Below are 63635 nucleotides of genomic sequence, written 5' to 3'. Positions count from 1 at the left end.
AGTTACTATTCTTGTAAAAGGGTATAAACTTGGATAACTCCATAAATATGAACTTCAAGCTACTTAAACCAAATCTTCATGCTACATATTTCAGAGAACAGAGTTTTTTTGGTCAATCTCATCTTTTTCTAAAAGAGAAAAGGTTTGTCTGCACTTAATTACGGCAAACTTTATCTCATTTTTAAATTTGATAACCCAAAAGTTATTTTTTTCCTCTTGTCTTTTTTTTTGGCCCAAGAAATACAGTACACTTGAACAAAACTGAACGTTGATGCCCAAATTTTCTTTTTTGCCCAAGATATACCAACCTAAAAAAGAACTCCCAAAGCAATATGATATTGAGTATTTGAGACAAACTATAACAAATCTTCACCTTGACTTAAATGCGTAGAATATTCCTCACTCTAATATAAGCTAACTTACTTCATCTTCTCCAATAGCCCCGCAGAGTATCTAAGTGTGGCACGTATCGATCAAGTCCAAGCCCGGGTTGAACTTGCTAACTAAAAGAGGTCTCCTTAACAAATCGGCTGAATTATCCTCACGACGGCCGTAAATATTAGCGAAGTCATCACCTGAAGTAGCTCCTAAATAGCTGAAGGGCACAAAATTGTCAACCGACAATGCATAAGCTACCATATCTTCATATCTTCCCGGTGGTCGGATATCTCGTCTAGACCGATCTCTAGCAATAGTGTATTCCCTCTCTTCCTGCAGCTACTGAGGTGCTTCATCTACTTGAACGGGATATGCCTGCTGAAGAGTTGAATCATGAATTTCTAACTCCACCTTATGTCCTGTAGTACGCGCCTTATCAACAACTGAAATTGATGGTCGTTTCTAGTGGAACAAAACAAATTCATCAAAAGTAACATCACGCCTAATAATAATCTTAGGAGACTTCGGATCAGGACATCACAACCTAAACCCTTAACACCTGATGCGTAACCTAGGAATATGCACTTCTTCGCTCGCGGCTCAAGTTTCCCTTGACTAACATGTACATATGTAGGGCAACCAAATATTCTAAGATTAGAATAATCCGCAAGCTTATCGAACCAAATCTCCTCTAGAGTTTTACAACTAATAGCAGTAGATAACGATCGGTTCACTAAGTAACAAGTCGTATTCACTGCTTCCGCCCAGTATCTCTTACCTAAACCTGCATTATCATACAAAGAGCTTTCTCTAATAGGGTTTTGTTCATACATTTTGTCATTCCATTCTGTTGCGGAGTGCGAGGGATTGTACGATGTCTAACGATTCCCTCCTTCTTGTAGAACTCATTAAATTCTCCTCCATAAAACTCAAGGCCATTATCAGTTCTAAGCCTCTTAATCAGCCTCCCAGTCTGCTTCTCAACCAAAGACTTTCACTACTTGGAAGTCACAAACACCTCATCTTTATGCTCAAAAAGTAGACCCAAACATTCCTGGAGTAGTTATTAATGAAGGTCAACAAATATCAGGAACTACCACCCCTCAAGGCAACTTGAGAAAGTCCCCAAAAATCTGAATGGATATAATCCAAAGTACCTTTAGTCTGATGCACTGCCGTAGTGAAGCTAACTCTTTTCTGCTTCCCAAAGATGCAATGCTCGCAGAATCCTAATTTTCTTGTACTCTGTCCACATAAAAGATCCTTCTTACTTAACTCGCTCAATCCGCGCTCACTCATATGACCAAGTCTCATATGCTATAATCTGGTAGTATCAACTCCTAACATCGACGATGCAACTACAGTCGAGCCGATAACGATAGAACCCTACAAAACATACAAGTTGTCTATCTTCTTTCCTTTCATAACCACAAATGAGCCTTTTGTAACCTTAAGAACTCCACATTCACCTGAAAAATTGCACTCAATGCTATCAAGAGTGCCCAAAGAGATGAGATTCTTCCTTAAACTTAGAATATGCCTAACATCTGTCAAAGTCCTGATGACTCCATCATGCATCTTAATCTGAATTATGTCTTTCCCAACAGTCTTGCATGAGGCGTTGTTCCCCATAAGAACAACTCCACCATCAATAGCTCCATAAGTGGTGAACCAATCCCGATTAGAACCCATATGATAGGAACAACCTGAATCCAAAATCCAATCATCCATACTCCTGTTTATATCATATGTAGCCAACAAAATCACATCTTCAGTAATATCAACTTCAGCGGAGTCCTCCTTTGATTTTTCTTCATACTCTTCTTATTTATTTTTGTTCTTCAATCTGTAACAATCGATCTTGATGTGCCATTTCTTCTTACAATATTTGCATGTCAGATTTCTGTGTTTCGACTTATATCTGTTACCTCCAAAGCCACTTTCTTCTGATCTTCCTCGAACAAATAAGCCATCAGCTTTATCGTTACTTTCACTTGTGGTTAACTCTTTGTCGATCTTCTCCTTATTCAATAAGTTCTCTTTGACGTCCTTGATACCAATAGAATCTCGACCATAAATTATAGTATCCCTGAGATGTTTGTAGGAAGGCGGCAAAGAATACAATAACAATAGGGCTTGATCTTCATCATTGATCTTAACATCAATCTTACTCAAATCTGTAATACAAAATTAAATTCACCAATATGAGATTTGATGGGTGTTCCTTCCGACATCCGAAGTGTGTACAAACGCTGCTTGAAGAGGAGACGATTAGTGAGCGACTTCGTCAAATACAAATCCTCCAATTTAGACCACAAATCAGCAGTTGTTTTCTCCGTGAGAACTTCTTGCAAAACTTCGTTTGTCAAACATAACTAGATCACTGTGAGAGCTCTACCATCCAACTCGTTCCAATCTTCCTCTATCATAGTAGTCGGTTTCTTCGACTTCCTGAACAAAGCCTTCTTCAATCCACTGTGTCAACACGACGATCATCCTAACTTGCCAAAGGTTAAAACAGATGTTGTCGTCAAACTTCTCGATATCCCACTTCACAGTAGTTGTCGTCATCTTCTCGTCTAATTGATAGCTGAGGGCTCTAATATCAATTTGTTATGAAAAAATCCCTAGGATAAGCTAATATCAATCACACGAGAGCACGAAAAATATCAAGAACACACGAACACAAAGATACGTGATTCGGCTTGTAGCCTACGTCCACGGGCGAAGGAGGAGAAAAGCTTTACTAATTGTGAGGAATACAAAGTGGAATCTCTCAATCACTCAATCCTAAACCATACCTCAAAAGCCTAATACAACTCTCAACTAAAGGAACAAAAGAGAAGAATATCACATAGGCTTCACAAAAGAACTTTCTCTTCTTGGTTGGTGCTCTGAAGATTGATAATAATTATTGGCTTGAAAGACTGTTCTTATATAGCCTTGAAGATCTCAACTCATTGTTGTCTAAGGAATAAGAATTCTAATAGGAATAGAAGTCCACATGTTCTAAAACTCAATAAGAGTCCAAGTAGAAATAAACCTCTAATATGATTGGTTGTGTAAAGTCTAATGTAAGTAGGATTCTTGATCAAAACAAACCAACCTAAAAAAAGAACTCCCAAAGCTATATGGATTTGAGTATTTGAGGCAACCTATAACAAAATATTATATGTGTACACTCTGAGATCATTCTAGAGAGAGAAGAGAGAGAGAAACCTTTAATCTTATGAAGCAAAGCACTAAATATTCTCTGTATCCAAGCTAGCTACAAGAGTTTTAAAGTAACTTTTCTTGCGAAGCAAGCATTTCCCACTTGCATCTCCTAGTGGGATTACAGTTTGACCTCCATCTCCATTATTATACAATTAGAACAATACCCTTAACTACCTTTACCATTTAAACAAATCATATAGAAAAGATATCATATCAAAGGTCCAGCAACAGTTGATATTGTGGCTTTCTTATCACAAAATGAATGAAGAAGATTTAAATAAATAAATAAATAACAGAGAGTCCACCATGTAATGCTCTCCACTTATTTCTCATGAATTGGAGCCAAGTTTGGAATTGGATTGGATTGGATTTGAGCTCAATATAGAAATACTGTCAGGTGCTGATTTGTCAGGTGCTGCTGCAGATGCTGCTGCTGGAATACAGGAAATGAATCATTCAATAGATGCTGAAGATGAGAGCTGGGAACCCAAGGAAATGTCTATCGGAGCTGAAGATGGAATTACAGGAGTTGAAGCTAAGGATTGAGCAAAGTGGACTGATATGCAAAAGCTTGACTGATACGGGGTTGATTTGCAAAAGACCAAGGTTATTGGACATGAGTTGTTTAGTTCCAGGACTTATGTGTAATAAATGGATTAGTAGTTGGTCGTTACTTGAATTCAGTTAGTCTGTTAGACAGTTGGCACAAACACTGTACGTGCACGTGCACAGGCCAAGTTCTCAGTTGAAATTGTATAAAGAGAAGGTTGTAAAAGATCAAAATCATGAAATGAATGAGAATCTTTTCTTCTCCTAAATTTTGAACCTGTTCTTCTTCCCCACTCAATTCTTTCCTTCACTGTTTCAATTTTCTGTTCTATCTGTTATCAAGACCAATCATGGCTAGAAATAGCAATTTGAGGTCCAATAGAGGTTCTAGAACCTCTCAATTGGTATCAGAGCAAATTATGCTGGAATCTGAAGCTGCTGCTGATGACGCCATGGCCGATCCTAAGGAAGCGGCTCAGGAAGAAGCAACTACAGAAGAGAGGCTGGTTAAAGTTGAGGACGCTATTATTCAGCAAGGTTTCCTTACTCGGCAGCTATCTGCAAGAATGGAGGAGTTATCTTCTCAACTTACCTCTCAATTAACCTCTCAGTTCCAAAATCTTGTCCAAGAACTCAAGCAATCAAAGGAGCCATGTCAAGAAATTCCAAGATCAGGAGCTAGAGATGAGCGGAGAATGTCAGGCTTAGAACCAAGGAATGATACAAATTTTTTGGGTCCAGGCTCTAGAGGAATGAACAGACCAGATCCTGAACAGACACCAAGAGCTTCTCAACCAACTAGAGGAATGGATTCCAATGGAGAAAGGCAACCAGTCTACAATCTTGGTAATGTTCCTCACAAGAATTCTTTCTTCAGTAATCAAAAGTTGGTTCAACCCAAATCACTCCGTTTAGATTTTCCTGTTTTTTCTGGAAATGAAAATGTCATAGCTTGGTTAGAACAAGTTGAACAAATATTTGAGTATTATGACATCAAGAGTGAAGAGTGGGTTAAGGTCTGTACTTTCTACTTAAGAGAAGAAGCATTGCAGTGGTATAGATGGTTGGCTAGGAATCTTGAAGAATTCTTTCAATGGGAAATTTTTAAAGAAGAAATTATTACAAGATTTGGGCCAAGTGAACTATCAAGACCCTATGATGCTTTCTCAACCCTTAAACAGACTAATACAGTAAGAGATTATCTGGGAAGGTTCGAGCAAACTTTGAGCTTACTAGATGATCAACCTTCTAGGAGGCATATCTTGGAAAAATTCATAGGGGGACTTAAAGAAGAATTGAAATATGAAGTCACAGCCTCCAGACCCTCTTCATTAAAAGAAGCAATATCCTTAGCCAAACTGTTTGAGGATAGACTCAAGAATGAAAGAAAATCTAAGGGAAATTGGAATACTTCAAATACAGGAGTGTTACCAACTAATTCATCACCTTATACTTCTGTGAGAGAAAACCCCAAACCTCCTTCTCAATTCAAGAAACTAACTCCTGAAGATATACAAAGAAGAAGAAGCCAGAACTTATGTTTTACCTGTGATGAAAAATGGTTTAGAGGTCATCAATGCAAGGGGAAGCAAATATTTCTTTTAGAAGGCATTTTAAAAGGAAATTCAGAGGAAGATGAAGTTGAGAATGGTGAAGAAGGAGAGGAGGACATAACCATAGAACTGGCTGAGAGTTTAGTGAAGGGAGCACCTTCTATTTCAGTACAAGCCCTCAGTGGTGTGAATGCATCCCATACTATCAGGGTTGTGGGCTACTACAAGAATCAGGCTGTGAGTATCCTAATAGACTCGGGATCAACCCACAATTTTATAAACTCTAAGCTGGTAAAGAAATTGGGGCTAGTAGTAACTGAATCTAACAGTTTTGATGTCCTAGTTGCTAGTGGAGAATTGATTAAAGGTGGGGGAGTTTGCCAAGAAGTATCCCTAGAATGTCAAGGGGTAAGAATTCAGGTTGATTTGCTAGTAATGCCCATGGGGGGTAGCCAGATAGTATTAGGGGCTGATTGGATGAAGACCCTTGAAGATATTACATTGAATTTTAAGAAGCTACAGGTCACATTTTTTAGTGATGGAGCTAAAAGAACTCTACAGGGGGTACTTCCAGAAGAATTGCAGTTGGTTGACAGCAAGGCTATTTCTAAGACATTCAGAGAACAGAAACAGGTTTTTTAATCCAGTTATGTAGTGTAGACCTCAAAACATGCACAACAGAGGAAATACCTGAAGAACTGCCTACAGACCTGTTAAACTTGGTAAAAGAATTTCAAATTGTCTTTCAGGAGTTGCCCCATCTTCCTCCAAGTAGAAGTATTGATCACAATCAAAGTCTTAAGTATCTACTGGAGCAAAGAATTCACACTGGAATCCAGAATAAATGGCTTGCTAAGCTCCATGGTTATGACTACAGGGTAGAATATAAGCCAGGAAGACTAAATAGAGCAGCAGATGGATTGTCAAGAATCCAGGAAACTGAAGAAGATGCCTCACCTCAGGAAGTGGAAGCTTCAGCCATTACCATTCTTAACAATGATTGGTTGGAAGAAATCAAGCATATGTACTCCACAGATGAGTATTTTGCAGAGCTTGATGCCAAATTATGCAAGGGACAGTTGGAGGATAACAAATATCACAAGAAGGAAGGGATGTATTATTATAAAGGAAAATTTCTGATTAGTCCTACAGCTCAAAATATTAAAACATCCTTACTTAAAGAGCATCACGACAGCCCTATAGCAGGTCATTCTGGAATTGTCAGGACTTTGCACAGATTGAGGAGATCTTTCTATTGGAAGGGGATGAAGAAAGATGTTCAGAGATATGTACAAGCTTGTGATGTTTGTCAAAGAGCTAAGGGGGAAAATGTGGCATCTCCAGGACTTCTACAGCCACTTCCAATTCCAGATTATGTTTGGGAAGATCTATCTATGGATTTTATTACTCATCTTCCAAAAAGTGGGGACAAAACTGTTATCTTTGTAGTTGTTGACAGGCTTTCTAAATATGCCCATTTCTTCCCTCTTTCACATCCCTACACTGCTCAGATAGTTGCTCAGGTCTTCTTTGAAGGGGTATTCAAGTTGCATGGGATGCCAAAATCTATTGTCAGTGATAGAGACTCCCTGTTTACAAGCTTATTTTGGAGAGAATTATTCAAATTACAAGGAAGCCAGCTGAAATTTAGTACAGCATATCACCCACAAACGGATGGACAGACTGAGGTTACTAACAAAAATCTGGAGAGCTACTTAAGATGCTTTTGTTCTCACAAACCCAAAGAATGGAGTAAGTGGTTAACCTTGGCTGAATTTTGGTACAACACTACATGGAAAATTTCTACACACTCTACTCCTTTTGAAGTAGTATATGGTAGGCCTCCTCCTTCTTTGCTTTCATATGTCCCTAAGAGCTGCAGGGTTGAGGCAGTGGATGAAGTCCTTTTCTCAAGAGATATAGCCTTGCAGTTCATTAAAGATAGTTTGAAAAATACAGCTGAACAAATGAAGAGACATGCTGACAAACACAGGAGTTACAGAAGTTTTGAAGTGGGAGAATGGGTTTTCCTTAAGCTACAACCATATAGACAAGTCAGTGTGTCTTCATACAAAACCCACAAGCTCTCTCCAAAGTTTTATGGACCATACCAAATCCTAGAGAAAATTGGTGAAGTAGCTTATAAACTGGATTTACCTGATCAGGCAAAAATTCATCCAGTTTTTCATGTGTCACAATTGAAGAAAAGGATTGGAACTGATGTTGTTGTCCAGGTTGATATTCCCAATTATGTAGCAGAAATTGTTGATGAACCTGAAGCAATTTTGGATAGGAGGTCAATTATCAAGGGAAACAGGTTGGTATCTGAAGTTCTCATTAAATGGAAGCAACGTAGTTCTTTGGACTCCACCTGGGAACCATATTGGGACCTGGTTAAGAAATTTCCTTCTTTTGACCTTGAGGCAAGGTCCAATTTAAGTGGGAGGGATTTGTCAGGTGCTGATTTGTCAGGTGCTGCTGCAGATGCTGCTGCTGGAATACAGGAAATGAATCATTCAATAGATGCTGAAGATGAGAGCTGGGAACCCAAGGAAATGTCTATCGGAGCTGAAGATGGAATTACAGGAGTTGAAGCTAAGGATTGAGCAAAGTGGACTGATATGCAAAAGCTTGACTGATACGGGGTTGATTTGCAAAAGACCAAGGTTATTGGACATGAGTTGTTTAGTTCCAGGACTTATGTGTAATAAATGGATTAGTAGTTGGTCGTTACTTGAATTCAGTTAGTCTGTTAGACAGTTGGCACAAACACTGTACGTGCACGTGCACAGGCCAAGTTCTCAGTTGAAATTGTATAAAGAGAAGGTTGTAAAAGATCAAAATCATGAAATGAATGAGAATCTTTTCTTCTCCTAAATTTTGAACCTGTTCTTCTTCCCCACTCAATTCTTTCCTTCACTGTTTCAATTTTCTGTTCTATCTGTTATCAAGACCAATCATGGCTAGAAATAGCAATTTGAGGTCCAATAGAGGTTCTAGAACCTCTCAAATACCCACACCAATAAAATTTAACTACAGGTGAAATTATTTTTGTAACTTGTTGGATGGCGATGGTTGCCGAAAGTAAAGTTTTTAGATGAGATAAATCTGAAAACATTCTCATTAGAGGTCAGCTTCATCACAGCTGCTTAAAGCTGAGTAGAGCTCAGAAAGTACCTTTGCAGTGCTAATTGTGGATATGGTACTCGGTAGTTTAATCGAGTGGACATAAATATAAATTATGTTAGTGAAGGGAAATGGTGGGCATCATTTGCTAGCCAGGGGAGCAAATGAAATCCTATTATAGTGTGTTGTTACGTTATAGTCATCAAAGTTGTTTAAAATTTTATGATGAGTGGAAGGTAATGGTGCCTTAAAGCAGTGATGATTAAAGTTGGGGTGGCTTCTTTAGCATTTGACGTTGCAAAGTGTTGATGAGGAAATTCTTTTTCTAGTTGAAATATTATGATTGTGTGCGAAGTGGAGTGATGTAGTGAGCGAAGGATTGGCTGGTATTTTAGTCAGTGCTGCATCCTGTTTGTTTCATCGCCTTAATCATGAAGATGCAAAATCATGAGGGATAATATTTATTTAGTGTTTTTTTGTGGTTACTATGTCCCAAATCCTTAATTATTTAAATCTATATGTTGGATAGGTACATGTAACGGTGTAGTCATCTTACTACACCGTTCTCAAAGGATACACGGTTCTCAAAGGATAGAGAAGAAAAACACAGAGGACTGTGTTTCGATTACTCCCATTTATTAATCGCTTTTTATGAGATCAATTTAAATGGACTTTTGTCTATGGATTTCTTATATTATACAGGTCATTTATAACTTTTTCCCCATTGGAGGTAACTAACTGATCCTGGCCCTGGGGTGCCTTTTTTTAAGTTTGCATATTCGTTTTTCATGAGCTATTGATATTGTTACATGAGTTCAAGATCAACTATAATCCTTAACCATTGCCACAACTTCGAGTTTTGGTGTAATGGTTGGGGACATTAACATTAATGCGACTTTAAACAAAGGCTATGATCCAATTTTAACCCAAAAGCTTAAGCTATTATGTATTGGACCAACACTTATTTTAAACCCATCATTTTTTCCTTATTCTATTCGATGTGGGACCATACTCATATATGAATCCTTAACATGATAGCCTCGATCTAGATATCATGGCTATAAACCATCTGCTGAATCTTCCAACATACGCAGAACACCATATTTTTTAACTAGACCGATGTCACAGAGGCGGACCCATTCGGTATCCTCAACTGGATCCTCCGAGAACAACTCCCTAGCGATTTGGTGGCCCCTTCGCCTCGAAGAACGGAGAGGACCCCTGACAGGACGATCGCGTTCCACCAGACATGAGTTCTGGAACCAGAAATTGGCAGGATTAGCACTAGCGCCCCGATACCAGCGGCAGTATAAGAGCGTGTGGTGTAAATCGCGGTCCTTCGCGGGCAACTCAAAGCGAGCCTGGGTGCCTCCAGCATGGATCCAGAACCATCCCCGAGCTCCGTCAACCAGTCCTCCTTCGAAGTTTAGGTGGGGATTGGCATTGCCCACATACAATTGATCATACCCAAACTGGCGGGCGAACCTGCAGGGGATGTATGGCTCGAGATAGCATGTAGGGCCCATTCTCAGAACGTGATATCCCAGCGAAAGGCACCACGGGTAAGAACCGTGTAGTGATCCGCCGTCGGCGCATCCCTGAAAGATTCTCCATATCCGCCCCCGCTGAAATAGGGGAAGGAGCGGCAAAAATTATAATGTCCAAAATGGGAGAGCGTCTTCCTGGCATCAGGAATGTCCTTGCACTTCCAAGAGCACCTCTCCAAGCGCTGGACGAAGGGGATAAACTTATAGCCCTGAAGCGCCGCCGGGGCGCTCATCAAACATTCGCATTGGTACACGAACCACGCCATCAAGTAGGTGTACGGTAACCCCACCCTAGGATTGGGAGTTTTGATAACTGCTCCTTCCCCCTCGTCAAGGACCGACACACGGCAGAATTGGGCCGTCAGAGTACGGAGCCCCCGGTGAATGCACGCTATCGTCGGACATCTCAGAGTTCTTGTAACATCACGAGATTAAATAGTGGAATTTACCGTCACATATCAATATATTCAAATTAGTGTTGTGTAATAAACTAGACACTACCTATGCTCCCAAGTCGCAGAAGTGCACATCAATAATAAGCATTTTCATAACCAGTCATTTTTACAAGGCAGAGTTTTAAATATCGGATATTGGGGAAATATTAGAGGGCCATAAGTCATATCGGATCACGAATATCAGGAAAATATCGAGGATATATGATAAATATTGAAATGTCATAATGAATGTTTGCATATATAGTATAATACACTAAAATGTAATATCAATATACTTAACGAAATCTAAGCTTACAAAATGTAAACAATATATATTTAGGATCACTAATCAACTCTTTTAAAACAAACAAAAGTACAAATCAACCTTATAACATTTTGTCTCATTTTCTTAGGTTAAAATGTCACTTGATATAATGGCAAAATCATCGTATCTCACCCAAAATTGCCAAACGCGATAATACTGTTTTGCGACAGTCCATATGAAAAGATATATCGATCAACATATCAGCTGAAATATCAGCCATATCGGTAATATATGGCCCAAACTAGCTAAAAACTGATAAATGATATTTAGAAACCATATCAGTTGGGGCAAGCTTGTAAAAATGATATACCGGGTGATATATCGAGCCATATAAAATGACGCTACAAGGTACATTTAAGTTTCATGATCCCCTTTAATTTAACTGGAAATGTGAGTCACATCAACAATACTTATAAATATTAACCATTGTCATAATCAAACTCTCTCCGAAGTTGCGGTTTTGCAGCGTGATGTTTACTTCCATTAACTAAAAATAGAAGCCATATCAATAATGATACACAGCAATTTTACACAATCAGACATTTTAACCAATCAAATCCTTGTTCCCACATAGAAAATAATATAACTACAACAATATATAGACAGTACCATTCAGATGAGACATCAGGACTAACAAGAGAAACATATACAGCGTATTGCCCGTGTTTTTTCTAGAATGAGCAGATATTTATTCATAGAAAATACCTAAAACATCCTCATCAATACGAGTAAAAAATACTGAAGTACATACTAGCAGACGTGCATAGACGATAATACAACAGATACAAAGAAAGACAATAAAAATATTAAAAACTTTCAAACAGTTAACTCTGACCTCGAAACAAGAATCCCGTCAGTATCTGCATAAAGCCACTCGCCATCATAAATCCTCGTTCCAGCAATATTCACAGGCACGTGCTTTTCTCCAATGCCCTTCTTATTAGCTTTCATTGGATGCGAAGCCAAAGCTCTAACTCCAATATCACACCCAATAATCTCATCAACATCTCTTATGCAACCATTGACTATAATACCAGCCCAGCCATTGTTTTGAGCTTGTTGAACTGGGTTTCCTCCTAATATTGCACATCTCATACTTCCACCTCCATCAACGACTAAAACTCTACCGTTACCTTTTTCTTCGAGGAATTCACGAACTAGAACATTATCCTCGAAGACTTTGAGAGTGACAACTGGACCTGAGAAGACCTGGCGACGACCGTAGATTTGGAAGATTGGATGGAGGGCACGGAGCTCGCCGTTTGTGATTAGGTGGGAATTTGCGTCACATACTTCAGCGGTTGCTAGTGGGAGAGAAGCCATCGACTTTGGTTACTGCAAAATTCAGAGGAAGGAAAACACTCTATTGAGTCTTAAATGCAATCGGTAATGAAAGGCTGATTTAAAGCTGTAAAGAGCAACATATCAACAGTACGTGAGGGAGGAAAATTAAGACATACAATTTCTCTCTGTTTATTAATGAATTAGATCAAGCTATATAATTTAACTGATTGTCAAAACTAACTCTCCTATGAAGTCGTTAACATATATAACGAACCAGAAGGGTTCTGTTGTTCATTAGATGGTTTATTTGATCAGTTTATTTAATATGTAAAGGTTCTACAAATTTAAAATATCACGGTGCAACAAGCATCATCTAATGATTTAACCAAATTCAATGAATTATGTTTATTCAACAAACATATTTATAATAACAGATTGAATTATCTGGGGCCAAAAAATACATCCGGGACCTTATTATATGTGGCATAACCCCGGTTACAGTAATATTATGTTTCCTATCCTTTTAATAAAGCAGAGGACGTTTTTGATCCTCTATAAATGCAAAGGGAAAAAGAAAAGAGATGATGCAAGACCATCAAGTAAAGGAAAGGCCATTAGAGTTTTAAATAAAGTTGTTAAAACTACAAACTATGTTACTAGTAAGATGTTATTCGAATAATAGTAGTCCAATTACGAGGATGATCTCTCAAAATATAAAGAGAAACAACTCTCATTGGCGAAAAAAATTGAATATATGCCATTTCTATTTCTTTTATGACCTCTTTTGATTGATCCCCTGACTGGTCTGATTTCTTCTTGACTTAGTTCTCCTCTCAGATACTTCCCTATATTTCTCCTTTTTCCTACAGGTCTGCAATATATCAGCATTTGCAAAAAGAAGAAATTCCTCTCCTGACCTTAGAAACTTCCATCCAACCTGTTTCTATGATCCTACATTATCCGAGTACTTCTATCACGGAGCTGTATCCATACCCAACATGTAACCGACTTGTACCCGTAATGGAAGTTCATGGACATCATTGGATATACATACATTTATTTAGACATATACTCCATTATACGATATATGTTTTAATTTAAGAGGCTTGCCATAAACTTCTTATATGTATATCCTACAATTCACATCCATTTCTTGAAGCTCGTTAGATATGGACCAGGTTTGTTTCAGCTATACCCAACAAGTTCAAAACTATGATTTTAGAGGGTTGTCTGAGTGCGTAGTTCAAAACGAGCACTTTTCAATTTATAATAATCAACATAATAAAAGAAACTTAAAAATGTGATAGGATGCAAATAACATAAATTGAAAAACAATAATGATATCACTTAAATTATTAATTTCAATGTCCATATGTAGTTGTGTCCCCATCCCCTATATTTTACAAGTTTGTCGTGTCTTGTACCCATACCTGCACCCATATAAATAATCGTAGACGTTTCGGTGCAACTTAGATGTGATCTAATTTAAGAACTTTATCCTCTTCCACACTCCTTTGCAGTGATTCTATAACATCAATTTGTTCTATTTTTGACAGTTGGCTAGAACTTAATCTGGTTTTGAATCATATTGAGAGGTCCCCAATCCTCCCACCCCCTAGTCCCTTAAGAGAACTTTAATCCACATGCAAAACTTAGTAGAATAATATCAAAAAATTGATTTCAATTCTACTTAGCATTTTTTTTAAATGTGCCTGACCTAACCGATATATCGAACGATATATCCTTTCATAAGGCTTGCTACAAAACAATATGTTTAAATATTCTTTACTGTTTTTGATAAATTTTGGGCTATATATCCCTAAGATGACTGATATAATCAACCAATATGTTGACCGATATGTTCTACAAAACTATTTTACTGGCTTTCAGAGAAAATTCTAGGTTTATGAAATTATTTTTAGTGAATTCTAGTATGGTCTTTTCCCTAAATAAGCTTCTACAATTGATTAGTAATCCTAAACATATGTTATTTTAATTTTTGTACTCTTAAATTTCACTAAGCATGTTTAGATTACATTTTAGGATATTATACAATATATCACATCATCTAACATGATACTCCAAAATTTACTATATATCCCTGATATTCCCTAAATATCCGCAATTTGATATGGATTTTGGCCGTCTAGTATTTCCTGAATATCCGATATTTAAAACCTTGGTACTAAGTTAAATGTCATTAAACTCTTGATTTCACACATGAAATTTGAATATTTCTTTAAATTGTCATTAAACTCTTGATATTTAAATTATCATATTTTTCTCGGTTACAATTTACTTCTAGTTGCAACCCCTTATTTGCAATTTAGTATACACCATGATGACTGTTAATAGGTAGTAGCACTCAATTGATCTAAAAGTGTAATGGTTATTATTAAAAACTATGAGACCCCATTGCATTAAAATTTATAAACACTTGAAATGATTACTTCAATAACTCCTCCAGAATCTTAGCACATACATATAAAACAGATTAATCGGAAGTATTTATAACACTAGTCAATAGTAAGAGAAACTAGGTACAATTATCAAGGTTTGGCAGTTATCACAAGGAGTAGGGGATTTATGTAGGATTCAACCTCTGTTTATCAAAGACAAAAAAGACAGAAAAGAAAGAAAGAAAATGCATCATAGTTTTTTTTTTTTTTAACCTTCCTAAGATAAGCTACACCAGTTCTAGAGAAAGCTTGTAACTTTTCCTTGTCCCCGTTCATCCCCCTCATGGTAGCATATAAGGTACATATGCACTAAGATTTTCAACTTCTGTCTGTGCATACTATATGGTTTTCATTAGTCATTAAGAGTTAGGGTTTTTTATTTCTAGGCCCATTTGTTTACTCATCTTTACCTCTAAGCCCAATAACTATTCTTTGTATTCTTAAACCCAAGTTTCTTTTTGTTTTTGCCTTTAAACCCAATTTCTAAAATACCGTATATACAACACTGGTATTCATACCCAAACATGATAAAAACCCTAAAATACCCTTCAATACCCCCACTTAAACCGGACCCCTCTCTCTCTCTCCTCATTTTCCTTCTTCCTCAGGTCTTCGTCTTCCTCCTTCCTCAAGGCTTTGTCTTCCTCCTCTGATCCCACCTCTCATGCCCCCACCAAGAAATCGAAGAAGAAAGGAAGAAAGGCCCATGATTTTAGTGCTTGATGTCTTGAAAAGGCCCACGACGGATCTCGAGGCAGCCGGACACCCCTCCACCCTCTCCAACGAGACACTACAATTCTTCAACGATCAACAAGATGCTTGATGATTTTGGCTTCGGGATCTCTTTCGATGACGAGGAGGAGTGATTTCGTGTGAAATCTCATTTCTATATACTCGATTAGGGTTAGGGTCGGGGTCGGGGTTGGGGGGTTAGGGTTAGTTCATTGATGTTCTTTTGTGCTATCCCTTTTTGTTGAACTAAATCTAATTGTAGAATTGGTTTTATCAATTTATGAATGTATCGTTTCTGTTGAACTAAATCTAATTTGTACACAATAGATTTGCAAAGCAAGAGGTGTGAAATCTGAAGAATCTGGAATTTTGTACCTGTAAATTTTGCTTATAAAGAGTTGGAGAGTATGGAGCTTGCTTTGAAGATTGTGAAAGAGAAATTGCTGGGTAGAGTTAATGGAGTCAGTTATGCTATATGTACATTTTGAAGATTTGTGCAATTTTGAAGATTTGTAACATTTTGTAAAGTCTGGAGCTTGCCTTGAATATAATATCAGTTATATTATGTACATTTTGAAGATTTGTAACATTTTTGAAAGCCTGGAGCTTGCCTTGAATATATGATCAGTTATGCTATGTTTTTTGTGAAGATTTGTAACATTTTAAAAAGTCTAGAGCTTGCCTTGAATATATGATTAGTTATGCTAAGTATATTTTGAAGATTTGTGTAATTTTGGAGTTTGATTTGTAACATATTGTTTCAGATTGTAAGTTTTTGAAAGTAGATAATGAAAGTGTTGTTAGTGCAATATCGTTATTGTTTGTGCAATTTTGGAGTTTGTAAGACTGGAATTTTGTGCAATTTTGTGAGTGCTATTTTGTGGAATTTTGTGTAATTTTATGAGTGTTATTTTGTTCTTGTGCAATTTTGTGAGTGCAACCAAGTGTGATAAACTGCAGATCTCTTTGATTGTAAGTGTAGCGTGATAAATTCAAAGTGTAGCGTGATAACCTGTAAGTGTAGCGTGGTAGACTGTAAGTGTAGCGTGATAGACTGAAATTGTAGCATAACACTTACAGGATAACCCGCTTCACTTACAGCATAACACGCTTCACTTACAGGATAACACGCTACACTTACAGCATAACCCGCTACACTTACAGGATAACACGCTACACTTACAGGATAACACGCTATACTTACAGCATAACACGCTACACTTACAGTCTAACCCGCTACACTTACAGTCTAACCCGCTACACTTACAGCATAACACGCTACACTATAGATTCATATGATTGTGAATATGTGTAAAAATTGAATTAGTTGTGACTGTGAATATGTGCATATGACTGTGAATATGTGAATATGTGAGTATGTGAGTTTGTAGAGGAAGTTTTCAAATTGTGTCTGTGAATGTAGTTGTGAGTTTGTAGCATATTTCAGCTTGTGACTGTTTGTGATTGAAAATATATCGTGTTAAGTGTAGAGGAAGTTTTCTAACGTATCTATGATTGTGATTGTAAGTGTAGCGTGTTATCTGTAAATGTAGCGGGTTATCTGTAAGTGTAGCGTGTTACACTGCAAGTGTAACGGGTTATTTGTAAGTATAGCGGATTATCCTGTAAGTGTAGCGTGTTACACTGCAAGTATAGCGGGTTATCCTGTAAGTGTAGCGGGTTAGACTTTAAGTGTAGCGGGTTAGACTTTAAGTGTAGCGGGTTAGACTGTAAGTGTAGCGTATTATGCTATAAGTGTAGCGGGTTAGATCTTAAATGTAGCGTGTTATGCTGTAAGTGTAGCGGGTTAGACTGTAAGTGTAGCGGGTTAGACTGTAAGTGTAGCGGGTTATCCTATAAGTGTAGCGTGTTATGCTGTAAGTGTAGCGTGTTATCCTGTAAGTGTAGCGTGTTATGCTGTAAGTGTAGCGTGTTATGCTGTAAGTGTAGCGGGTTATGCTGTAAGTGTAGCGTGTTATCCTGTAAATGTAGCGTGTTATGCTGTAAGTGTAGCGTGTTATCCTGTAAGTGTAGCGTGTTATGCTGTAAGTGTAGCGGGTTATGCTGTAAGTGTAGCGTGTTATGTTGTAAGTGTAGCGTGTTATGCTGTAAGTGTAGCGGGTTATGCTGTAAGTGTAGCGGGTTATTCTGTAAGTGTAGCGTGTTAGACTGTAAGTGTAGCGTGTTATGCTGTAAGTGTAGCGTGTTATCCTGTAAGTGTAGCGTGTTATCCTGTAAGTATAGCGTGTTATGCTGTAAGTGTAGCGTGTTAGACTGTAAGTCTAGCGTGTTAGACTGTAAGTGTAGCGTGTTAGACTGTAAGTGTAGCGTGTTATGCTGTAAGTGTAGCGGGTTATCCTGTAAGTGTAGCGGGTTAGACCGTAAGTGTAGCAGGTTTAGACCGTAAGTGTAGCGTGTTATGCTGTAAGTGTAGCGTGTTATGCTGTAAGTGTAGCGTGTTAGACTGTAAGTGTAGCGTGTTATGCTGTAAGTATAGCGGGTTAGATCATAAGTGTAGCGTGTTATGCTGTAAGTGTAGCGTGTTATCCTGTAAGTGTAGCGTGTTATCCTGTAAGTGTAGCGGGTTATCCTGTAAGTGTAGCGTGTTATCCTGTACAGTCTACCATGCTACACTTACAGTCTACCACGCTACAATTTCAGTCTATCACGCTACACTTACAGTCTACCACGCTACACTTACAGGTTATCACGCTACACTTTGAATTTATCACGCTACACTTACAATCAAAGAGATCTGCAGTTTATCACACTTGGTTGCACTCACAAAATTACACAAGAACAAAATAACACTCATAAAATTACACAAAATTCCACAAAATAGCACTCACAAAATTGCACAAAATTCCAGTCCTACAAACTCCAAAATTGCACAAACAATAACGATATTGCACTAACAACAATTTCATTATCTACTTTCAAAAACTTACAATCTGAAACAATATGTTACAAATCAAACTCCAAAATTACACAAATCTTCAAAATATACTTAGCATAACTAATCATATATTCAAGGCAAGCTCTAGACTTTTTAAAATGTTACAAATCTTCACAAAAAACATAGCATAACTGATCATATATTCAAGGCAAGCTCCAGGCTTTCAAAAATTTTACAAATCTTCAAAATGTACATAATATAACTGATATTATATTCAAGGCAAGCTCCAGACTTTACAAAATGTTACAAATCTTCAAAATTGCACAAATCTTCAAAATGTACATATAGCATAACTGACTCCATTAACTCTACCCAGCAATTTCTCTTTCACAATCTTCAAAGCAAGCTCCATACTCTCCAACTCTTTATAAGCAAAATTTACAGGTACAAAATTCCAGATTCTCCAGATTTCACACCTCTTGCTTTGCAAATCTATTGTGTACAAATTAGATTTAGTTCAACAGAAACGATACATTCATAAATTGATAAAACCAATTCTACAATTAGATTTAGTTCAACAAAAAGGGATAGCACAAAAGAACATCAATGAACTAACCCTAACCCCCCAACCCCGACCCCGACCCTGACCCTAACCCTAATCGAGTATATAGAAATGAGATTTCACACGAAATCACTCCTCCTCGTCATCGAAAGAGATCCCGAAGCCAAAATCATCAAGCATCTTGTTGATCGTTGAAGAATTGTAGTGTCTCGTTGGAGAGGGTGGAGGTGTGTCCGGCTGCCTCGAGATCCGTCGTGGGCCTTTTCAAGACATCAAGCACTAAAATCATGGGCCTTTCTTCCTTTCTTCTTCGATTTCTTGGAGGGGGCATGAGAGGTGGGATCAGAGGAGGAAGACAAAGCCTTGAGGAAGGAGAAAGACGAAGACCTGAGGAAGAAGGAAAATGAGGAGAGAGAGGGGGGGTCTGGTTTAAGTGGGGGTATTGAAGGGTATTTTAGGGTTTTTATCATGTTTGGGTGGGTATTGAAGGGTATTTTAGGGTTTTTATCATGTTTGGGTATGAATACCAGTGTTGTATATACAGTATTTTAGAAATTGGGTTTAAAGGCAAAAACAAAAAGAAACTTGGGTTTAAGAATACAAAGAATAGTTATTGGGCTTAGAGGTAAAGATGAGTAAACAAATGGGCCTAGAAATAAAAAACCCTAAGAGTTATCCAGGTAACTAAAGCTTGAACAAAATTGTGCAAATTCTATGACCATGCACTAAGAGCGTGTTTGGTAACTAAAAACTAAATGAAAACTGAACCAAAACTTGGAAAGTGGCTTCACTTTCCATCTTTTCCATGTTTGGCACTTGGAAAGTGAATGGAAAGTGAAGGGTGTCACATAAGCTTTTTAGCCTCTTTCACTTATACAAGTTTATCATGTCTCGTACCCACACCCTATATTTTACAAGTTTGTCATGTCTCGTACTCATACATGCACCCGTACAAATAACTATACACGTTCTCATGCAACTTAGATGTGATCTAATTTAGAAACTTTATACTCTTCCCCACTCCTCTGCGGTGATTCTACACTATCAGTTAGTTCTATTTTTTGCAATTGGCTAGAACTTAATCTAGGTTTGAATCGTACTGACAGGTCCCCACCCACTCCCTACTCTCTTAAGAGAACTTTAATCCACATACAAATCTTAGTAGAATAATATGAAAATATTGACTTCAATTCTTCTTTTATGGGAAAAAAATATAGTACTAAGCAGTATTTTAGATGTCCCTGATATAACTAATATATCGGTCGATATATCATTTTATAAGGCTTGCCACAAAACGATATGTTTAAATATCCTTTACCGCTTTTTGACAATTTTTGGACGATATATCCCTAACATGACTAATAAAATCAACCAATATGTTGGCTGATATGTCCTATATGGTTTATCACAAAACAAATAGCTCTACAAAACTTTTTAATGGCTTTTAGAGAAAATTCTAGGTTTATGAAATTATTTTTAGTAAATTCTAGTATGCTCTTTGCCCTAAATAAGCTTCTACAATCGGTTAGTAATCCTAAACATATGTTATTTAAATATTTGTACTCTTAAATTTCGCTAAACATGTTTAAATTACGTTTTAGGATATTATACTATATATCACATCATCTGATATGACACTCCGAAATTTACTATGTATCCTTGACATTTTCCCAATATCCGCAATTTGATATGGATTTTGGCTGTATGATATTTTTCCCGATATTCGATATTTAAAACCTTGGTACTAAGTTAAATGTCATTACACTCTTGATTTCACATATGAAATTTGAATATTTATTTCTGACAAGTTTGCCTCAAACATATTAAACATAAGATATTTAAATTGTAATCTTTTTTCTCGGTTACAATTTACTTCTAGTTGCAACCCTTATATGTAATTTAGTATGCACCATGATGGCCATTAATAGATAGTAGCACTCAATTGATCTAAAAATGTAAAGGGTTATTATTAAAAACTATGTCACCCCATTGCGTTAAAATTTACAAACACTTGAAATGATTACTTCAATAACTCCTCCAGAATCTTAGCACATACATCTAAAACACCTTAATCAAAAATACATTATAACACTAGTTGATAGTAAGAGAAACTAGGTACAATGATCAGGGTTTGACAGTTATCTCAAGGTGTAGGGGATTTATGTAGGGTGCAACCTCTGTTTATCAAAGATAAAAAAAGACAAAAAAAAGGAAGAAAAGAAAAGGCATCATAGTTTTTTTTAACCTTCCTAAAATAAGCTACACTGGTTCTAGAGAAAGCTTGCAACTTTTCCTTGTCTCGGTTCATCACTCTCATGGTAGCATATAGGGTACACATGTCATAAATAAAATCTAAACATACTTAATAAATTATATTGTCTAAGCATATAAAAAAGTAAATAATTTATAATGCTTAGGGTTGATATTGAAGGAAATATGTGAGAAAAGAGGAGTGCGATTTTGACAGTTAAAGAAAGAGAAGATCACCCTACATTGATGTGGAAGGAACAGCTCAGAGAAGAGACCGATGAGATGTCAAAGAAGAGAGAGAAGAGGAGCGACAGAAATGACTTTGGTCTTTTTTTCCATTTCCCCTAACTGATCGGGTTTTGTCTTTGGAAGCAATATTAAGACAATTAGGAATTTATACCCAAACCTGATTAGATAAACATAACTAAAAAATCAACCAATTTTTCAAATTGAAAAATCAGCCGATATAGCCGACATGTCCCCTTATATATCCGCCCGACATATCTGCATGTTCCCCGATATATCCAACATGAATCCTGAAAACGCAATACGTATTGAAAAGCCCCATATAGTGTCGGTTGCCCCCTAAATCCGACATGTCGGGCGATATGTCCAACATGGCGGCCGACATTTAAAAAACTGATATTATATGGTTTTCATTAGTCAATTAGAGTTATTCAGGTAACTAAAAGCTTCTACAAAATTGTGTATTAATTTATGGCACATCGGACCACGCCGGCATCGCACGCCGCCTATCCCACCTCATTAATGCCGAAGTGATCACGCCCATCCCGCGACCACTTCACAGCCGACACCTGTAAAGTCGACGCTGACTCAACCGTCAGCCCAGACTCGGCCGAAGAGACCAAAATACCCTTCCTTCATGACCATAGAAGGAAAAAATATTCCCAACACGGAGGTAGGCAATTTTCTCTGTATTTTTCTCCATCCCACTACACTTAAGAACTGTTACAGTTCGTCATTTTTCCCCACTCAAGTAATTTGCTAACTTAACCGTCGGAGGAACAACGAGGGAATCAGACCCCGTCTTCTTACGAGTTGCTACACATGCAGGGACAAACAGCTCAATTCCAAACCAGATATTCGGAGAAGTTAGTGGCCCCCTAATCAACCCAGTTCCTATCAGTTTATCTGTGTGAATACATAACATCAACAATTTGGTATTCACCGTAGGGCTTTCTCTCCTTTTCGAGCAAGCATGTTTGATTATGAGCATAAGGCTGATCAATCATCCCTGGAGAACCACACCAGAGTTACGTCACTCAAGCCTAGCTTGAAGAGATGGCTCAGAAGATCTCTCAATCCCTCCAACAGCAACTCGATACCTTCACCAGCGAGTTCCTCGGCCGCTTTTCACAATCGCAGCAAGCTAATTCCACCATTCCTCCACCCTCAAGAAACCAGCGATCAGGGACTCATCCCCCTTCAGAAGCTCAGCATGTAGTCCCCCTCGGACTACTCATGCTGCACCAAGCAGCGGAAGGATCGCGTCAAACACGCGACCCCACCACCACACCAGTCAACTCGCCTAGCGGATCCTCGTCAGCGCCTCCTCCCTCACTTTGAAGCCATCGGCGAGAGCCCCGGCCCTAGTCACCGCACGTCGTGGGAGGGATGTCCAAGACTCTCTGTCATTAGCGTGCCTCTCCAGCCCCCTCAGCCACCCAAGGGGCGTCTGGATATGATCGGGTGTACATACTAGTCGCCAAAGTCATCGGGGGGAACACCCCCTTACCGAAGACCTCATGAATGCCCCGTGTGAAAAGTTTAAGATGTCTCACATGAAAAAGTACAAAGGCGAAGGAGTCTGACGAGCATGTTTAGAGCTATTATGATATGATGAACATGCTCCAGACGTTAGAAGCTATCATTTGTCGATGTTTCCCCATCATTTTGTCAGGGAGCGCCAAGCTTTGGTGGAATGCCCTTGAGAAGAAGTCTATCAGCAGCTTCCAGCAGCTCAGCCGAATGTTTATCCATCACTTCTTGGCTGACACCAAACAGAAGCTACCCTCTCCCGTGTTGATACAGATGAGGCAGGAACCTACAAAGAGCCTTTGAGCCTACCTCAAGAGGTTACAGGCGAAGAGAGTGGAGGTTAACGATCCAGGGAGTTCAGTTGCTATGTCCGCTCTTGTAACCGGCCTATAGAACAATGAACTAGAAACTTACTAAGCCATAAGCCAACACCGATTATGACAACTATGGCCATATGTCACAGGTATATGGACATGGAGGATGCCGGAGCGTATAAAGGCGACAGCCAAGGCTACAGAAGCATCCACGGTTGCAACCTCAAGCAGCAGCAGCAGCAGGCAGTAGCAGCAACACCGAGCACCCGCGACATCTATAACAACACTGGTAGTGACGCCAACATCGAAGTCGACTAGAGGCCCCCCAGCAAGGCAGGAGTGGCTGAGAGACCCGCAAGAGTCGACTTCCGCTCTAATTGGTCAGACAAGAGGGATCGACGGAAGGAACCGGCACCAAGACCCGCTCTCACGGTCCACAACACCTCTCTCGAAGAAGCCTCAACATGGTCCGAAAGAAGGGGCACCTCAATGAGCCCCCCTCCTAAGATGAGGTCGGACCCTTGGAGCAAAGACAATTCAAGGTAAGTAATTTTCTCTGTATTTTTCTTCATTCCACTGCACTTAAGAGTTGCTACATTTTGCTATTTTTTCTCATTCAAGTACTTTGCTAACTTAATCGTCGGAGGAACAACGGGGGAATTAGACTTCGCCTTCTTACGAGTTGCTACACGTGCAGGGATGAACAGCTCAACTACAAACCAAATATTCAGAGAAGTTAGCGGCCCCCTAATCAACTCAGTTCTTATCAGTTTATCTGTGTGATTACATAACATCAACAGAAAGTGAACGGAAAGTAAATAGAAAGTGAAGTGTGCCACAACAGCTTTTAAGCCTCTTTTTACTTTCTTAAAATTTGGAGAGTTTGATGAAAAGTGAAGAGGGGAGAGAGAAATTAATTTTTAATTATTTTTCACACTTTTTATTAGTTTACAATTTTGTTTGAATTTTATTTTTATGATTTGGTCAACATCACCACTTTAGACTTATAATTCTCTGCAACCACTTCTTTGTCCCTTCTAATTTTGGACTTTTGTTTCATTAAAAAAAAATTGGATGATAAATTTTATATGCTAAACTGTTGATAGAAACAAGCATAGAGCAGTCATATTTATTCCATATGATAGAAGCTTATCATTGTTACTTCTTATTTAGCTGCGAGGTTTTAATCAAGCTTCTAAAAGTTTCATATTAATCACTTAGAGGAAAAATGTCATATTAATAGTTTCTTATATGTACATGGTTCAAAATGTGTTAAAAAAATTGTTTCTAAAACTTCTTATAAAAAAAGGGTTAATTGCAAACAAACCTCCTATAGTATCACCCAATTACGAACATACCCCCTCTAATTCTATTTGTTGCAAATAGACTCATTGTAGTTCTATTTGTTGCGAATAAACCTTCTGAGTGAATTTTTTAATCTTAAAATTATTAAAAAATGTTTGAGGAGGCGGATACACCTCCTATAGTTCTGTTAGTGAGGATATTCATCCAATTGCTATTTTTTTTATTTTTAAAAGAGTCCAAAAAGCTTACTAGGGCTAATACTATAGGGGGTATATTCGCAACAAACAGAAGTACAAGGGGTCTATTCGCAACAAATAGAACTACAGGGATCTATTTGCAATTGGATGATACCGCAATGGTTCTGGTCACAAGAAATCCTATAAAAATTAAGGACGCCACGTCAACTACCACCTCAACTTTCTACATCTTCACTTTCTATCATCCAAACAAAAAAACACAAATAGATAGTGAGAAGAATGTACTTCCTTGAGAAGGTACTTTCTCTACACTTTCTGCTTTCTGTCTACTTACCAGTTGCCAAACATGCCCTAAAGGTGCCTAAGGGCTTCAGCTTTAGAATGATTAGCTCCTACTTTTAATGACGACTTCCGCAAACCAAAATCTGGAAGAAATGTTGCGATTCAAATCCTGTTCACTATCAAAAAGTAGAGGAGAGACCATTACTTTTGATCTTAGCCATCTATCATTAACTTGATGGTTATGATTCGCGTTGAGTGAAAAAAAATTGGGACGGGTGCAATAAACAGAGGATATGGCATGTATCAGAATTTGGAACGAATCAGAACCATCCACTAAATAAAATGGTGACTATAATTAAAAGTAGTGGTCTCTCCCCTTTTTTTTGTGTGTGTAGTGAACAGGATCCAAATCCGAAACGTTGCCCTAGTCAGAACTTCTCATCTGACAAAAATAAAGTAACCCATTTTGACAAGCCCAGGAACCACAAAGGTCATAGCTAAAAAGTGATATATATATATATATATATATATGAGAGAACGGGAGGTGAGCTGGCAGCGTAGGAAATTTCCTACGCTGTAAGTGTATGACATGTGAGCCCCAATTGTTTCAGAAATTTTATAAAGTTTGCTATTATGTCCTACCGTATTAGAATGCATAGGGTTATAAACTTATCAAGGGAAACCAATCCCAAATCACATTAGCAACAGATGTTTGCATTTGCTTGCACGCCTACTTCAATTTTTTTCCTCCACGCACTAAACCTAGGGAACAATTTCACACGGATGAACAAAAGCGAAAACAAAATCAATCAGAAGCTAGAGTCTATTAAACTTGAAGTCATCAAAATCACGAAGATTACGCAACAAGATGCCATCTTTCATCTTTAATCATGTTTTTAAGCAAGAAAATATTCTAAAGAGCAGATCAAACGAATGGGATTCGAGATTGGGAACAAAATACCTCGAGAGAGCTGATCGCAACCAGCTGCGAGCCACAAAGAACGAATTTTGAGAGTTGGGGTTTGATTTTAACCAGACTTATTAGAACTTCGTGTGGATCAAGATCTGGAATTATGGAATTTCCAGAAGGAAGAAGACGGAGGCAAATGGGATCTATACTTTTCTCTCGCGTTGCGATTGATTCGATTGACTTTGAATAACTATTCGATCATAGGTAGTTCATTTACCACTAAACAAATATATTTTAATATTCGAGTTTACTAACGAATAGAATTTAACCAGATGTATATTCGATTCGTTTGTTTATTAAATATTCGTTTAAAATTTAATCACAGCTTATTATTTGTATTATTGCACATATGATGTCATATTTTTAATTCACTTATCATTTCTACTTAACTTTTATATACTGATTTTAAGTCTAAAATAATCTTAAATCTATTTTCTAATTAAAATTTTGATTTAAATATATATACATCATATATTAAAAAGGAATAATTTTTATTTATGAATTTTAATATTATTTGAAAATCAAATTTTTTTAGCAGAATAAATATACTCTAATATTCGATAAGTATTCGTGAATATTCATGAATATTTATCAAATACCAAGTATTCGAGTTCGAATTCGTAAAACTAGATATATGAATATTAGAGTCCGTATTCGAATTCGATAATATTAAACAAATACAAATACGAACACCTTAGTATTCGATTCGATTCGATCGTTTACCACCCCTACTTTGAAGTCGATTCCTTGTGTTTGGAATTTGATTTGTCGTTAGTTGATAAACTTTGGGTTTTTGTATTTAAGACGCTATAAACTTAGGATATTTTACATACAATTTTAAATAATTAGCTTGTTTTTTAATTTTTTTAATTTTTATTTTTTTAGGAAATAGGTGGACATCGTTTAAAACTTAGAAAAATTGCTTCAAGGCCCCAAAAATAAAAATCTAATGTGTCCTAGCCCCCTGTATTTTTTCTAATATGTATTAGCCCCACAACTGAAAAGTAAATGCAATTCAGCCCTTTTTACAAATTCCAAGAGAATATATCTCAAAAAACCCCAAACTACTCTCTTCTTCTTCATATCCTTCTTCTTCAAATCTTCAGATCTTCTTCTTCAGAAAGTTGTGAGAGGAAAAGAAAAAAACTCTCCTCTCAATTCCATGGCCGACGACATCGTCGTCGTTCTCAGCGACGTCGACGACGAAGATGCCTCCCCGGTCCCCGCCTCGGATGAATAACAACAACGAATACGTCACTGTATTCGCCATTGTGATGAACAACACTTCCTCCTCGGATGAACAGCACTCTCCTCTCAGTTCCTTACCCTCCTCTTCTCCCGCTCTCCCTCTCGCTTCCCCTCGCTCCCCAAAACCCCGAACCCTAGGCTCCCCTCCTCATCTCTCCTTGTTAGGGATTCCTTTTCTTGTTGGATCTGCAATATCTGAGCTAAAAAAAAGCTTTCTTTTGATGTTTTCTTGTTGGATCTGCAATATCAGATTCAGGTTAGTTAATGGTCAATTGGTCGTTAGTCGGTGTTGCTTTGATTAAGTTCGTGTTGATTAATTAATGAATGCTAATTATATTGCAGTCGGGAGATGTTTAATAAATGGCAAGCGCAGAGATGGTGAGGGGAGAACTTGGACAGGATAATGAGCTCTACAATGTGCAGAGGCTTCAGCCAGACATGCTCTCCCACTCCTCTACGGTTTGAAGATGGAGAGGTTGGTGCTCTTGTCTCTTTATTCTCTGCTCGATCAGGGTCTCTGGATCATAAACCTTTGTTTTTTTAAACCAGAGAGAATCGTTTTATTCTTGGGTGGGCTCCACCAGGGAGAGCCCGGCCACTCCACCCTTCGCTAGGGACAGAATGATGCACCGTAGAAACTACAGTTATATGCCTCCTTCAACTTCTTCAAGCAGGAACGGCGGGTTATTGGATTTAAACTTGCTAGGGACAGAATGATGTAATATTTCCCGAGTAAATCATGAGCGTCTCTGATTACACTTGCAGACGATTAGCTATATGGCGAGTGAATTTATCTACTATCCAACTCAGTGAAGAAATGGCGATGAGGATGAAGTCAAAGGGCGGTAGATGAGGCTTATCGGGTTATTGGGTTTCAGATCTGTGTCGGGTGGTATATCGGACTCGGAGATGGCCGGCGATCGACAGTAGAGGGTGGGGCCCGCCGCTGGAGCAGAATAGTTGGAGGGAAACGAACCGATTATCACAACCGAGCAACTTGCAACGAACTGATCGCTGATTAATATGAGTTGCGGATGTGAAACACTTTTGTATGTATGAACTGAAATACTTTTGGGTGTATGTAATAGCTAAATACTTTTGTATGTATGTAGTAGCTGTGTATATGAACTGAAATACTTTTGATGTGATATAAAATTGATGCACAAATTTGTCCTATTAGCTATTTAAATACTTATATATGTCATTAACTATTGAAATACTTTTGTTAGCTTATTAAGTTACTATGTTAGATTGTTAAGTTACACAGGTAACATGTTAACTTTTCTTGGTAGCTTGTTAAGTTACACAAATAACATGTTAACTTTCGCAGGTAGATTGTTAAGCTACACAGATAACATGTTAACTATTTTTGTTAACTTGTTAAGCTACACAGATAACATGTTAACTTTTCTTGGTAGCTTGTTAAGTTACACATATAACATGTTAACTTTAGCAGTTAGATTGTTAAGTTACACAGATAACTTGTTAACTTTCTTTGTTAACTTGTTAAGTTACACAAGTAACATGTTAACTTTCGCAGTTAGATTGTTAAGTTACATAAATACCTTGTTAACTTTCTTTGTTACCATGTTAATTTACCCAGCTAATATGTTAACTTTATTTGTTCGCTTGTTAAGCTACTCATATAACATAAGTATATGCCATTGTTGTAGTCGGTATCCGTCATTATACTTTATATGGAACAACTAAAGGTTAATAGTTAATCATCTATATTTCACATGTACAACACAAAACTTAACATTTAACAGAATAAAGATAACAATTACTCAATTATACTTAGATAGAATAACTAAACATTAACAGTTAATCGGCTATAGTTCACATGTAATAGGTAAAACTTAACAACTAATTAACAAAACTTAACATTTTAAAGAAAAAAATTAACACTTACTCTGCTATACTTAACATGGAACAGGTAAACGTTAACAGTTAATTTGCAATAGTTCACATGTATTAGGTAAAACTTAATAATTAATCTACTGAACGTTCTCATTTAACATGTAAAATTCAGCATGCATGTTCTATATCACGCTTATGTGTGAATGTTCTCATTTAACATGTTAACATGTTAATCTTAATTGGTAAATTGATAACTATATTTGGTAAACTGATAACTAAGAATTTCATGTCATATACACGTTAAATGATTACCATTAACATATTACAAATAACAGTTAACATATAATGAATTATAGTTACCAGTTTACAAGTAACAGTTAACAAATAATGGATTATAGTTAACAGTTTACAGATAACAGTTAATAATTAATTGTTAACAGGATAAGAGTGTTAGTTAACAAATTATAAATAACAGTTAACAAATAATGGATTATAGTTAACAATTTACTAAATATAGTTATTAATTTATCAATTAAGGTTAACATGTTAAATGAGAATGTTCACACATAAGCGTGATATAGAATCGCTGCATTTTACATTTTACTTTAAAGAAACACAGTTAACATATTAATGCGATCGTCATTATCACCCCCTCTAAAAACCTACCAAGTCCATAACACTTGCAAATCCTTTTCTCCCAGGCCTTCATCATCAGCATCGTCATTATCACCCCTCATTGTCAAAACCAAAATTAACTCTGCCAACAACAACCCCTCATTTTTTTCTCATTCGCACCATTATCTCTTCTTTCATTAAAACATTAAAAAACAGAAAGAAATAAAACAAAACAAAACATAGGAAAACCTCAAGACCTCAGCCATTGCTATCATATGCTTTCAGTTAATTAAACAAAACATCAAGAGATCAATAGGGTTCTGAGGTTCGACATAAACAAGAGAAAATATTCTCAAATTTTGATGTTCCATTTTCTTAATGACCCTTAAAAAACCGTTCTTAAAATTCCATCAGCGTGATTTCAAGGAATAATAACATGCACTTACAATAGTCCTCTTCATACACTCATTCTCATCTCAGAAATAAACAAGACGCATGAAAAAAAATTATAATCTTTCAAACACCAGGAGCTCATTTGATGTTTATCTTTATTCTCACTCACTTGTTTTTGATGTTGATGATGCCAGCCTTGTTGTTACAAATTCGTGCTCGATTGAAGGGGATGAGGGCAGCGAGCAGTTCCTTGTGACCTATGACATGTAGACTAACCAAAACCAAAACCAAAACCAAAACCTTGAGATTCTTACAAGAAAGCAATTAAGAACACATACCATATCTTTTCCTCCATTTCTCAAAGTATGGAAGCGGAGTATAATAGTGTATTATTGCTCCTCCATCTCTCCTCTCCTCCTCCATAGCCAACATCTTCATGTCCTTTAAATTACCATGGAGGAAAGAGGGTTTTGGCCCATCAATTCCTTGTTGTCTTAGCTTCTTACAAATTTTTTGAGGATGTAAGTATGTAACCACATAACATTATACAAGTACAAAGCCAAACTGCAAAAGGATAGGATGCATATATTAGGTAAAACGTAATAATTAATCTACAAAACTAAACATTTAAAAGAATAAAGATAACAATTACTCAATTATACTTAGATAGAATAACTAAACTTTAACAGTTAATCGGCTATAGTTCACATGTAATAGGTAAAACTTAACAGCTAATTAACAAAACTTAACATTTAAAAGAAAAAAGTTAACACTTACTCCATTATACTTAACATGGAATAGGTAAACATTAACAGTTAATTTGCTATAGTTCATTTGTATTAGGTAAAACTTAATAATTAATCTACTGAATATCACAAGCCATCATTTATATCATTTATATCTTTATCTGAAGCAGATAGTTTTCATATGTAAACATTGTAAGTGTGTGTACATGCAAGTTAAACTATATATCTTTATATCTGTCTAATTCAAACGGTAATAGCGCCTTCTAAATTTGATATCAAGGAATTGCTTCTTCTCCACATATATCACAAGCCATCATTTATCACTCCAATTTACCAAATATCAATCACATTACTAAGACTGCAAAACATGACACACCACTATAAAAATTGAAGTAACATAAATTCACTTTATTCTTCAATGAATACTTTCGTTCAATCATAAAGCAAGAGCATAAAACCAAACCTACATCCTCACAGTCCCTCATTATAGCTATAACAACTAAGACTAGTAACTATATTTATTTGGGACTATAGCACTAAGCTTAGTTCTGGTACATACATTTTTAACAATTCAACTGGTGTTTGAAGAAAAATGTCATAGCCAATAATAGCTAGCTAACATGCAGATGTATAGACATTGACTTTTGTGATCTAAACCATGACTGCAAGCAACCTACTGAAAGTCTACAAAAGCTGATATCGAGAATGTGCCGCTTAATGGTTGAAACTACCATTTAAAATTCAAGTGTTGTTCAATGATAAACAGAAGAATGATTATGTACAAGAATAAAGTGACAATTCAAAAGCGATTCATGGATATCGAGTCACTATCTTAAGACAATCTTTTCATGTTGCCTGTGATTTTTAAAGAACAGGCTAAAGAAACATACATTAACAGCAACTGCCTTTAAAGCTATGCATGCTGAAATTAAACTAGATGAACTGGGTTCTCCTCCCCGGAGTACACCAATGAGAGCATTTGCAATTCCAAGTTTGGCAAATCTTCGAGCATATCCAAAAACCTGAATATCATATATCCATGTAAAGATAGGATTAGATTAATGGGTAATTAACGACTGTGTTAATGGAGAATATCAAATAAATCTTGAGATTAACTTGAGTGCTTTGGGAAGGATTTCGAATTGGATCCGAAATCCTTCCCACTTAAATTTGATGAGGGAAAATCCTGAATCCATGGCAAGTCCTCCTCCACCTCTTCCTCCTCCTCGACAATTCGATTTCTTAGGGTTTTGGGCTCCGTTGAGCTTCGATTTCGCCCTAACGAGGAGAGATGAGGAGGGGAGCCTAGGGTTCGGGGTTTTGGGGAGCGAGGGGAAGCGAGAGGGAGAGCGGGAGAAGAGGAGGGTAAGGAACTGAGAGGAGAGTGCTGTTCATCCGAGGAGGAAGTGTTGTTCATCACAGTGGCGAATACAGTGGCGTATTCGTTGTTGTTGTTCATCCGAGGCGGGGACCGGGGAGGCATCTTCATCGTCGACATCGCTGAGAACGGCGGCGATGTCGTCGGCCATGGAATTGAGAGGAGGGTTTTTTCTTTTCCTCTCACAACCTTCTGAAGAAGAAGATCTGAAGATTTGAAGAAGAAGGATATGAAGAAGAAGAAGGATATGAAGAAGAAGAAGAGGGTAGTTTGGGGTTTTTTGAGATATATTCTCTTGGAATTTGTAAAAAGGGCTGAATTGCATTTACCTTTTAGTTGTGGGGCTATACATATTAGAAATAGTACAGAGGGCTGGGACACATTAGATTTTCATTTCTGGGGCCTTGAAGTAATTTTTCCTTAAAACTTTAACTTGAATAACTATATGGTAGATTCAACGCTTCTAGAAAATAATCTAATATAGTAGACAATATTCAAGAGTATCATTGTATGTATTATTGGCCGAGCCAATTTTTATCATAAATCTTTAAGAGTAACATTAAATAGACAATAAAGTTTGTACAAGAGGGAAATATGCGATCCTTTTTTTTATTAATTGTTATTAGAAATTATGAATCTTGATGAGCTCTATGTATTTTCATCTTACCCCGTGTAAAGCAGGGCCCCCTATTTTTTTAAGCACTACATTTTAAACATGTCTCCATCTAAGTTTTAATACATTTAATTTTAATTATTGTATACTTAAAATCAGAAATCATATCTACTCCTCTATACTTAAAGAGAGATCCAAATTTTAATACATTTGTTTAGAAATCATATTTGCTCTTCTATGCTTAAAAAAGGACCTAAGTTTTAATACATTTGATTTGTTTCGTTGTTTATGATATAGTAAATATTGTAGTATGAATAGTAATATTTGACTTACTATTTATGTTACAGTAAAATATTGTAGTATAAACAGTAACTTCAAGTCTAGAGAGACCCGGTTTGATTTATTGTTCGCGCTATAGTATATATATGTAACCTTAATTTATATTTAGGCAAATCAATCTAAACTTCGATTTTGATTTGATTATCATTATACCAATTAATTTATATTTAGGCAAATCAATCTAAACTTCGATTTTGATTTGATTATCATTATACCAAGATCTTAGAACAAATGATTTTCATTTGATTATCATTATACCAAGATCTTAGAACAAATGATTTTCACTATGAACAATTAATTAAGAAAAAACGTACATTGATCCAAGATTTAAAGCTTGAAGAGAAATTGATTGCAAGAGGAACAACCTTGAAGACTTGAGTTTCTCTCCCTTAACCCTCTTGAGCTTTTCCGAAATTTTCTTGATGGAGAGAAAATTTTCACATACTAGGTAGAGAGAGGACCAAGCCTTTAAATAGAATAATCACTCACACTCCATCAACGTAAGTAGTTATCTTAATTGATCAATATGAATTTGACATAAAAACGTGAGTAGCTATATAACTATATAAAACATGACCAGTTTCTTAAACTAACTAAAAACGTGAGAAAAAAATAACTTGATCACTAAAGTTGGTTAAAACAAAACGTGGGCCACTAAAATCTAACATTCTCCCACTTGGCACATGTTTTATAATTTAACATCATGTTTTAATAATACAATATAATATGTATAGTGTAAGCTAATTCCATCATCATATTGATCAAACCATCAATCATTTTAATAATACAATATAATATGTATAGTGTAAGCTAATTCCATCATCATATTGATCAAACCATCAATCATCATTAAGTATAAAACTAATAAGGGCTAATTCCATCATCATATTGATCAAACCATCAATCATCATTAAGTATAAAACTAATAAGGATCATGGCGGTCGTACGTAATTAAATTGACATAGTCCCTTCCATGCATCCCAATATTAGTTTTAAACTAAACATGATCTATAATGAGACTTATCATAATGGTCCAACAATAATGTCCTTGTCAGAGACATATCCTGTTAATATTTACATAATCATTCATGCATATACTACAACAATAAAAAGGATGCATTAATATATTAGAAACACTGTTTAGATGAGCTCAAAGTGTCAAATATATAAAGAACATAAACCTTACATAAAAGTCAATGATAATTTTCAATAATGCCCATTCTTTCGACATGTTTAGTAAATATCTTTGGTGGCAATTCTTTTGTTAACGGATCCGCAACCATGAGATTTGTGCTAATATGTTCAATTGACACTCTTTATTTCTGAACTTCTTCTTTAACGACAAAGTATTTTAATTCCATATGTTTAGCACCTTTCGAATACTTGTCGTTTTTAGAAAAGAAGACTGTTGCAGTATTATCACAATAAATTATCAACGGCTTGGCAATACTATTAACAATTCCAAGTCCTGAAATAAAATTTCGCAACCATAATCCATGAACAGTGGCCTCAAAGCATGCCACGAACTCAGCCTCCATAGTAGATGCAGCAATGACAGACTGCTTCGCACTTTTCCATGAGATCACTCCTCCAGCTAAAAGGAACAAGTATCCAAATATGGATTTTCTAGTATCCAAACATCCAGCAAAATCTGAATCTGAATATCCAATCACCTCAAGGTGATCAGATCTCCTATAAGTGAGCATATGATCCTTTGTTCCTTGCAAGTATCTCAATACCTTCTTTGCAGCTTTCCAATGATCCAATCCTGGATTACTTTGATATCTACCCAGCATTCCGACAACAAAACTAATGTCAAGTCTTGTACAAACCTAAGCATACATCAAGCTCCCAACGATAGATGCATAAGGAATTTGTTCCATTTGTTTGTGTTCCAATTCATTCTTTGGACATTGCATGAGACTAAATTTATCTTCTTTCTGAATTGGAACAATAGATGCAGAGCATTTTTTCCATCTTGAATCTCTCTAGAACTTTATTAATATATGATTTCTGAGACAACCCTAACAATCCTTATGATTTGTCACGGAATATTTCAATTCCAATCACATAAGATGCCTCACCCATATCTTTCATTTCGAAGTTCTTAGAGAGAAATTTTTTTGGTCTCGTGTAACAAGCCAAGATCATTAGCAGCAAGCAAGATATCATCAACATACAGAATCAGAAATATAAACTTGCTCCCACTGATCTTTAGATATATACATCGATCAATGATGTTTTCTTTAAATCCAAAAGATGTGATAGTATCATTAAACTTAAGATACCATTGTCGGGAAGCTTGTTTAAGTCCGTATATTGACCTCTTAAGCTTACACACCATGTGTTCCTTTCCTTCAACTGAAAAACCCTCGGGTTGGTCCATGTAAACTTCTTCATCTAAATTTTCATTTAGAAAAGCAGTTTTCATATCCATTTGATGTAGCTATAAGTCATAATGAGCCACCATAGCCATAACAATTCTAAATGAATCCTTTTTCGAAACAGGAGCAAATGTTTCTTTATAGTCAATATCATCCTTCTGAGTAAAACCTTTGGCAACGAGTCTAGCCTTGTATCGTTCGATATTGCCATTTGAGTCGTGTTTGGTCTTAAAGATCCATTTACACCCAACTCTTTTACAACCTTTAGGCAATTCTACAAGATCCCAAACTTCATTATGCTCTATTGATTTCAACTCATCTTTCATGGCATCAAACCATTTATCAGAATTATGACTTTTCATGGCCTGTGAAAATGAAACCGGATCTTCATCAATTCTAAAGTCATGTTCTGACTCTTGTAGATAAACCACATAATCATCAGAAATAGCATATTCTTTCTATCTTTGAGACCTTCTTAATGCTACTTCTTCATGGGGTATATCTATTGCAGGTTCATTGGTAACAACGTCTTCATGGAGTGTTTGATCATTTATTTGTTGTACTTGAAAGTCGTTAAACTGTTCAACAACTGTAGGAACAACAATTTGAGAAGAAGTTAGAGGCAAAGGAACATTCATTTTAACTTCTTGGATTTCCACTTTACGTGGTTCCATACTCCCACTAATATCACCATTCTTAACAAACTTGGCATTTCCAGTTTCAATAATTTTTGTACTATGACTAGGACAATAAAATCTATACCCTTTAGATTTTTCTGGATAACCAATGAAGAAATCACTGGTTGTTCTTCTAGGACAATAAAATCTATACCCTTTAGATTTTTCTGGATAACCAATGAAGAAATCACTGGTTGTTCTTGAGTCCAGTTTCTTTTCATGTGGATTATAAATTTGTATTTCTGCAGGACAAGCTCATACAGGTGTCTCAAACTGGGCTTTCTTCCTGTCCACAGTTCGAAAGGAGTCTTTGGAACTGCCTTACTAGGAACCCTGTTTAATAAATACATTACGGTTTTTAAAGCATACATTCACAATAATAAGGGTAAAGAAGAATAACTTAACATACTCCTAACCATGTCCATTAGTGTACGATTACGCCTTTCTGCAACACCATTTTGTTACGGTGTACCTGGCATAGTGTATTGAGTGCATATGCCACGCTTTTTAAGAAATTTAGCAAATGGACCAGGGCATTATCATGTTTCGTTATATTTTCCATAAAATTCATCACCCCTATCAGACCTAATAATTTTCACCTTTTTGTCTAATTGTCTTTCAACCTCATTAATAAATACCTCTAGGGCATCTACTGATTGAGATTTTTCATGCAACAAATAGACATATCCATAACGTGAAAAATCATCAATAAAGGTGATAAAATATTTTTCTTTATTAAAGGATGGAGCATCAAAAGGTCCACATATATCAGTGTGTATTATTTCAAGGAGCAGTGTGCTTCTTATGGCGGCTTTCTTAATTGTATGATTTGTATGTTTTCCTTTAATACAATCCACACAAATACCAAGATCGGTAAAATCCAAATTAGGAAGGATTCATTTTTTACCAATCTCTGTATTCTTTCTTTGGAAATATGTCCCAAATGTTTATGCCACAAATAAGCTGAACTTTCATCCACTAAACTTCGTTTAGTTCCAACATTATGATGCAAGGTTAACAGAGTTTCAGCAAAAAGATTATCAAGCTTTAATTTGTATAAACCATCAGAGAGAACACCAGAAACAATAAGATGACTATGCTTAAACAAACTGAAATATTCATTTCCAAATTTAAAAGAGTATCCAGCGACATCAAGTTTAGACAAAGAAACTAAGTTGCGAGAAATAGTATGAATATAAAGGATTTGTAAAAGATCTAAATGATGTCCAGTGTCTAAAAACAAGCGGTAGGTTCCAATGGCCTCAACTGGAGCTTTGACTCGATTTCTCATGAAGATAAAATTTTCATTTTGATTTATGGTTTGGGTCGTAAGGAATCTATGCATCGTATTTGAAACATGAGTGGTAGAACCACAGTCAATCCACCAAGTATTATAAGGAACTTCTGTTAGGTTTGATTCAAAACATACAAAAATAAGAGGTTTACCTTTCTTTTCGAATCATGCCTTACGTTTCAGGCAATCTTTCTGATAGTGTCCAGGCTTTTTGCAGAAATGACACTTATCGTTCTTTCGTTCATTCTCGTGGATTTGGACAGGAGACACATTATCTTTTAGTGCTCTTTTCTTGCCCTTTCCATTATACTTTCCTGGTTTCTTTCCAGCTCCTTGATGACCCCATGAGATTAATTGAGTGAGTTCCTTATTTCTTAAGCCTTGCTTCCTCTTGAATGAGCATACTTTGCAATTCAGTCACATTCCACTTATCGAATGAGCATACTTTGCAATTCAGTCACATTCCACTTATCTTTTATAGTATTGTAGTTTATTTGGAATGAACCATACTCAGAAGGCCAATTCAGTCACATTCCACTTATCTTTTATAGTATTGTAGTTTATTTGGAATGAACCATACTCAGAAGGCAAGGAGTTTATGATAAACTACACAAGAAAACTTTCACTCACTTCCATTCCCATATATCTCAATCTTGCTGCTGTGTTTGTCATTTCAGTGACATGCTCATGTATGGTACGAGAACCATCGAACTTCATGGTGGTCAACGCACCCATTAATGTCCCTACTATTGACTTATCAGTAGAGTCAGATTGAGAGAGATCTTCCACAAATTTCATAAATTCCTTTGAGTCTTAGGAATTGTGGACTTAATGTTGTTTTCTATCGTCATCCGCATGAACATTAAGCTAAGTCTATTTGATTTTTCCCAAGCATCATGAAAAAATATTTCATCAGCATTGTTAGAATCAGTAATAGCAGCAGGCTTGTCATACAGGAGTGTTGAATCAAGATCCAGAACACCTAGGTGAAACTGAACTTGTTCACTCCATTCATGAAAATTAAGCCCGTTGTACTTTACAATAGACGAGGCTTGCGAATGAAGAGAAATAGGTGCTGCAAATATATAGAACACTGGCATATTAATGCTTTGAGTCATAAACTTAAACTTAATAATACATATTTGGATAATATTCAAATTAAACAATAAACCTACATCGAAGTTCTCCTTTGGGTGACCCATCAGTGTACAACAGTGAACATAATTGATGCTTAGTTTTATTTCATATGATTGGCAATTATATATACTCCAATTACCAAGAGCTCGTCAAGGTTTCACCCTCACAAAGGAGTGATTCCAAACGTGCGACTCTTACAGAGGCCAACATGGCAATGTTTACTCAGAAGAAGACGCGTCGGACAGACGAACGCGTTATACCTGAGAACCCATGTGAGCAGCCGATAGGTTACTCCGACGGCAACGTCGATGAGTTGTACTATCAAAATTAAGCCCGTTGTACTTTACAATAGACGAGGCTTGCGAATGAAGAGAAATAGGTGCTGCAAATATATAGAACACTGGCATATTAATGCTTTGAGTCATAAACTTAAACTTAATAATACATATTTAGATAACATTCAAATTAAACAATAAACGTACATCGAAGTTCTCCTTTGGGTGACCCATCAGTGTACAACAGTGAACATAATTGATGCTTAGTTTTATTTCATATGATTGGCAATTATATATACTCCAATTAGACATGCTTGCTATCTTTGGATATTCTAAACATATCTAATCAGATATATTAATTAACCACAGTCATGTTTATAGATTATAAAATTTACCAATCAACCTTTGGGCGATTCTTAAATATTTTATAATCAATAAACCTCAAATTACTCATGATAACATATATATACGCTTATGTCATTTCATTAGTAGCATCATTTAATCATGAGTAATTGAAATTATATTATTACAATTTGATAAGCATGGAACTTCAAGGTCTGGCCACTTTGGTGACTAACAAACCATCCATAAAAAATATAAATTTCAAATTGTATAATGGAATCTAGACAATAACGTTGTAACAAGCCAGCAAATAGCAGTCCATGAAGATTAACAATCCATGCATAATTAGTGCATTGACATAAACAGAAATATCATACAGGAGCAAAAACATCACTAGAAATCAGAGACTTTATAGATTATAAAATTTTCCAATCAACCTTTGGGCGATTCTTAAATATTTTATAATCAATAAACCTCAATTTACTCATGACAACATATATATACGTTTATGTCATTTCATTAGTAGCATCACTTAATCATGAGTAATTGAAATTATATTATTACAATTTGATAAGCATGGAACTTCAAGGTATGGCCACTTTGGTGACTAACAAACCATCCATGAAAAATATAAATTTCAAATTGTATAATGGAATCTAGACAATAACGTTGTAACAAGCCCGCAAATAGCAGTCCATGAAGATTAACAATCCATGCATAATTAATGCATTGACATAAACAGAAATATCATGCGGGAGAAAAAACATCACTAGAAATCAGAGACCTCAAGCCCATCAAAGACTTTTAATATATGGTGTAACCCTAGGGGTTTGATCACCTGACCTGTAGGCCAAACCCTCAAGCCTTACCACTAGGCTATTACACCTAAAGTATTTAGTATAATCAAAATATGTATACGTAATGAATGGACAGTCAGTTCCGAATTTCACAGATCCGAATTTGCAGTAATTGATTATGTATTCACTTTAATACGAAATTATCAAAGAAAATAATATTCAATAATTAGCGGGAAAAAATTTACAGAATTTTAAACATTTAATTAACAGTAATGGAATTATTTGACAAGAAACAAGAATCATAATGGAAAATCATAAGTTCTTTAATCAAGGCTTTGATACCACATGTAACCTTAATTTATATTTAGGCAAATCAATCTAAACTTCGATTTTGATTTGATTATCATTATACCAAGATCTTAGAACAAATGATTTTTACTATGAACAATTAATTAAGAAAAAATGTATCTTGATCCATGATTTAAAGCTTGAAGAGAAATTGATTGCAAGAGAAACAACCTTGAAGACTTGAGTTTCTCTCCCTTAACCCTCTTGAGCTTTTCCGAAATTTTCTTGATGGAGAGAAAATTTTCACATACTAGGTAGAGAGATGACCAAGCCTTTAAATAGAATAATCACTCACACTCCATCAACGTAAGTAGTTATCTTAATTGATCAATAGGAATTTGGCATAAAAACGTGAGTAGTTATATAACTAAATAAAAGATGATCAGTTTCTTAAACTAACTAAAAACGTGAAAAAAAAAATAACTTGACCACTAAAGTTGGTTAAAACAAAACGTGGGCCACTAAAATCTAACAATATACTGTAGTGTTTACTGTAACATAAACAGTAATTCTTTGGATTCTCTGTTAAGTATAGAGAAGTGGATAGAAGCCGTGTACAATTACCGTATAGATATTATGAGCATCTTTTAATGGATTGACAAAAATTAACTTCTGCATAAGGAGGAAGGAATCTCAGACTAATGCACTATAACAGAAATTTGCATGAACTTCTGTGAAAAGAGATTACCGATTGTCTAGTTGAATCAGAATTGAGAACTCTGGGCTTGATTTGTTTCTATTTTCCTACTTCAGTTGTTGTCTAGCTTTAAGCACAGCGAGGAAATGGGCAAGATCTATACATGCTCTACAGATCAATGTCTGGCCGGCATGTTTTTGATCACAAGTCTCACCAATTAATCACCCCCCACCAAACAAAGTTCCATCTTATATACTAATCTGTTTTTAATGGGGATGATGTTCCCGAAGTTACTCACTCATATGATGGAGAAGAGCATAGATTTTGGTGCTCCAAGTTACGAGTATGTGTTTTTATTACTAAGTTTTTCTTTGTAGGATAATGGCTAACCAGAGAATTATTTGAAAGAGTAGCAATATTCTTTCTAAACCTTATACATTTGGGTTAATTACGAATGGAACCCTGTACGGCAGCCCAATTGCAAATTCATGTCATGTATTTATATTATTGTGGATAGACACTCTGTACTATAGCCCGATTGTGGATAGGTCCCCTGAGCGATTTTTTTATTATTACTCTATTACCTTCTGGAGGTCTATTTGTCAAAATATAATTTTTTTCATTCTCCACGGGTAAAAGAATCAAAATTTTCACTTAGGGTCTTTCTGCAACTATAAATTGCATGGGGTCCATCTGTAATCGAGTGACAGTACAAGGATCTATCCGCAGTTAACCCTATAATTTTTGATACTTAATTCATATTCAGGGTTTTTTCATAGAAACCACAATTAAAATAGGTTTACTATACTGAAACCACCTTTGGTTGTCAATTTATATACAATTAACAATGAGATTCAATAAATCAAAATCAAACTAAACTCAATATAAACACTAGCTTAGAAATGATAATCAAACAATTATATATAAATGCAAAGCTAGATTGAGTTAGAAAACTTCTCCAATAAATGACAAGAGTGAGAGAGAGATGAGTTGAAGCTCAAACACCAAAGGATGATCTCTTCTAGCTCTTGTGAAAATTGATTCACAAACTTGAAACTCAAAACTCAAACTTGAAACAAACACTAAACACCATTTAAACTTGTTAAACCTCTTTTTAAAACTTTTCCTAATTGCTTCAGAATGTTAGAGGGCAAGGGGTATATATAGGATCAAGAAACAAAGCCCAAAACCCAAGTGAAACCCAGCAAAAAAAAAAATAACGGAAACAAAAAACTAGTCGTTACTGTCGTCGGTTGACTGATCAGTCGACTAATGAGCTGACTATTACAGGCATTTTCCAACTCATCAGTCGACTGACGACATTTATCAGTCGACTGATGGATCATCAATCGACTGGTCAGTCGACCAAAATGAAACAGAAATTTTTTATTGATTCCAGGCATATTCTTCAGTCGACACATCAATTGACTAATGTCATCAGTCGACTTATCAGTCGACTGATAACAGGTTATCAGCCTGAATCAAATAGTAAAACTAACTTTTGAAGTGTCTTTAAAAATAGCAAATAAATTCTAAAAAATATAAAACTTTGGAAAATCATTGTAAACATGTAAATGAACATGTTACAAAAAGAATTTTTAGAATTGCACTTATCAATAGTGAAAACTCATCATTTTTAAAATATGTCCAAAAACATGAAAAATAAACATACATAATTTTGTCATTTGACATAAACACAATATTAAAACTTTTGTAAAATGATTTTATAGACTTAATAAATTGATATAAAATATTGTTATGAAGTCCATAAACAAATAATTCAATATTTTCATATACCCAAGCTTGTGATCTTCAACGAAGCTCTATCTTAGTACACTTGCGAATGAAGCGGGAACTTGGATCTTTAACTTGAATTGCAAGGCTTCATACCATAATTCCGCTAACCTCCATTGGATATGATCGTTGAAGCTCAGTTCCATCCATCCTCCAATATATTGTTTGTCTAGAATAGATACAAAATACAAACACTAGACAAACAACATTAGATGTAAATTGTTTATAAATCATCATCAAAACAAAAGGACCTAACACCTTGTTTATCTTATTACCATGTTTTATTGTTACCTTATAATCTACATACCATGTATAGTTGTTACCTAATAGGTCTCTACCTGTGAGATCTATAAATACTCTTGTATTCTCCTTATATCAATTTAATTCGAAAATTATATTCTTCCTTTTATCTCTTCATCATATCAGAGCACCAAAGATCTGAGACCTAACCATATCTCCTTCCCCTGTTCTCCCAATCGATCAGCCGCCAACCCTCTTTCTCTTTCTCCATGTTGACTGACAACAAAACTTCTTCCACCACCGCTGCTCTGTGCGGCATGGTACCCAACCCACATGAGACCGCCAAGCCACTTCTTGCGGTCAATCTTAATCACTACCTTAAACTCACTGCCACAAACTTCCTATCGTAGCAACTTCAGTTTGTCGCCACCCTGGAAGGATATAGCATTGAAGGTTTCATCGATGACTCTTATCCGTGTCCACCACCGACAATCTGAAGGAAATTCATGCTATGTCTACATGCATAATACGCAGCAGAAGACATGTATGTACAAAAATTACTAAGCATGTAGAGAGCATGAAATACAAAATAGGACCATCCTAATTAAATCTAACATGATCCCTATATTAAAGAGAGCATACAATGGTTATAAAGTCATACTTTTGAAGTGTGATTCGATGGAAGATCGAACAACCCCTAGCTCTTGCTCCTTGTAGTAGTAAATCTCCTCGTAGTGGATCTCCAAGTCTTCAAGTGAGCTTGATAAAATCGGAGTCTTCTTGAGGCACAAGGCAAGATATCCACCTCGGGGTACTTTAAAATCCTACTACTTTCTCTTACTCAAAGATTGCTAGAGTTTTGTAAGAGGTAGATCTCTCTTCTTTTCTTTTATGGAAAGCAACTATGAATAAACCATTTATTTCATTTTTCCATTAACCATGAAAGAAGAAAGAGAGCTCATATTTATAGAGGAAGAATATGTCATGACATGAATGACTCATCCTATGAGTCACACCATGAGTCATCAAAACAATGATTCTTTCATGAGTCATGCAATGACTCATCTCATGAGTCATGTCATGAATCATGAAGAATCAAAACTATGTGCTAAAACCATGTTTCCAAACCATACCACCTTAATGACTCATCTCATGTCTCATTAATCAAGGTATAATGAAGTTCGTATTTCATAAATGAAAATACCACATCAATACGGTATTTTGTAATTTTCTAATCATTAACTAATAAGTCATCATATGACCAAAAAGTCAATGAGTTGACCAAAAGTCAACTGTTGACCAAAAAGTCAACCAGTTGACTAAAAGTTAACATTATGGGAAAAATACTAAAATTTATTTCTTAAGCACATAGCATTCTGATTTTACCGATACATATAACCGTTTATGTGTATCCGGTGAAAATCATATATGCGTATCAATCATACACATTACTCTATAAATTTATATTTTATAGGATTTAAGTACGCGCTTGGTGTGACTCTAGGGCCCAAGTATAAGACTCGGCAGTGGATCATATCCACAAGTACAACAGAGGTACTAGCTACACATGAAGACCACCCGGGTATTAGTTGTGATAAAGGTCTGCAAGATGCTTATCCAATTTTATCAGGACCACTCAATGATAATACCGTACAGTCAGGTCTCTTCGTCAAACCATGTCAAACTATTGAGCCTAGGGTATGGAAAACTGTCAAACCCTAATAGCTTGATTAGTGTTTATTGATATTAAACTCATAACCTATAAGATCAAACTGACACTCAATTTATCTTATTCACCTTGGCCAAGGATTTTCAGACTATAGTTATATCAAACAATCTTATGACATCAACCCCTATACTGGGAGAGACGAATCCCTTCTTGGCATCGTAATATCTACTTATGTCTCGGGATGTACCCAACAAGAACCGTTATGCACAATTCAATAAGAATTGTGGTTAGGTAAAAGTCTAAATACATCTTTACTGACATATAAGATATTGCACTCATGCCTCAGGTCAAGAGACTACTATGTACTATATCACTTGAGAACTTCTATTTGACAGTTAAGTATATTACCAACTAGATGTTCTCGGCGAGTCGTTCAGTCAACTCATTCACTAATGAGTCACCTGTATACTGTATCTTGATGTCTCACATCAATGATCTAAGAGATTAATCATCTCCTTCAAAAGGAGAAATAGAGCATACACTAGTCTTAACCAAAGTGATGATGTCATATCTCAACACTTCATCAACTAGGAATATTTTAGAATATACGACAGCGACAAATCAGATCTCTTCATTACGATCATATCTGAAATGTCTGATAGTTTGGTATCATTCTAAGGACTTTATCTGTATTAAAATACCAGATAAATCTAACCAAAATAGCATACTATTATTTTAAACAATGATGTTATATTCATATAGGTCCTGTTACAATATACAATTATTACCTGCAGGGCACCTATATCTAACAAACTCCCACTTGCACTAAGGCCAATCATTGTATCAGGGCACCTATATCTAACAAACTCCCACTTGCACTAAGGCCAATCATTGTAGTATCTAATACCCAATACCTCAACAAGTTTTTCAAATTGTGTACGAGCAATTGTCTTTGTGAATGGATCTGCTATATTATCTTTTGTGTCAACTTTTTCAATCTTGATCTCTTGGCGATCAACTATCTCCCTAATCAAGTGATACTTCCTCATAATGTGTCTGGACTTATGGTGAGACCGGGGTTCCTTTGTCAGAGCTATTACAGCATTACTATCACAGTATAAACGTACTGGATCTTTAATGGTGGGAACAACTTTCAGCTCTGAAAGGAACTTTCTCATCCAGACGGCTTCTTTAGCTGCATCATTTGCCACAATGTATTCGGCTTCCATAGTAGAGTCTGTTACTGTGTCCTGCTTAGAACTTTTTCAACTGACAGCCCCTCTATTGAGGGTAAAAACATATCCTGAAATAGATTTACTATCATCGATATCGTTCTGAAAGCTAGAGTCGGAAAAGGCCTCCATTTGGAGGTCACTTTTACCATATATCAAAAATAACTCTTTAGTCCTTTTCAGGTACTTAAGTATATTTTTAACCGCTTTTCAGTGCTCTTCTCCATGATTAGATTAGTATCTACTTACCAAACTGAGTGAATAAGTGATATCCGGTCTAATATATAACATGACATACATGATCGATCCTACTACCGAGGAATAAGGAATTAGGCTCATGCGTTTCCTCTCTTCATCAGTCTGGGGAGACATCTTTTTAGAGAGCGAGATTCCAGGAGATGCAGGTACAAAACCTTTTTTGGAATTTTTCATGCTAAACCGCTATAGCACTTTGCCAATGTATCTAGATTGGGATAATTCTAATATCCTTTTAGATCTATCTCTATAGATCTGATTTGCCAATGTATCTAGATTGGGATAATTCTAATATCCTTTTAGATCTATCTCTATAGATCTGAATACCCAGTATACAGGATGCTTCACCCAAATCTTTCATGGAAAATCTTTTTGATAGCCAAATTTTAACCGCTTGTAATGACGGTATGTCATTACCGATTAAGAGTATATCGTCTACATATAAAATAAGAAACGATATAATACTCCCAATTATCCTTTTATACACACATGGTTCATCTGGATTTTTGATAAAACCAAACTCTTTGATAGCATCATCAAAACAGATGTTCCATCTCCGTGATGCTTGTTTCAGTCCATAAATGGCTTTAAGCAACTTACATGCTTTTCCACTGCTCCCACTGACTACAAATCCCTCTGGTTGAGACATTTATATGCACTCTTCTAAATTACCATTTAGAAATGTAGTTTTGACGTCCATTTGCCAGATCTCGTAGTCATAGTGAGCAGCTATAGCTAGTAAGATCCGAATAGACTTTAGCATAACCACTGAAGAAAAGGTTTCATCGTAGTCTAAACCAGGTCTTTGACGAAAACCTTTAGCTACCAGTCTAGCTTTAAAAGTCTCTACTTTCCCATATACACCCAAATTTTTCTTAAACAACCATTTGCAACCTATGGGTATCACCCCTTTGGGAGCATTATCTAAGATCCATACTTTGTTGGTGTACATAGAGTCTATTTCAGATTTCATTGCATCATGCCAAGCAACAGAGTCCCTACTCTGAGATGCTTGCTGATAACTCAAAGGTTCGTCATCATCTATGATGTGATCTAACATGCTACCTTCAACGAGAAAATCATATTGTCTTTTAGGTGCATGAGATCGCCTTGGATATCTGCGGAGTGGTTGAGGTTCTTCTGGTATAACTGAATTTTCTAGTTCTAATAAATTATCATTATTGATTTGTATCTCTGAAATTTCTTCCAGTTCTACCATCCTCCCACTAATTTCTTTTTTAAGAAATTCCTTCTCCAAGAAGGTAGCATACCGAGAAACAATTATCTTTTGTTCATCGATGTGGTAGAATTGATATCCCTGGGAATTCCTTGGATATCCTACAAATTTACACATTACTAACCGTGCCTCTAACTTTTTGGGATCTTGCTTTTTTACATAAGCATGACATCCCCAAATCTTAATATAATTAAGATGTGGTTTCATCCCATACCATATCTCATATGGAGGTTTAGACACTTCTTTAGTTGGAACCTTATTCAGTAAGTGTGCTGCTGTTTCTAGCGCATACCCCCAGAATGAAAAGGGTAACTCAGCGTTACTCATCATGGAACGTACCATATCTAATAGGGTACGATTCCTCCTTTCTAACACGCCGTTAAGCTGTGGTGTAAAGGGTAGAGTAACCTGAGAGAGAATCACATTCTCTTTTAAAAATCCTAAGAATTCTGAGCTCAAGTATTCGCCTCCTCGCTCCGATCGAAGAATTTTAACTTTATTGCTCGTTTGGTTCTCTACTTTATTTTTATACTCGATAAATTTTTTAAATGCTTCAGACTTGTGTTTCATCAAAAACACATATCCAAATCTTGAAAAATCATCGTTAAAAGTAATAAAGTAGGAGTAGCCACCTCTGGCCATTGTAGACATAGGACCACATACATCACTATGTATCAGTCCTAAGAGTTCTGTAACTCTTGCTCCAGTTCCCGTAAATGGAGTCTTGGTCATTTTACCTTTAAGACAGGACTTGCAAGTATCATAAGACTCAAAGTCAAATGGATCTAAATATTCATGCTTATGTAGCTTGTCAAGTCTTTCTTTATTAATATGACCAAGTCTACAATGCCATAAGAAAGCGTCGTTCATAACTGAGTGCTTTCTTTTATTAGCGTGATGAATATTCAGAATTATGTTTTGATTAAGAATATAAATGTCATTACACAATGTTCCATAAGCAATCAACTTTTGATTAAATATGATATTCATAACATTGTTCTCCAACTTGAATATATATCCATCTTTATCTAATAAAGATATGGATATTATATTGCACATCATAGTTGGTACGAAATAGCAGCTTTTCAAAATCAAAACGTTCTTATTTGGTAAAGCTAGATGAAAATCCCCTACTGCAAGTGCTGCAACTATTGCACCATTACCAACTTATAAGGTCATCTCTCCAGCTCCAAGTTTCCTATAACTTCTCAACCCCTGTAACAAATTACAGATGTGAGATCTTGATCCGGTATCTAATACCCAAGATGTAGGATTTATAGAAAAATAATTCTGAGTGACAAACACATCTGAAGATGAAGCAACATCTTGCTTCTTCTTGATGAGTGAGGCTAAGAATTCTGGATATATACTCTTAACATTTCTCAACCAGTCTATGTAATTAGGATCAGTTAACTTGTTCTGTTCTGATATGATTTTTAAGCCAGACATATGGCTTAAAAGAGAGAGAGAAAATTATTTTAGCAGATGTTCAATACATAAAATAGATTTGGTTTATTTTTATCTAAGTTATGTCTCCCACTATTTTTCGAGTCCCTCAAAACCTTATAAGAGGTGATCGAAAAATAACTCCTTGTTTTCAAGTGGGATCAAGATCCAATTATCATTGAATGTATCAACCTTAACGAAAGCCAACAAATTGATACACTCAATAATTAATAGATAACTTTTGTCTTTTACACTCTTGTAATTCTTAATATGATTTTACCCCTAGTCTTTTATGACCTTGACGATAGCCAACAAATCATAAAAGCTAGTCAAGTTTGGACCCATCATTTCTTGACTGGCTTAAATTTAACTTATGCAAACTCTTGACGAAAGCCAACAAAGTTACATAACCAATTTAAGCTATCCTTATATCTTATATACAGATGAATACTACTTAGTCATAGAATAGTATTGCCTTGACGATAGCCAACAAACAAAGTATTTATAAGCTTAGTAGTATTCAACTGAAATGATGGAGGGCTACGGACGATTTCATAAATCTTTTACCATAATCAAACTTGGTATAGTTAAAAGATGCTTTATATTTATACTTACAATAATTAAACTAGCCAAGAAAGCGCAAGATTGGTGGGAGGGTTCCGAGCTATTCACCGGGAATATTCATCGGACATTAATTAAGTAATCACCGCTCTTTAAGACTATAACGCAAAAGATTGGGCATCACCCCTTATCTTAAGTTGGGCATCACCTCATGAGTTATATCTCATAATCACTTTCCTAGACACTAGTTAAAAGTTCGTTCTAAATATATCTCTTTTAACTGCTACAGATTTATTTATCTTTCACACTAACACTATGTTAATGTCGGTCTCACCACTCTATGGTCAATAAACTCTCATTGCCATGTCTCACAAAATTTAAAATGAGTTTTTATAATAACAAACTATTTCTCTAGTGAGATAGATATATAAACTTTGTAGAATATAGCACCCAATTGTATTGACATCTACAATTGGGGCACAACCAACATATTAACATATGTAATGTAAAACTTATATAGAATGGTAGTGGACAACTAAAGAAAATAAAATACAACTACACTAATTACATTTTAGCAAGCCATATGCAACTTCTTGCGGTGCTTGCTCCCTTGCAAACTCTGTATTATTACAATCATATAAACATAGGACGTGCAAGGCCCATTTATAATGGAAAAACCATCTCCTAGGATAGGTAATAATATTGCATTAAATGTAAAGCAAAAGCTATAAATGAAATAACTAAACTAAACAACCATACCCCCCCCCCCCCCCCCCAGGGCCTATACCCGTAGGCGTAGCCCATGATCGGTGAGCAAGTGCCTAAACCCGTAGGCGTAGCCCATGCTCGGGGAGGGAAGAGGTCGTAAATAATTATTACATTTCTAACTTTATTACATCAATACAAAACATACAAGAGAATAGTTGTCCACTACCATCCATAAACATAACATCCACGCAAGATGATAAATCATATAACTTAATCAACATTAATAAATATACATCTATCTAGTTATGCAACATATTGGAAACTAGATAGCATAAGGATTATCCAAACTCAAATATGACTAACAAGCTTCTAACATACAACTACACTAGTTGTAATTAATTATTTTACAATTTATACAAGTGTTGTTTTACTACTAAAAACTTATGAACCAAAAATCATATTTTTGAATCAACAACTTGTATAACTTATTACTTGAATTAATTAACTAGTTTCATCTAAACTAGAAATTAGAAGCAAGAATAAGGTCCTCCATGAGTTAGATGTACATGTTAAGATTCAATTAGATGGAACCATAGCTCTGATACCATGAAGGAAATTCATGCTATGTCTACATGCATAATACACAACGGAAGACATGTATGTACAAAAATTACTAAGCATGTAGAGAGCATGAAATACAAAATAGGACCATCTTAATTAAATCTAACATGATCCCTATATTAAAGAGAGCATACAATGGTTATAAAGTCATACTTTTGAAGCGTGATTCGATAAAAGATCGAACAACCCCTAGCTCTTGCTCCTTGTAGTAGTAAATCTCCTCGTAGTGGATCTCCAAGTCTTCAAGTGAGCTTGATAAAATCGGAGTCTTCTTGAGACACAAGGTAAGATATCCACCCCAGGTACTTTAAAATCCTACTACTTTCTCTTACTCAAAGATTGCTAGAGTTTTGTAAGAGGTAGATCTCTCTTCTTTTCTTTTATGGAAAGCAACTATGAATAAATCCTTTTATTTTATTTTTCCATTAACCATGAAAGAAGAAAGAGAGCTCATATTTATAGAGGAAGAATATGTCATGACATGAATGACTCATCCTATGAGTCACACCATGAGTCATCAAAACAATGATTCTTTCATGAGTCATGCAATGACTCATCTCATGAGTCATGTAATGAATCATGAAGAATCAAAACTATGTGCTAAAACCATGTTCCCAAACCATACCATCTTAATGACTCATCTCATGACTCATTAATCAATATATAATGAAGTTTGTATTTCATAAATGAAAATACCACATCAATACGGTATTTTGTAATTTTCTAATCATTAACTAATAAGTCGTATTTCATAAATGAAAATACCACATCAATACGGTATTTTGTAATTTTCTAATCATTAACTAATAAGTCATCATATGACCAAAAAGTCAATGAGTTGACCAAAAATCAAATGTTGACCAAAAAGTCAACCAGTTGACTAAAAGTTAACATTATGGGAAAAATACTAAAATTTATTTCTTTGTTGACCAAAAAGTCAACCAGTTGACTAAAAGTTAACATTATGGGAAAAATACTAAAATTTATTTCTTAAGCACATAGCATTCTGATTTTACCGATACATATAACCGTTTATGTGTATCCAGTAAAAATCATATATGTGTATCAATCATATACATTACTCTATAAATTTATATTTCATAGGATTTAAGTACACGCTTGGTGTGACTCTAGGGCCCAAGTATAGGACTCGGCAGTGGATCATATCCACAAGTACAACAGAGGTGCTAGCTACACATGAAGACCACCTGGGTATTAGTTGTGATAAAGGTCTGCAAGATGCTTATCCAATTTTATCAGGACCACTCAATGATAATATCGTACAGTCAGGTCTCTTCGTCAATCCATGTCAAACTATTAAGCCTATGGTATGGCAAACTGTCAAACCCTAATAGCTTGATTAGTGTTTATTGATATTAAACTCATAACCTATAAGATTAAACTGACACTCAGTTTATCTTATTCACCTTGGCCAAGGATTTTCAGGCTATAGTTATATCAAACAATCTTATGATATCAACCCCTATACTGGGAAAGACGAATCCCTTCTTGGCATCTTAATATCTACTTATGTCTCGGGATGTACCCAACAAGAACCGTTATGCACAATTCAATAAGAATTGTAGTTAGGTAAAAGTCTAAATACATCTTTACTGACATATAAGATATTACACTCATGCCTCAGGTCAAGAGACTACTATGTACTATATCACTTGAGAACTTCTATTTGACAGTTAAGTATATTACCAACTAGATATTCTCGACGAGTCGTTCAGTCAACTCATTCACTAATGAGTCACCTGTATACTGTATCTTGATGTCTCACATCAATGATCTAAGAGATTGATCATCTCCTTCAAAAGGAGAAATAGAGCATACACTAGTCTTAACCAAAGTGATGATGTCCTATCTCAACACTTTATCAACTAGGAACATTTTAGAATATATGTCAACGACAAATCAGATCTCTTCATTACGATCATATCCGAAATGTCTGATAGTCTGGTATCATTCTAAGGACTTTATCTATATTAAAATACCAGATAAATCTGACCAAAATAGCATACTATTATTTTAAATAAGGATGTTATATTTATATAGGTCCTGTTACAATATATAATTATTGCCTGCAGGGTACCTATATCTAACACAATCACCATCGACAATATGGTCTCTTCCAACCCTGCCTTCTAGACATAGAAACGTCAAGATCGTCTCCTCTTCAGTGCCCTCATCGGGACTCTCACATCCACCGTTGTCCCTATGGTCAGCTGCACCCATACTGTTCAAAAAACATATGAAACCCTCGTTGCCACCTATGCTACCACAACTCGGGGTCATATCAAGAAAATCAAAACTCAACTCAAGAATCTCACCAAAGGCACCAAATCCATCTCTGAGTATCTTCATCAAGCCAAAATCTGCTATGATGAACTTGCCCTACTTGGTAAACCCATGGATCACGAATACTTCATTGACGCCATTAGCGACGGCCTTGATGAAGGATACAAAGGTATTGTTGATAATGTTAAATAACGTGAAACTACTCTCTTGTTTGATGAATTGCATAAAAGCTCCTCAATCAAGAACTTGAGATTCAAGCCACCCAACCGAGCCTTCTTCCTCTTCTAGCCACGGCCAACACTGCCGAAACCCGTTCTCACGGTGGCAACCGCGATCGTGGTAGTCGTTCCTCACAGTGGGGTAGTCGTGGAGGTCGTTCCTCTCCTAGGCCATACATGGGCTATTGTCAGGCGTGCAACACACCGGGTCACACAGTGAAATAATGTCCTACGTTTCGGCTTCTTGCTACTCAACCCACGGAACCGCAATCTGCCACCTCCACCCACGTCCCTCCTTGGCAGTCACGGCCGAACACGGCGTGGTCTAGCCCCTCGGTCTACCAGCCGAGAGCCAACTTCTCGGCCACCAATCCTAGTCCGCAACAATGGATTATGGACAGCGGGGCGAGTCACCACATAACCTTGGATCTTCAGAACCTCTCACTACATGCACCCTATAATGGCTCGGATGAAGTCATTGTTGGCAACGGGAATGGGATGCATATCACTCATGTCGGTTCTGGTAAACTCTCTACCCCGTCTCGCACCTTTTCTCTTCACAACATTCTATGTGTTCCATCAATTCTTCAAAACCTTGTTTCTATCTCTCAATTTTATCAATCTAATAAAGCCACTGTTGAATTCTCACCCACCTGCTTCTATGTTAAGGATTAATGTATGGGGGCAATTCTCTTCCAGGGGCAATCTAAAAATGGCATTTATCACTGGTCGTCTCTTGTTCCTACGTCGTTCGCCACCTCCCCTCTCTTTGCATTCTCGGGTGTCAAAGCCTCTTTGTCTGACTAGCATGGGTGGCTAGGGCATCCTTCCAGTCAAATTCTCAATAAAGTTTTAAATCAGTTTAGTTTAGACACTACTGGTGTTGCGTCGTCTTTGTCAAATTGTAATGTCTGTCAGTGCAATAAAATGCACAAACTACCTTTCTTTGTCTCTACTATTGTCTCCTCTCATCCTTTACATGTTATTTATTCTGATGTTTGGACATCTCATGTCTTATCTGTGAATGGTTTTAAATATTATGTTGTTTTTATTGACCACTTCACACGCTACTACTAGCTATATCCATTAAAACAAAAAGCTCATGTCCATCAGACGTTTCTTTCATTCCGGGCGTTGGTGGAATTATAATTTTCCACGACCATTCGGACTCTCTACTCTGACAATGGGGGTGAATACAAAGCGCTTACCCCATTCCTCACCTTCATTGGTATATCTCACCTAACCTCCCCACCACATACCCCTGAACATAACGACATCCCCAAACGAAAACATCGTTATATTGTAGAGACTGGCCTTACACTCTTGCATCATGCCTAATGCCCCTCTCGTATTGGTCCTATGCCCTACCTACTGCCACCTATCTTATAAATCGCCTTCCAACGCCTACCCTTTCAATGAAATCACTGTTTCAGTGTCTCTTCTCCACCACCCCAAATTATGCCAAACTTCGAGTCTTTGGTTGTCTATGTTATCCATGGATTCGTCCCTACGCTTCTCACAAACTATAGACCCGCTCCACTCCTTGTGTTTTTATTGGGTACTCTGTTACTCAAAGTGCCTATCTGTGTCTTGTTCTCTCTACAAACCGTGTCTATGTCTCCTATCACGTCAACTTCATTGAGTCCCTATTTTCATTCAACTCTCGGTCATCACCCCACTCCACAGGTACTACCCCACCTACTGACCCGTCGTCCTCTTGGGATATCCCTCATCACTTTGTTCCCCAACCACCTCCCGTGTACTCACCACCCTGTTTGTGGAAAATTTGTAGTAAAAAGACAGTGAAAGAAAATTGACTTGTATTCTCTCAAAATCGATTATAATTTGGATTTCCTGATTACAAAAGAGAGGAGAATGAATTTGATTCTCCTCTTTGTTTAATTCTGGGTTCTTCACGGTAGCGATGGAGTGCCTCCCTCGAATGCTCGCGTCGAGTTTGCTCTCCGTTGATGATCCGACGTTTTGCTTCACTGGAACGATGTCTTCTCCTCACGATTCGACGCTGTGGAGAACTTGCGTGGCAAGTTTGAGAACTCTGAACGAGTTTAGAATAACTATGTGAAAGAGTTGATTTGAACCGAAGATCGGTTAATAAGCCAAGGCTAGAAGAAAGCTCCAGTGGTCGATCGTTGTTGAGGATGAACGTCGATCTCCTCCTTGCTGCCAAGCCAAAAGATATCCTCTTCGCTGCTGAAAAGAGGATCAATCCGAGCCAAGAAGCTCCAACAGACCGAACCCTGAACTGAATTGATTTTTAGTTATTTATAGAGGATTAAGGGGGTGTAACTTCCCCCTTAAATCACTCCTAAGTGGGGTGTAACCTCCCTCCAATCATGGGAAACAGTTTTGGAACTGTTCACGGATTTAAGGGGTGTAATTCCCCCTAAAATCTCTCCATAATGAGGTGTAACCGTCCCCATTAAGTGGAGCTACGGTTTTGAAACCATTCAGGTTCTATTTGAACCAGTCAAACACAAAAACGCGGGTCTGACCCTAGCGTTTTGATGTTGCAATGCAGGTTCGACTCCGGCGTTTTGATGTTACAACGCGGGTCTGACCCCAGCGTTTTAATGTTGACACACGGGGAGGACCTCCGCGTTTTAGTGTTGATGCGTAGGGATGACCTCTGTATTTTGGTCTTAGAGCGTGGTGATGAGTTCCGCGTCTTGCTTCGAAGAGATTATCAACAAGTAATCTCTTTTGTCATAGCGTTGCAAAGATCATTGTCTTGTAATCTTCGTCTTGGCTCCTTGAGAATATGAGAGTCATCAGATTGTAACTCCCGATGTTGATTGTGAAGGCTGTTGATTAGAGCTTTCATCAGTTGTTGTGAAGGTCGTCAGATTGTAACATTCATCAATCTATGTGAAAGTCTTCAAATTGTAACCTTCTGGAAGTCGTCAGATTGTAACTTCCATCATCGGTGTTTTGATGGGGATCAACTATCTATTGTGATTTTTAGACAGCCTACACACCTGTCACCCCATCCTCACCACAAAGCCTAAACCCCACTGCCTCAACCCCCGTATCCCCACTATCCAGTCCAGTGACCCACACTCTGCCCAGTCCAACACCTCTGCCCGAGCCATCCCCACCCCTAGTCCTCTATCACCCGAGGCCCCACCTCCATCGTGTACTATCACCATCTGATCAATGAATAATATCTTTAAGCCTATTCAAAAACTTAACCTCATTGCCCAACTTCCTCCTCTTTCTGAAACCGAACCGACAATTGTGTCACAGGCTCTTTCTCATTCCTCTTGGCGACAAGCCATTGTTGACCCTATAGTTTTGATGATGATTTGTCAAACAATATATTCTCTAGTTTTGTGTTTATGTTTTTCTTTACAGGTATTTCAACACACGTCAATCAAGCGTTAAAGATTCAAGTTCATGTGTGTGGATTTACCTAGGTATAAGTTTAGTTTACTTACATATATTGTATGATTAGATCTAAGCTCAATATATGTACACTTAACACGATTTTTAACGTTTTCTATCATATAAATATTTTTTCATCAAACGTTGTTACAATATCTTATATCTTATGTTTACAGCTCTTTCATAATTCATTATAAACATATAATATATACATACATATTTACAAGCCTTATGTTAATTTTTATGTTCACGAAAAACAGGTTTTCTGAACACTTTTTAAAAACAGGGAGTTTTCACAAACGAAAATTAATTTTCCAAAAATTTCTTTTCAAACATGTTTATTTCATCATTTAGAAATTTCCCCAAAGTTTCACTATTTTTGGAATTGATTTGATATTTTTAATGAATTTTCAAAATAGCCCAAAAACCTGTCATATGAGATATATCAGTTTCCGATCGACCGCCAATGGTATATTTCCTTGGCATGGCCTTTTTGTGCTCGCGGTTGACCGTGAAAACATCCAGAGACTTTCGCGGTCGACCGTCGCGATCGACCGCCAGCCTTATTTTCTCATACCCTGTGTTTTTGAGCTTCACGGTCGACCGCACCGGTCGACCGCCACTCTGTCAGATCAATCCCAACGGCTAGTTTCCAAAGCCATTGCAGTGTGGTTTTTTGGTCTTTTTCTTGGCTTTCTCTTGGCTTTGGGGTTTGTATAAATACCCCCTTTTACCTTCAGCTCTATACACAACAAGAGAATGTTTTAAAGAGTTTAAAAAGAGTTTAAGCTTGTTTTAAGCTTGTTTAAGGGTTTGGTTTATGAAGAAAGTTTTACAAGAGCTTGAGGAGATTATCAATTGTATTTTGGGCATTCAATCCATCTCTCTCTCTCTCTTGTCATCTAGAGAAGTTTTCCTAAACTCAACTCTAGCTTTTATTTATAATTATTTGTTGATTATCATTTCTATTAAAGCAAGTTTTATTTTGAGTTAGATTTGATTTTATCTCATTGTTACACACACCCACTTGAGCTTATTGTATTTACATTCATAATATATTTTGGGTTGGTGAGAGTTGTAACAATTGAGTGTGAGCTTTTATTGTGTTCTCATCCATAGTAGAGAACAAACATTTATTGTATTGAGCCTTATTGTGAGATTCACTTTGTAATACTCTTGTACACCGAGAGAAGTGTGTGGGGAGAGTCGGGGATCGTCCCAAGAGGAGTGGCGTCGGTTGACGAACCTAGGGAGAGGTTATAACCGAGCACTTGAGGGAGACACGTCTAGTTCAACACTTAGTGGGTGTAGAGTGGGATTACAATAGTGTGTTGTTGTGAAGTTTTCGGTTAGCTAGAAAACCGAGTGTGAGGTGTAAACGTTGTTCGGGTGAACGTAGAAAACCCGGTTGAGATAGTGGAGATCTCCTCGAGGTGAGGAGCGGAGACGTAGGTCCTCATTCCTCTTGACGACAAGCCATGTCCAATGAATTTATGGCCCTTGTTCGCAATGGAACATGGACATTGGTTCCCCCGTCTCCTTCTCAAAATGTTATAAGATACAAATGGGTCTTTCGTATCAAAAGGAAACCCGGCGGTTCTGTGGATAGGTACAAAGCTTGGTTAGTGGCTAAGGGTTTTCATCAACGGCCAAGGGTGGACTATAGTGAGACATTCAGTCCAGTTATTAAACCAATCACTATCCGCCTAGTTCTCTCACTTGCGATCAGCCAATCATGGCCTCTCCGACAGCTTGATGTCAATAACGCCTTCTTACAAGGCACTCTCCATGATTAGGTTTTCATGATGCAACCGTTAGGGTTTATTGACAAGGATCACCCTGACCATGTTTGCTCTCTCCGAAAAACTCTCTATGGCCTCAAGCAGGCTCCAAGAGCTTGATACCAAGAATTGCTTGACTATTTGCTCTCTCTTGGATTTTATAACTCTCTAGCAGATGTATCTCTGTTTATCTTCTCTGATGCAGGTATCACTCTCTATATTCTAATCTATGTGGATGACATTATCGTCACTGGTAATAATTTGGCCCGGGTTGACTCCATTATTGCCTTACTTGGTCGTCGTTTCTCCGTCAAAGATCTTGGTCCACTTTATTTTTTTGGGTGTAGAAGTTGTCCTGCATTCTCTTGGTATTGTTCTATCTCAGCGCCACTATATTCTGGATCTTCTCACACGGACCAAGATGGTCCCGTCCCGTCCTGTCCGTACCCCTAGCGACGGTGACCTCTCTCTGACATGACAGTGGTGTACCACTCTCGGACGGTCATGACTACCGCAACATCATTGACGGCCTCCAATATCTTGCCCTCACTCGTCCTGACATCTCCTATGCTGTCAACAAGCTGTCCCAATTCATGCAAGCTCCAACCACTGATCACTTGAATGCTGCAAAACGGGTCCTTCGCTATCTCCAGGGGACTATTGATCAAGGTCTTCTTCTTCGTCGTCAAAGTCATCTCTCTCTTCATGCTTACTCGGACGCTGACTGGGCCGGTGATAAGGATGATTTCTCCTCCACCAACACGTACATCATTTTCCTGGGCCATAACACTATCTCCTGGAGCTCCAAAAAGCAACGCACTATTGCTCGCTCATCCACAGAAGCCGAATACAGATCAGTGGCGTCCACGGTCGCGGAAACTAGATGGATCCTCTCACTTCTTACAGAACTCGGCATCACTATCCCCTTCAACCTGTGATTTATTGTGACAATGTTAGTGTCACTCAGCTCTGTGCCAACCCAGTATTCCACTCTCGAATGAAACATGTCGCTATTGACTATCATTTCATCTGTGCCAACCCAGTATTCCACTCTCGAATGAAACATGTCGCTATTGACTATCATTTCATCAGGCAACATGTTCAACGTGGTATTCTCCAACTCTCGAATGAAACATGTCGCTATTGACTATCATTTCATCAGGCAACATGTTCAACGTGGTATTCTCCACGTCTCTCATGTCCGCTCTGAAGATCAACTCGTCGATATGCTTACAAAGCCTCTTCCATCCACGCGGTTTACAAACCTATGCACCAAGATTGGACTATCTTCCAGACACTCCATCTTGCGGGGGCATGACAGAATATAATATTTCCCGCCATCATTGTTTATCTTATTACCATGTATAGTTGTTACCTTGTTTATCTATTATCATGTATAGTTGTTACCTTGTTTATCTTATTACCATGTATAGTTGTTACCTTATAATCTACTTACCATGTATAGTTGTTATCTAATAGGTCTCTACCTGTGAGATCTATAATTACTCTTGTATTCTCCTTATATCAATTTAATTCGAAAATTATATTCTTCCTTTTATCTCTTCAGAATATAATCGCAATTTTCACCATAATTTCAAAGTTTTGATGCAATGATTATGAATTTTAAGATGGTATCACAACAAGCTAAGTTCTATTCGCACCAACCACAACTTTAAAAGCAAATTTTTAAGAAAATGGCGGCGCTACCTAAATTCGATTTTAGCCCAGCTAAGGGGCGTTCAACATGCGAGGACGATCTTAGAATGTAAGTATATAATAAATCTACCGGTTGGGGACTTGAAGAGTATGAATAGCATATTATTCATTTGAAAAGGATCGACTAATTAACAGTTACGATTACGAATGAGATAACAGTCAATCCACTTGAAGATCATAGATGAGAGAACTTGAATCCTTGTTCAAGCAAAATTCTTTTGTTGGGTTATTTGCATTTAAACAGTCCAAAGTTTACATCATTTCTAACTTTGACTTTCTGAAGTTTTCCCCTCGAAATGTTATGCAAAGTCCCAAAAACAAATTCAGTCTGATATAAATGTCTAAACGATGAGAGTAAAGTTCAAAATTTTCCAAAATTTCAGGGTACTTTTTGCGCAAAAGAAACTTCAGGGATTAAATTCTGTAATATTTAAGCGTAACAATGTCAGTCTTGCTACCAGAAGCTTCAGCGAGCAAGGAGGCAACAAAGAAAAACTCTAGGCCCTCAGTGCCTTGTCCTTAACCAAAAACAGCATAAATTCATTTCTACGTCAGAAGTGAAAGGAAACTGAAAGCATTGATTTCCGCAAGCACTCTCTTACAACATCATCACTGTGGTTGCACGCTGCAATAAAGGATGTAGGCCTCTCCAAAATGAATGAATTCATTACAACACAGAGAAACCACTTGCAGAATTCTACGCTACAACAGTTAGGCTTCAGCAAAATAATGAGAGCAAGACCAAGAAGATTATGAGCTTCAATTGCTTTATCTGCTCTCTTGCTCCCTCAACCAAGCCTTGAGACAAAACAAACAGATGAACAGCTCATCCAACTGACATGACACGGTTTTAAACTTCAACCTCTTCTGTTAATGGCGAGCGTGAAGTATATCAGAATCATCGTCCCCATGCTCGACCTGTAAATAGATGATCAATGGTAAAACAAATCATATGATTAAACAGCCAGCAGAAACTGAAAATATTTTGAGGTTTCATCTGCAAGTATAGTCACATCACATTAGAGGGAACGAGGAAAAGCACAGAAGTTACGTAGAAAGTATAGAAATTATGTAGAAAATAAGCCTAAATAAAAAGATAAGCTGAATGGCCATCGTTTATTGACTTAAACTAGAAAGCTGCGGGATCAAGATCCCCAAATCTCGTCGATTTTGAAATAGATCCCCCAAAACTTGCTATTCAGAAATTTGTACGATGACAAAATTCGCGCTTAAGAGCATATAACATGGGGTTGGATTTTATGGGGTTTGAAGCAGCCTGTCCCTTCGTAACGGTTAGAAGTGGGGGCCTCAAGACAGTGGTGTAACGGAAAAAAAAAAAGCAATACTAATTGTACTTACTTGATTGCAGATAAACGAACATATTACCAAATAGACTAATATGGTGTAACCTATGGGTTTTCGAGGACTCGTTTCAGAATATCAACTTTTGGGGTCCTTATTTGGAAAAATAGTTGAGATTTGGGGGACCCATACATTACAAAATCCTTAAAAATTCGGGTCAAAAATGCTCTTTACCTTATATTCAAGGCAAACTGAGTCCTCCTAAAAATCTAACCCCTTGAATTGAGAAATTCTGCATTGCCTTCATTACTTATGGATTAATGAAATTCTCATGTTAAAGGTTATGGCAGTCAATCGCCATTCTATAGTTCAAAACTTTCAGGAGAGTAAATTGATTATAAAATAAACTCCGCCAATGTTGTGCTTTGTTCTATTGCCAATACTGCATGTCCTAAACCAAGATAAAAGAGGAGGGTTGCGTTAAGTAGCCGACAGCCAACGTAAAATATAGTCGGATCAACATAACATGAATCCTATAGAATATTAGTTGGGGTGTCCCCACCGTGATGCATTGTATCATTGCCACCCTGATGCAAATTGCAATGACAAGTAAGCAATGGTGGTTTGCTAGGACGTTTCCCGAAAGCAACGCATTACATCGATGCCACTCCTGTGTAATGACAAGTGAGCAAGGGTGTTCTAGGAAATTAAAATCCCCTAATACATTGCCAAATAATTTTAGGCATAGACAAGAACGTCATGAGAGAGTAAATAATAGGAGACTTTTGCAAAGAATAATATTAGGTTAGTTACTTGGAATATAGGCACACTTGCTGATAAGACAATGGAATTAGTAGATATCATGCTTAGAAGAAAGATTAGTGTAATTTATTTACAAGAAACTAAATGGGTAGATGAAAAATCTAGAGAAATGGAAAAGACTGGATATAAAGTTTGATACATGGTAAAAGAGAAGAATAAAAATGGAGTGGGAATGCTTGTAGATAACATAATAAAATATGGTGTCGTAGATGTAAAAAGAGTTGGATATAGAATAATACTAATAAAAATTATTATTGGGAGTAGATGTTATTAATATTATTAGTGCTTATACATCACAAGTAGGGTTGCCCAAGAGTACTAATAGGAAATTTGGGATAATTTAGATGAATTAGTACAGGAAATTTCATTAGGAGAGAAATTATTTATATGAGGGTATCTTAATGGGCAATGTTGGTAAGGATAATATAGGGAATGAGAGGATATGTGGAGGTTTTGGGTAGGGAGATAAGAATGATATGGGAGAATCAATTTTAGAGTTTACAACATCGTATGATTTGATAATAGCAAATACACGATTTAGAAAAAGGGATGAACACTTAATAATATTTAAAAGTGGATCTAATAGTAGTCAAATAGACTTTTTTTACTAGAAAGGTGGATAGGTTACCATGCAAAGATTGTAAAATTATACCCAAAAAGAGTTTAACTACACAACATATGTTGATTGTATTAGACTTCTCTATTAAGAAGTGGAAAAGGGAAACTCATATGATAAGAATTAAATGGTGGAACTTAAAAGGAGAAAACTTAATGCTTTTTAAAAATAAGGTGATAAAAGAAGATATATGGAATATATATGATAAGACAAATATTATATGGAATGGTATGTCATCTTGTATTAAGAAGATCGCAAAAAATATTCTAGGAGAATCTAAGGGTTGTAGGTTAGATGATAAAAAGAGTTGATGGTGGAATGAAGAAGTGCAAAAACCAATTGAGGAGAAGATAACATTATATATAAATTGGCAAAAGTGTAGGAGCAAGAAAACTTTGAGAAATATAAGCTAGTAATGAAGGAAGCAAAAAAGGAGGGAGCAAGAAAACTTTTCTATTAAGAAGTTAGAA

General features: G+C 36.6%; 2 protein-coding genes and 1 long non-coding RNA gene across 8 annotated transcripts in view; all 3 read right to left on the bottom strand.

Annotated features, from left to right (window-relative positions):
- Positions 1-11701: 11701 nt before the first annotated feature.
- Positions 11702-26350, bottom strand: LOC109827381 (putative 4-hydroxy-4-methyl-2-oxoglutarate aldolase 2). The gene is made up of 2 exons (XM_020394388.1): positions 26150-26350; positions 11702-12463 (listed from the first exon to the last, which is right to left on the bottom strand). The coding sequence occupies exon 2, from the start codon at positions 12449-12451 to the stop codon at positions 11945-11947; it is 507 nt and encodes a 168-aa protein (XP_020249977.1). The 5' UTR covers positions 12452-12463; positions 26150-26350; the 3' UTR covers positions 11702-11944.
- A 3878-nt stretch (positions 26351-30228) lies between these two features.
- LOC109827380 lies at positions 30229-32654 on the bottom strand. Of its 2 annotated transcripts, XR_002243413.1 has the most exons (3): positions 32137-32643; positions 31911-32042; positions 30229-30838 (listed from the first exon to the last, which is right to left on the bottom strand). It is a non-coding gene; the product is annotated as an uncharacterized LOC109827380 (long non-coding RNA). The 2 variants fall into 2 exon arrangements; XR_002243412.1 differs by having other exon boundaries at positions 31911-32654.
- A 28159-nt stretch (positions 32655-60813) lies between these two features.
- LOC109827378 overlaps positions 60814-63635 on the bottom strand; it is a 9567-nt gene continuing 6745 nt past the window's right edge. For all 5 annotated transcript variants that reach the window (XM_020394385.1, XM_020394382.1, XM_020394384.1 and 2 more), the window contains one exon: positions 60814-61343. In XM_020394385.1, the coding sequence (XP_020249974.1) occupies positions 61283-61343 (61 nt within the window). In that variant the 3' untranslated portion in view covers positions 60814-61282. The remainder of the gene's footprint in view (positions 61344-63635) is intronic.

The sequence above is a fragment of the Asparagus officinalis genome, unplaced genomic scaffold (assembly GCF_001876935.1).
Source record: "Asparagus officinalis unplaced genomic scaffold, Aspof.V1 AsparagusV1_Un170, whole genome shotgun sequence".
NCBI classification, from domain to species: domain Eukaryota; kingdom Viridiplantae; phylum Streptophyta; class Magnoliopsida; order Asparagales; family Asparagaceae; genus Asparagus; species Asparagus officinalis.
This window is presented reverse-complemented; position numbering and strand designations above follow the sequence as displayed.

Coding starts and splice junctions, on each gene's coding strand:
- LOC109827381 (XM_020394388.1), bottom strand. CDS start 12,451: ATGGCTTCTCTCCCACTAGCAACCGCTGAAGTATGTGACGCAAATTCC.